The sequence below is a fragment of the Podarcis cretensis genome, assembly GCF_951804945.1.
Source record: "Podarcis cretensis genome assembly, chromosome: Z".
NCBI lineage: Eukaryota > Metazoa > Chordata > Lepidosauria > Squamata > Lacertidae > Podarcis > Podarcis cretensis.
In genome coordinates this window covers 44472765-44544853 of record NC_137184.1, presented here as the reverse complement: position 1 = coordinate 44544853, position 72089 = coordinate 44472765, and the positions used below count along the sequence as shown (strand labels likewise).

Genomic DNA, 72089 nt, shown 5'->3' with positions numbered 1-72089 from the left:
TCCAGTCGTGGCCGACTCTGGGGCTGCGGTGATCATCTCGCTTTATTGGCTGAGGGAGCCGGCGTACAGCTTCCGGGTTATGTGGCCAGCATGACTAAGCCTCTTCTGGCGAACCAGAGCACTGCACGGAAATGCCGTTTACCTTCCCGCCAGAGTGGTACCTATTTATCTACTTGCACTTTGAAGTGCTTTCGAGCTGCTAGGTTGGCAGGAACAGGGACTGAGCAACGGGAGCTCACCCCATCGCGGGGATTCAAACCGCTGACCTTCTGATCAGCAAGTCCTAGGCTCTGTGGTTTAACCCTCAGCACCACCCATTTGTTAGGGAGTCATTAAAGGGGGGCAGTCTGAAAAATCCCCATTGCAGATGCTCAGCAGGCACAGAACACTGACTTTTGGGGTGATCATGGAAATATATATGGAGGGGAATGGAATGGCGAATTCTGAAAAAGAGCATCGATGAGTTGCATCCTGAGCACGACCACTGCACATTGAAACGTGTTGTCACAGGTACCAAGGCTTTTGCAAAAAACAAACTTGTGGAAGGGCTGGAGCTCTGTTAGCAGAACATCTGGCTTGCACACAGAAGGTCAAGTTTCAGTCCCTGGCAGCATCTCCAGGTAGGGCTGGGCAACACTCCTTGCTTGAAACCCTGGAGAGCTGCTGCCGGTCAGTGTAAATGTTACTGAGCTAGGTGTACCAACGACCCAACTCGGTATAAGGCAGCTTCCTCTGTTCCTATGTAAACTAGATGAGCCTATTCACAGCTGCAGTGCAGAAAGCAGGTCACATATATTCTGGTAGGGATACTTGTGAATTTGTAAGCTGTTGTAACTCACACCAATAATTTCTACCCATTCCATTTTAGACTGCATTGAAAGTTCTCTATTTATTCAGTTAATCTACACTGTACAAGTTTGTCGTGCACTGGCTTCTGAAGCAAGATATGTTAGTAAGCTCACTGATGGCTGTTGCCTAATGATTTTTCATTACAAAATAATAACCACCTCACAAGTGATCTGCGCCGAGTAATATTCTTACTATTTGGGTCTGCAAGTCAGATCTGCAAGATGATGTCAGTCACACTCTGGAGACTTCCGTGCGGCTCCATCCCATTCCCCTTCCAGTTTTCATTCTCACCCACCATTCCATGTTCATAGACCATGCTCATTTCTCACTGGGCTGTTTTCCCACTATAGACTTTTTTTTTTTGCATCCCCCTTTTTTGCTAATTATTTGGAACCTTATTATTGTGGCAGTCTTTTATTTCATTCATTTTTAACTGCTGAGCCTGCCTCTTCTAGCAATTGTTCTATTATATTGGAAAGCTGTTTTGTACTGATTGAGAGAATGGATGGATGGATTAATTTTGACTTTCTCTGAGTCTGCTGGTGCCTCCCTCCACTGTCTGGACAGCACCATTTCAGCTATGTAAGTAACTGCAGTCAGACTTGCATGTTGGAAAGAGAAGGGAACTCATGAGGCAAGAGAGGGAGGATGTTAATGTATGTGCATGCAATAGAGGATGCATTCAGAACCTATTCAGAAAAATAAAAACATAATGTGAATCTTGCTATATCAGACCAAGTATCCATCCACTCCAGTATTCCCATATTGACCAAGAAGATGTTTTCAAGAAGCTCAAGAGCACTATGAATGCAGTAGTACCATCCTGTCTCTCTCCCACCTCCAAATAAAATAATTTTTAATGGATTTTGAATCTTAAAGTTCCATTAACTTACCATGGCAATAGCTGGAAATTGGGCTTCTTCTTCCCCAATGAATTTGTCTTATCTTCTTTAAAGCGCTCCAAACCATAGCTACCAGTACATCTTGTGAATAAGTCATTTATTTAGTTAGACCTAAATCTGCAGCTGATCAGTGTAAATCTTGGAGAAATCTGACTCAAAACAGATTTGGCTGAAATGCATTTGGAATTGCCCAAAGTTTGTTGGATAGAGTTGCTTGGAATTAGAAGTACAGAGGCTGCTGTTACACTCAGGACTTGTTTGCAGGCCTCATGCAGGTACACCACTGTCAGAACAGGATGTTGAACTAGAGTGAGCCTATGACTTGATCCAGCAAGTCTCTTCTTATGTTCTTGGCTCCTGGAGATGTATCTTTACCATACATTAGTTGGTGGGAATATTTACCCTCTTGTGGAAAAAAGTAACCTGTTGATTTCTCTGTACATCATATTGCTGCTAAAGGAAATGAAATTCCTTTTGTATCCCATTGACAATGCTGTCCAGTTGGCAGTATCAGTGCCTGTGGTCTGTTGGATCTCCTATAGTAAACTACCTTATAGAGAGTCATTGGACCCTTGGGCTCAGTATCGCCTATACTGATTGGCAGCAGCTTTCTGAGGTTTCAGACTGGAGTCTCTCCCAGCTCTACCTGGACGGATTGAACATGTGGGATAACCAACATGCTTAAGTCTAATTAATGCATGAAGTGGTTAAAACCATAGAGTAAGCTGACCTGCCAGGCTTAGTAACGTCCATTGCCCTTACCTTGGGAGGAAATAGGTAATCAGGCCTATTGTTATCCTTCAGTTTACCTGAGAAGCTCAGCGTGTGAAGAGGTTTGAGCTGGTTGGTGCAGCTCAGCTCTTATTGCTCCCACAAGCCACTCGAGCTCCAATACCAATAATATAGTAACTTTTGCCACTTTGGAATTAAGTTTTACTGTCTGTGCAGTTTTTCTGAATGCTGTATGGAAAAGCACATGAATCTGACCTTTCTAGAGATTGTAAGCAAACCATTTCTAACTTACCAAATGTATGGTCTTTTTCTATGCTAGGGGAAAATGGAAACTTTTGAAAGAACTTGAAAGGGCATATTATTCCCATGCTTTACTTTGCTGCATACTTTGTGATTTTAAATCTCTGCTGGGCTTCTCTCAGCAAAGAGTACTTGCCCCAACACTTGAATCTCAACATCCAGGAATTCTCCTTTTATACCTATATTTTCCTCACCATGAACAGAACCTGGGACCTTCTGCATGCAGGTGCTCTAACACGGAGTTACAGTCCTTCTGAATCTGGCTCAACTGAATTCTTCTCTCACTTGGTGATTATGCAAAAGTAAATGTTCATGGGAGAGCTCTTCCTTCTTTCCTTCCTGTGATAGCTGATTATCCAAAACCACCTTCACCCATAAACCTTCAGCAGCATGGCTGGAAGCCCCTGTCATCTAATCTGATGGAAGAGAAACTGATGTGATGTTGATATGCTGCCAGTGGGATAGTAGTGCCAATCAAATAGAACAGACTTCCAAATACATCAAATTCCATGCAAAGTGAAGACAATTATGTTCAAAGTGCCCTAATTGTTAAGGACAGATGCTTTGCCACCCAACAAAATATTGTTGTTGTGTGTTCTCCCTGGGGTGGTGGGGAAAAGTTACAGGATCAGAACAACCCAGTTTTGTTTTTCAATTGGTAAGCAAAGCACTGGAAACACAACATTTGTTTGCTTTATTTACAGCTACTGGCCAATCATGCATTTATTTATTTATTGATAGGTAGCTACTGGCTGCCGTTCAGCCACTGAAGTGACACCAACTGGCCATTGTTGGCTATTGGCCAACCCCCTTTTAAAGGAATAGTTGCCCAGCAACTCTAGGGCTACAAGCCTAACCTGACTTACCTGGGAGTACGCTCCATTCAGTTCAGTTGGACTTATTTCTGAGTAGACATGGTTTGGATTGCATTATTGCATGCTCTTCTTTACTCAGTTCAGGCTAGTTCAAGCATATACATTTCCCTCTTCCTGACAGGGAACATTGTCAGCTTTCATGGCTAAACCCCGAGAAGAAAAGAAAATGTGTATAGCAAGAATGGGCTGAGGACATCCATTCATCTCCTGTGCCTATTCTGTTTATGAACAAGCAAATGCTCTCACACAAGCCAGTGGTATCCCTATTGTGAAACTGACTGGGTGCCAATAATATTTATGATTTGCATAGAGCTTTCATCTCAAAAAGCATATTACAAATATAAATGAGGCCTCACAACACTCTCTTTCAAGCATTTGAGCATTATTATCCTTGTTTTTCAGATAGGAAAATCGATGTCGGATGTTTCTGCCGGCTTCCTCAAAGCTACAGAGAGAAAGAATATGTGTCAGAGACAGGATTAGAAGAGAGCAGAGATGGATATTCACAACAAAGTTTGCAGCTATTAAATTTAATGGATTTTGAAGGCAAAAAGAAAAAATCCATGCGCAAAGTCCTGTTTGATTTTCTGAGTCTTGAAGGTGAAGGTTGAATGAGGATTTCCCAAACACAAGGGCAGAAGAAGCTGCAAATTCTACAGGAATAGCCTTGAATGGTTGGAATGAAATCATCCACCATATGCTGAGTAATTAACACTATACATGTCAATCAACTCTCCATGTCAGTGACTTTCTTACAAAACAACCATTATTGGAAATACATCAATTTGTTTATTTTGCTTCCAACAAAGATATTTCAAAGTTTGGAGAATACAAGGAACATAGGAAGGTGCCCTATACTGAGTCAGACTATTGGACCTTCAATCTCAGGAGTGACTACATTTACTGGCAGCAGCTCTCCAGGGTTTCAGATTGGGGTCTCTTGCAGCTCTACTAGGAGGTGGCAAGGATAGAATGTGGGACATTCTGGCTGCAAATCAAATGTTTGCACTACTGAACTACAGCCCTTCCCTGAAGCTGAAAAAGAAAGGTTTGCTTGAAGGCTCAAAAAATATACACAGTGCTGACTACCGTTCAATGGGCAGTCTGGGTATGCTTAAGGACTTGATTATGTTTGGCAGGAGTTTTTAATCTAAGGAAAAGAAAAGCAGACCCAACCCAATATCCATGCCATCTCCTTTTAGTGCCTTTCTGTTGGGTGGGTGTGGGGTGTGGAGGTACTGAGAATGTTTTCACCCAAATATCTTCCTTGATAGAGATCACATGTATGATTCCTTGTGCCAGAGCTTTCCCAGTGGTGATGGGACATGGAATTTCATTTCATTTTATTTAGCAAAGAAGTGCATGGAGAAAGGCAAAATCTGAAGGGTAATTATGTTCCTAACCACACATTAATCTAGGAGGTACAGATCAGGTGAGTTCATATCAGAATTCATGAAGATCTAATTTCTCAAGTATTCCTAGGGATACTTCTTAAATTCTTATCTGAAATGCTCCCTGGATTTTGGAGCTCTGAATTATCCATTCTTGCTTTCAAAGCAGAGGACTCAAAATTCCTCTGTTGCATGATGATGATGATGATGATGATGATGATATAAGAACACAAGAAGAGCTTACTTGGTCAGGACAGTGACTCATCTAATTCAGCATCCTTTTCTCACCATGGCCAACCAGCTTTTTGTGAGAAACTTACAAGTAGGATTTAAACCCTCTCCCCTTCTGCTGAGCACCCTTGCAATTTCTAGCAACTGGCAGTTTCTGCAACCACACTACTGCAATTTCTAGCATTACTGCCTCCAGCCATCGAGGCAGAGCATGGTCACCATGTATTGGTCTAAAATTTTAAAGCTATACAAGGTACTGGCCATTACTATAGAATATGTGCTGTATGAAGAAGAGTTTAATGATGATTTCCCAGTGTTGTCCAGAGTGCCCTATGCACAATTCAGCTCAGGCTTCCGTTCCTTCAGTTCATTTCTGTCTTCATTTCCCCTCTACTTCAATGTACCCATTGGTATAAAGCACTGCAGAAAAGCAGTCTGGGGGCAGGGGGTACATAAAATTGCCACAATGGTATTTTGTTATGGTGCTTTAGTAACAAACATCTGCAAACATAAGCTGTTGCCGAAGGATCCTTCATTCTGCTGCTGCTGGTCCTATTGGGTTTGCCATTTGGCTGGAGCAGGGAGGGCTGCTGCTTGTGGGAAGAAGGTCCCCTGTTAAAACTGGAGAATTAGTCGTGCAATAATAGCAAACATTTATTCAAGCGTCTGGAGGACTAATGCCATTTTGTTTTATTGCTTACTTCAATTTATGGGCCACTTTTTAATTTTATTCTTCCTCAAATGGCTTATAATCAGTGTTAAAACATACTGTATTATGTTTTATGGCATCCTGATATCAGGCTGTAGGAAGGGAGATTTCTGTACAAACAGTGGGGTTCTATAGATATTATTTGGTCTTTGCTTGTGACCTAGCAAATCCTAAAAGTATTTTCCTTCCACCCAAAAATGTGCAATAGCCTAGTGTATGTTTTAGGTTTAAATATGGGGAAATACATTTGAACTCTGAGTTGTCTAAACATGTAGGCATATTCCCTTCCTTCCCTCTTTTTCACCCAATTATTATTGGGTAGAATCGACTTCAAAAAAACTAATCCCTTGAAACCTTGTGTTTGCTGTTCAATAACAAAGGGTATCATGCTATGATGGGCTTGCAGAATTCTTGCCGTTCTGCCAAGGAGCAGGGAGATAGGCTTCATGCAGGTTTTTTCCATTGAGTTATCTGCAAAATCTGTCAGGGAGCCCTATGTTTTGCTTATCTACACAGTAAGAAGTGTTTATACACCTGTGGTGCCTGCTCATACAGGTCTGAATGCGAAAGAGACTAGATAAGCAATGCCAAGTCAAGGGACATTAAAGACCTTTGCTGAGCCATATGCTGGTTCCCTCGTCTTGAATTCACAAGGCATAAAACCATTGCATCAAACAATAAATGAGAACACTTGGAATTCAGGCTGTCAAGTACTGAGTATTGCCTGGACTGAGCAGTGCAGCTATGTTTTATCTTCAACATAAGATTCTTAAATAAGCAAGAAATTTGAGATACTAAAATCTGTGAAGAAATTTGAATCAGAATATAAGCATAACAAAGAGGTCCTGGGACCCCGCTTCCCCAAGTCACTACTTCCACTGCTAGCGCCATCAATAGAAAGATTAGAGTAGGCATAGGCAATTCAGCCCTCCAGATGTTTTGGGACTACAACTCCCATCATCCCTAGCTAACAGGACCAGTGGTCAGGGATGATGGGAATTGTCTCAAAACATCTGGAGGGCCGAGTTTGCCTATGCCTGGACTAGGGTAACCAATTTGAGCTCCTGATAAACCTGGGAGAGATATTTGTTTGCTTTGCAAGCCTGCCTAATTTGCTCTGAAACAGCTGTCCTTTGAAATCAACATTTTTTCCGACCATAAATTTGTGCAGAAAGCCATATATTAGGAGAAAGTGTGCCTGGAAATGCAAGTACCAGGAAGAAGAATAAGCATACAAAATGCATTCCATTAGGGGAAACTGATCACAAAAAATTGGGGGGGGGGTTGCATTAAAAAAAAAAAACCCATACAGCTTTGCATGCAGATTTTGCAAGCTGATGTGGAGATTGGGTGAATTTAAGACTGGGAGAAAAAAGACACCAAGAGACACCAACACAAAGAGATTATTCCATCCCTTCTCCAAGAGCTGAACAGTAAGTACAGTAGAACAGCATATTGAATGCCCTACCTCAAATTATTTGGTCATTCATATTTATTGCTCTCTGCATGTAGGGCAATAAATATTAGAATATCTGCATTACATTCTTTTCTGGAATGATTTTGTTGTTGCTGCACAGATCAATATTTAACTGCTCAGCTTTATAAAAAAAAGAAAAGCAGCAGCAGCAGCTTGGCATTCAGACCATGTTCAATACATACCTCATTAAAACAAAAAGATAAAAACACTTTCCCCAGCTTTGGCAGAGCTGCAGTGGTATTTCCAGCTCATGATATTTTTTGCTACAGACAGTGATGCTAGTGTTAGATGTTCACTTAGGACTGCTAATGTTCCAGCTTAGGGTTGGGGAAATTTAAGGCCTGAAGCCAAATCTAGCCCTTCAAGCCTCTCTTGCTAGTCCTTAGGACTTTCCTCATGCCAAACCTCTCAAATTACCTTGCTTTGAACTCCCCTTGAGGGTTTTTTGCCTTTCTGGAATGTGTCCTCAAACTCTGATAACACCTTTTGCGTACCTGGTGGATTTGTGAAACATTTGTGTGTGATAGGTTCCAGTGGATTGAGTGGATGAGATTGACCCACCAATAGTGGGTCTAATGGTCAAGAAGGCAGATTTTGCATGTGCTGTAGAGGGAAGTCAGGAGCAGGTGGACCTTGTCAACCTAGGAAGATAGCCCATTTGGGAGAAAGAAAACTCTGATCCTAATCCTCTGCTGCCTTGTGGGATATCTTCAGGAGAAGAAAATGCTAAGGAGTAAACCCTACACAAATCCAGAGTAGAGTCCCTAAGACAGTTGGATGGCACACTGTATGCTTCCTTCTGGTACTCCCTGCCATCAAGCCAAGCTGGTGCCAGATGTATTGCTTTGCTTTCCTTTGGATCACCTCAGCGAGGTGGAGATGAGGGTCATGTCCATCTGGGCAGCTTTCAGTCTGATGAGGTCAATTTGGTGTTGGTAACACCGTAGTTTGACTTCCCCCCTGGAGATGCACTCCATTGTCTTTTGTGACCAACAGATGCCAACAAGAAGAGATGGGTGTGCGGGTAGGCGTAGAAAACTAGTCTACTGTACACAGGTAAAATATGCATTTGTTACTCTATCCACTCCTGCCTCTGGACCTACCCAGAACTGGAATGTACCCCCAAGAAGGTATCTCAGAAAGGATTGTGGCCCTTGGATTGAAAAAACATTCCCCAACCCTGTTCTCACTAGTGAATGTCAACAGTTAAAAAAGTAACCCAAGACTTCTTGGATTTTGAGAAAAATCCCATCACAGAGGATGTCCTAGCTGATCAGATTTATGTTTTTTTCCTATGTACACTCACCTGTCAGTATGCTGCCTTGAGCTCAATGGAGTTTATTTCTCAGTAGATATCTAGGATTGCCCTGTTGATGAAACTGAGGGCAAATGAAGGCACAATGAAGGCTAATGAGGCCAACGGCAGTAAAGGCAAAGAAGAAAAATGATGTCAGGAAGTAGCAGCAGTCAGGGAAACAGAAGGGTATCAAAACAACACAGAAACAACCAGAATGTTCAGAAATTTGTTTTGTCAGCAATTAATTCAGATGAATCAGATAACCTAATTGCAAAGAAGATGTTGAAATTAGCAATTATCCAGTGCCTACAATACAATGTTGAGCTCGTTTTGATTGTCATAGTCTCTCCAAAGGAATACTTTAGTGATGGGATCCTCAACCTTTTGGGGTCCAGGGGCTCAACTGGATATCTGAAAAAATATGTGGTTGGCACCAGCAAATACTCATTTCACAGAAGAGAAACAGTAAATGCTCATATCTCCCCCCACCCCCGCCAAAAAGCACCCAGGTAGAACACCTATACACACCCCGACACAAATAGATCATACACAAAATAAAAGCAGGCAACATCACTGAACCAAAAAAGAAAGAAAGAAAGAAAAGCCACAACCCACTAAGGGGCAGGGGGGCCTTCAGGAGAGGTCTACAACATCCACTGTATGCTGATATGCCCTCTCAGGGACCCACAGAGTTGCACCCTAAATCTGCCATTTTCTCCCACACTCCACTTTGAGACATTGACTCAATTCAGACTTTTTGGTTTGAGTTTCAAACCAGCATTCTTCCCCCATCTTATCCTTAACATTTGCTTAGCAGGAACATAGGCATCTCAGTGACTCAGATCACTGGTCCATCTAGGTCAGTATTGTCTACTCTGATGGGCTCACTGAGATTTCCTGCCCTACCTGGGCTTGAGTTTGGGACTCTCCGCATGCAAAGCAGGCCCTTTGCCACAGAGGTATGGTCCTTCAACCTATTCTCACTATTTTGCAATGTTTTGCTTGCTGTTTTGCAACATTTTGATTAGTTCTAATAAAGGCATTGCCTGACCATGGATTTTAAATGGAAGTATTTAACACAACACAACACTTATAGAATTCACTGCCCCATGATATAGTGGTTGCTACCAGGCTTTAACACTTGCTGCATACTAAATACCATGTTCCCCTTGCCCAATCTTTCCTAGAGCAGCTGTTGGTCATGCATTTTACTGTATCTGATCACAGCAAAGTTTGAACTGTATTCTAAGCTGATTTAATTTGCTGGCAGCCATTGCATGCCTTATATCCATTTGTACACCACTTAAAGATTTTTAGATGTCCAACGGCCTATGAATATAGTTAATAAAATAAACAGATGCTATCAACAGCAAAAGAAGGATGGGGAACTTGTGGCCCACCAGATGTGGAGGAGGAGAAGGAGGAAGAGGAGGAGGAAAAAAAGAGGATTGTATTTCTATTCTGCAAGCTCATATAAAATATATATTTATGCAACGTGCAAGATCTCAGCGAAAATGAAAAAGAACACAGCAAGCAACGTCACAGCAAAAATACACCAAAGAAACAGAAGTACTGAATGGTCATCTGCCAAGCAGATTATAAAAACAGTAAATCTGTTTTCATAAAAAGCCTTGCCAAAATAACCCAATCTCAACTTCATGTGTAAAACTCATTACCAACAGCCCCAGCTTGATTCCATCAGGTAAAGAGTTCCATAACACCAGTGTCACTGCACTAAGCAGACCATTTCTTCTTCAGGACAGCCAGAGGCTGCCGGGCATGATCAGACATGCCTCAGTGGCACTATGCAAAAGCTGTTCAGAATAAGGTGATCTTTAAAAAATATACTGATCCCAGGTTGTTTAGAGCTTGGTAGTGTGCTGGCAGCCAGAGCAGTCCCTCAACACAGGTGTTATATGTTGATGGCAGCCAGCACTTAAGAGGTTTTTCTGCATTATAGCACTCTGTCTTGAGATCGCCAGTGCATGAACCACTGGCAACAGTCACAGCTGGCTCACCAGCTGAAGGCAGTCCAAGCCACAAGGAGCAAAGTCAGATGCAGGAGTGGACACAGATTGCATACTTGCTCTTTCAATCAGAGTGCAACCCTGTCCAGAAAAGACAACTAACCTATCCCCCAACATGAGAACCACTCATTCCCAGTGTTTCCCTCTAGCCAAGCTATATAATTTTATTTGCTGGCCATCATCAAGCAGTCCTCTGCATCTAGGCACCAGCCCAGATGTTGCATGGGCTAATCTCACTCTGATGTAATGAAGAAATAAGAGCTCTGTGTAATCAGCATACTTGTTATACCTTGTCCCCAAACTCCTAATGTCCACTCCCAGTGGCTTCATATACCAGTAAATGTTACATCTCATCCTGTTATGCCCCATGACACAAATGCCATTGGGCCAAGAGGCACACACTCAATAATGCTGCTCTCTGGACCCAACCCCATAGGCAGGAATGGAGCTACTGCAAAGGAGTGCCTCCAAAATCCACCCAGAGAGGCTGTCTGGAGGTATATCATGACTGAGGGTATCAAAAGCCATTGTGAGGTTGAGAAAAAGTAACATGGTCACTCACCCCTGGTCTCTTCCCATACAAAGTTCATCTTTCAGGATGACCAAAGCTGATTTGCTTCTGAAACCAGAACCTAAACCAAAATGGTACTAAATCATGGTAGACTCCCATTATCTCTAACCGTTGGTCATGCTGTCTGCTTGGATTACTGGGAGTTTGAATCCAGAAACATCTGAAGGAGCACAGCAGGTTTCCCTTCTCTGTTTCAGAAGGTCTGGATGGATTCACAAGATAACAAGCCTATCAAAGGCTATTAGACATGACAGCTAAATTAAACCTCCCTCTTCAGACACAGCATATATCTTAAGTATCAAAAATTGGGGGCAGATAGCAAAAGGAGAGCTTCTGCCTTCAAGCCCACCTAGGATTTTCTAACTTGGCTACTTTGAGAAGCAGTATGCTGGACTAGCACAGACTTGCTGCTCTTCTGCAGCAAGACTCTTCTAAGTGCTGGCTTTCTGCCCAGGACCATCCCAGAAACATACCGTATATTTCCAGCAATATCTGAAAACTCGGAAATTAGCAGTTGATCATGGAGAAAAAGCTGACATAGCCACAACAAATTTCAGCCTTCACTGGCATATTTTCTGTTTGAAATTCATGAATTGGATTAAAGGTTTATTTTCTATTGCAACTCGATCTATCTAGCTATCTAGCTATCACTGTAATAAGGTCAACTAGGTCTCTAGTTGATTAACCACTACATAATAAAAACTAAAAGTAACATTAAAACAATACAAATAAACTCTTGAGGCAGAGATCTTCATCCCCCTCACTTCCTCCTCCAGGTGGAAAAATGTTGAAACAAAAATGTCTTCAATTGTTTCCAGAAACTTCAAATAGTCAAAGCCTGTCATATCTCAACAGGGATGCCGTTCCACAAAACAGAGGCAGCCACACTGAAAGTCTTTGCCTGAGTTGCTGCGGAGACAGCTTCTGATATTTTAGTGCCTTCAAGGAGAGTCTCCCTGGAAGAACACAGAGACCTTCTGAGCATATAAGGAGCAAGGTGGCCTCTCAGGTTACCTGGTCCCAAACTATATGGGGTGTTGTATGTTAGTATACTGACCCCATAGAAATGTCTACAAGACTCCCATGAAACATAAATACATTACACTAGAATACAAATTCCAGCCATTTCAGGCCCTGTACATTATATTTATTGTCCTAAGAACAATGAGAGGTCAGGAAAATATATTCAAAGTCTAAGCCTAAAAGTAGCAAAAGACCCTCAGCAGTTGCCTCAGTTCAGGCTTTAAAATCCCCACCAAGAAATATAAATGCTGTGTTGGGAATTTATGACTGATCTGCTGCAGTGGGGATGTTAAATTTGACCAAATCTTGGTGGCAGACTATTAGTAAAGGGAAGGTAGTTGTTTACATGGAAAATGAAGGTTCCTAATTTTCCAAACTTCCCCTGCCAAAGCAAGTGATATAAAGGAAGTCAAGCCCCCACTTTTTGGCCTCTTTTACATTTCTTAACAGCTGGCTAGCAAAAAGAGTTATAACCCTGTATGGGGCTGGAGGGTTAAGTTCATGAGACCAATGCAAACATATTATATCAAATGCCGTATCTCTGAATGCTGGGTATACACTGGTACCTCGGGTTAAGAACTTAATTCATTCTGGAGGTCCGTTCTTAACCTGAAACTGTTCTTAACCCGAGGTAGCACTTTAGCTAATGGGGCCTCCTGCTGCCGCCACCGCGCCACCACCACGCGATTTCTGTTCTCATCCTGAAGCAAAGTTCTTAAACTGAGGTACTATTTCTGGGTTAGTGGAGTCTGTAACCTGAAGCATCTGTAACCTGAAGCATCTGTAACCCGAGGTACCACTGTATTTAGTTTTCCCCTCCAAAAGTGCTGAGAGTGGGCACCTGTTTCACTTCTGTTTCAGTGTATCTGAAGAAGTGTGCATGCACATGAAAGCTCATACCAATAACAAACTTAGTTGGTCTCTAAGGTGCTACTGGAAGGAATTTTTAAAATTTTGTTTCTACTGTTGTATCTTGACAGCAATGTTGTTCCACAGAACAGGAGCAACCATACTGAAAGCCTTGTGGAAAGGGCTTCTGATATCTTTGGAACTTGCAGAAGTTCTTCTGCAGGCTGCAGTGACCCTACTAGGTACCTAAGGAATAAGGTGGTCTCTCACATAACATGTTAGTGCCAACATCTTGAACTAGGCCTAGGAGCAAACTGGCAGCAAATGCAAATCCCATAAGTAAGGTATATGCTGGCTGTAGGTTGACGCCACAAGCAGCCCAGCCACTGCATTCTGCACTACCTGAATATTCCATGAGTAACAGATACAACAAGACACTATGCTGGATGAACATCTACAAAGCCTGAGCTGAAATCCATTGAAATTCATTTAAACTGTTGGTGGCTATAGGTTTTTCTTCAACCTACAATGGATTTTCTGTTGGGATTGATTTACTTGTTTAGATCTATTCATTTGAGATATAATCTCTTTCATGCACATCAAAGGGGATCTATTCTTTTTCCATTTCTTATACAACATATATTTTTTCTAATATTTATATTTTGCTATGTACATGGCTGTGGTACATTTCAACATTAGACTTTAGAGCATATGACATGATTCAAAGTGTTGGTGCTGACCTTTAAAGCCCTAAACGGCCTCGGTCCAGTATATCTGAAGGAACATCTCCACCCCCATTGTTCTATCCAGACACTGAGGTCCAGCGCCGAGGGCCTTCTGGCAGTTCCCTCACTGCGAGAAGCCAAGTTACAGGAAACCAGGCAGAGGGCCTTCTCGGTAGTGGCACCCACCCTGTGGAACACCCTCCCACCAGATGTCAAAGGGAACAACAACTACCAGACTTTTAGAAGACATATGAAGGCAGCCCTGTTTAGGGAAGCTTTTAATGTTTGATGGATTACTGTATTTTAATATTTTGTTGGAAGCCGCCAAGAGTGGGCCAAGAAGCCCAGCTAGATGGGCAGGGTATGAATAATAAATTATCATCATCATCATCATCATCATCATCATCATCATCTCCCCTACTCATATGGATAAATCAAAATGAAGACAAAATATAAATTCTGTCTCAGAAACTAATCCGAAAAACTTTCATTTGTACCATCTATTGTTCAAAAAGTGTGCAGTGAAACTCATGCATTTATCAAGTGGGATTCAGTCCTGCTTTATATACACATGCCGATTTCTTGATGTCTGCAACATCAAGTGATGATTTTCATGAATGGGCCATCAGATCAGTCAGAATCTCAAAAGCTTCCTTATTCCAAATCAAACTAATTAGTCCACCTAGCTCAGTATTCTCAACACTGACTTGCAATGGTTCTCCAGGGTTTCATTCAGAAACCCTACCTGCAGATGTTGGGGAACTGAGCCTAAGATCCTTTGCATACAAAGCATGTATCAGATCAACTTGCACAAAATGTCCATACCCCTACAGTTGGAAAAACCACCAAGTAGCAAACAATAAAGTAACAGATAATGTTTACATGCATAAAGCAGACCATTGATAGTGGTTAGGATTATATACTCTAAAATTCTCCATGAAGAGAGGAACATTGCTTGCTCCAGGATTTGGAAACCTGTAACAATTGCCCTAGGGACGCAGGTGGCGCTGTGGGTTAAAGCCTCAGTGCCTAGGACTTGCCGATCGAAAGGTCGGCGGTTCGAATCCCTGCGGCGGGGTGCGCTCCCGCTGCTCGGTCCCAGCGCCTGCCAACCTAGCAGTTCGAAAGCACCTCCGGGTGCAAGTAGATAAATAGGGACCGCTTACCAGCGGGAAGGTAAACGGCGTTTCCGTGTGCGGCTCTGGCTCGCCAGATGCAGCTTTGTCACGCTGGCCACGTGACCCGGAAGTGTCTCCGGACAGCGCTGGCCCCTGGCCTCTTAAGTGAGATGGGCGCACAACCCCAGAGTCTGTCAAGACTGGCCCGTATGGGCAGGGGTACCTTTACCTTTACCTTTAACAATTGCCCTAATCTCCACTGCCCCAATGCCTTCACTCTCCATTTGCTTGCCCTCTCCCTCTAGGTCTCATCCGGGGGCGGGGGCAAGGTGTTCCTGCTCCATCTCTTCCTCGTTCTCACTGCATGCTCAGAGATGCAAATGGAAACCAAGGAGCAGAAACAGCATGAAAAAGAGGGGGTTTTTTGGGGGTCAGCAGAGGGCATCCTATAAGGGTGTGGGCCTTGACAAGTGCCTAGTGATGCCCAACCACTGGAGCCAACCCCTGATGCAGAACAGCCTGGTGGACTTTAGTCATATGGAGAAGCAATCTAGGAGCTCAGAGAAATGTGGACTGACCCCTGACATTTCTTTAGAGAAATGTATGCAAGTGAGAAAGATGGAAAATGCCTTTCAATGTGGGTGCACCAGCTCATCTGTTGCTTCCTCCATGGGCCCTCTGTGTGAAGGATCACAGAGAATATGAAGCCGTGCTATCTATGTACTGTTTCACGTTCACCTTTAATCATTTGATTCCTCTGGATCACTCAACTGTTGATGACTTTCCCATCTTTCCGCAACCTGGTGCCCTGTGGACATTTTGCAAATGCAACACTCACCAGTTCCATCCATCATGGCTAATGCTCAGGGGTGAAACAGTCTTAAAACATCTGGAGGGATCCAGGCTGTGGAGAGCTCTGCTAAAGCAAAAATCAAGGCCAGTTTCATTAAGATGTGGTGGTAGGGAGGTCCAGGAAACCCACAAACACATATTCAAGATACAGTTCATCTACTTTGTCTTCTCTTTTTCACATAATCACCAGAAAATAGCTCTGTATAGACCTAATCCCCACAAACAGCTGATGGAGTTTTAATGCTGTGTCTGGAGGGTACCACTTGTTTGATGGGATGCTCCTTCACAGACACAGACAAAATTGCTGCATATAGCTGATGAGATGCCAGGAGAAAAGGATCTAGCAAAGCCTTCATCCTGGAATTCTAAGGTTCTGTCTTTGTGGGCTGCCACCTGCATTTTGAAGGCATATAGGCCTGTCACAGGTTTATTGTCATTCCATCTACTGTTTGTGACAACCCGGTCATCAACGAGCCATCTGCTCAAAACTTCTCCAAAGATAGGACCTTCTTTGCATCAACATGCATCCTTCTAACCTGCACTCTCCACACCATAATATGACACCAGAAGAAATTCAAGCAATGCGTTAAAAAGATGGCATGTGCTACAATGCAAGACAGTCTCTCTTCTGTAGACACACCAATACCTGTTTACTGGCTATCAAAAACATCTTTTAACATTTCTACAGCTCTTTGCTCAGTCTGTTATGCTAATACAAATTAAGCACAGAGGAAAAATCAACAGAAAATTTGCATTATCTCCTCTGCCCCATCCGTCCAAAATATGATTCAAATTTGACTACCTCAACTAGGCCTGAGACATCACAGGGACTGAAAGCAGGTTCAGGAATAGATTGAGCTGAAACATATCTGACCAAAAGTGTGACACCACTTTAAACTTGTAGACTGTGGACTACAACTGTACACTGGTTGCACATTTTATGCCTGCTATGTGGCTTTAGGCATAGAATTAAAATGTCATTCATTCTTAAGGAACACAGCTGATGGGATGGAGCCCACGCCATGAGAAGCCTACTAAGGAACCTGAGTGAAGCTGACCAACTACATTAGGTTGCTCAATGCAAAGGCCCAGATAGCAACCCACTCCACATACAGAAGCTGAGCAGATGAGCAGTTAAATCAGGCTTCCTCAACCTCAGCCCTCCAGATGTTTTGAGACAGCAGTTCCCAGCATCCCTGACCACCAGTCCTGCTAGCTAGGGATCATGGGAGTTGTAGGCCAAAAACATCTGGAGGGCCAAGGTTGAGGAAGCCTGAGTTAAATGTTGACCAAAACAACATGAAAGCTAGCTTAACACTGTAGTCCAAACTGCCTGAAACATACACAGCTCTGTCCTCCAATACTTCACTGTCAGTTGTTCACTGCTCCACCTGGCACGTGCATGCTACACTATCCAACTAATTCTGCAAGCTGGTGGCAATAGCAGCATACATTGCATGAGCAGAGTAGTGCATGTACATGTACAATGTGTGATAGACTGCACGGCCTGGGCTGTCTGTCTTTCCTCTTGCTTGCTCCATTCAAGGGTCTGTCTCTCTGCTTAATGGTGGAGCAGGCCCTGTGTGTTACAAAATTATCATTGAAACCCACTGCATATCACCAACTCTGCTAAGTTAGTGATATCTCAAAACTCAGCCTGCACAAATGGTGGCCTACCAAGTGGAATGTGACCCACATGGGATGCACAGAAAACTGCATATCCTTCAACAATTCCATGGAGAAAAGATCAGTACCTAAGAACTGCCCCAACACAAACACAAAAACTGCACATTGGTCTTCACCAATTGCTTGACTTCGGGATTGAGCAAATTGTGTCTCAAAGGCTGATGTTGGACTTCATCTCCCATCAACTCTAGTCCAGGCAGCATGATCAGTTCTCAAGGGTGATAGGATTGGTAGTCCAGCAACATGTGGAGGGTAACAAGTTCCCAGTCCCTCAGCTAACCCGACTTTCTTTTTCATTTTGCAAACAGTGGCTAGCTAAATAATGGGCTCAGTGTGTCTCAGCAATCCTCCTAGACCATAGGTAGCCAGCATTGTGGTGCCTTTGGGATATTATTGGACAACAGCATGGCCAATGGCCAGAGATGATGGGAGATACAGTTGCTCCATCCCATCTCTGTCTGCTTATGCCCCACTGATTTGAAAGCCAATTGTCCTTTGCATTAAGTGCATGCTAAAAGGCTGTCCTAAACTAGGTTATCAACAGTTCAAAACATACCTTGGTAGCTGCATTGTGCAGTGGTTGATGATGCACACACACACATACATACATGAATGTGCACTAGAGGCAAAAAGTATCCCTCTTCCACTTACAGAACTTTACTTGTTAGAGACCAGGATAGGTTGCAGAACCCTGAACATATCTAGCAACTGACACTAACTAAAGGTTTAAGAAAGCACCACCAAACGACATAAAAATAGGAACACAGACATGCCAAGTGATTCTTGGGAACTGGAAAACAGAGTAGCACTGTCCCTGGGAAATTGCTGCGCACACCCACTGTACATTTAAAGCACGCCCACCCAGGAATCTTGGGGACTGTAGTTTACCCCTCACAGAATCCAGCACCATGAACAACTACAGTCAGTGGCGTAGCGTGGGTTATCAGCACCCGGGGCAAGGCAAGTAATTTGCACCCCCTAACCCATGGATTTGCGCCCCTTAACCCGTGGATTTGCGCCCCCTAACCCGTGGATTTCCCTAACCCCCAGATGTTGCGCCCGGTGCGGCCGGCCCCCCCCTGCACCCCCCACGCTACGCCACTGACTACAGTTCATAGGGTTATTTGACCTATGTGCACACGATTTACATGTATGGTTGTGCAACCCTCCAAGTAAAGTCTTGGAAAACCTCCTGTTGTTGGTTCCAGCCTGAAGCTGGAAAAAAACAACCAGTGATGGTTTACAGACATATGACAAACTACAATCAACATTACACACTTTACAATAGGGATGGGGAAGTCATGGCCCTCCTTTGTTTGATTCCAGATGTTTTCATCATCCTTGTCGGTTTGGTAAATGGTTAGGGATGATGAGAGTAAGTCCAACAACATCTGGAGGGCCACATCTTCCCCATCTGCCTGCAAATCTTCATACTGTATACATGGTCAATGGCCAGGGATGATGGGAGTCATAGTTCAGCAACATCTGCAGGGCTAAAGTTCCCCAACACCCAATCTGAGTAGACTTAAGAACAAAATGAAAATCTAATGGAGTCCGGGTGTTTCAAAACCACTAGCGGCAACCAGAAGCATATGATATATCAAAAGGTTTAGAGCAAATCTACCTAACTCTGTACAATTCTCTTGGAACAAATCTTAAGTAAGATCACCTGCTAATTTCACAAGCGTAGTACAGAACATAATTTTATTATCATTATTATTATTATTCGTCTTACACCTGATCACATTGACTTTCAAATAAATCTATACATTTCATCAACAGTTTCTGTTTGGTATATTGTTCTTTTTTAAATTATACTGAATGATTAATGCACCTTTGTGACCAGGAAAACAAATCAGGCATATTTAAATACATATTGAGGAGTACATAATTTTTTTCCTATTTAGTATACAAAGTATTTCATAAATATGAATTATATTACAAAAATAATTTCTGAAACGCTCACACAGCAAGCAATCTTTTTGAAAATTTTGGATAACCTCTAGGGGTTTGAAAGGAGTTTCACATCACTGAGAATGGGTTAACAGGGGTTGAGAAGCCACAGAGTAGTCCCACATCAAGTATTTTCTTCCAATTGTGTACACCACCATTTTTGTTTTGTTCATCAGCTTGGGTTGAGTTGGTTCCATCTTATGCCAATTTGTGGTATGCGTCAGATGGTCAAATTGATTTGTAGGGATGCAATGCATGGTATATTTTAAACAAAGATCTCTGCACAATTTAACATTATAAATCCAGCGGTTTCAAGATGCAGGCCATAAAGGTAACCAATTTTACACATACTATCGACTGTTCTTTCTTTTGCATGCTTTTTAAAAGTTTTTTGTTTTGTAAAAACTTTTTTTCAGGTATTCTCTAAAACAGTGCTGCTTACAACATCACACACCATAGGGAATGGTTATTTCCAGTTCCTCCACCAACTTTTTAATCCATGTGCAGATGGATGACTCAGCTGAGTACACTAACAGCGGTACCAGTTTTGTTCCTGTTCACTTTTGCATTTGCTTTAACAAATCACAAAGTGATGAAGAGTTTTGCAACTAGGGTACAAAACATATATGCCTCTTGAGGTTAAATTCAGTGTAATACGTGTATAAAGCAACACTTTGGCAATAGAGTTTTGCAGTAAACCCCTACAGGATTCCACAGCGCAAGAGTTTCATGAAATAATATCTGTTTGGAGCAAGTTTTATCACACACCCATAAGATCACCTGCCTCTATGCCTACTGGTTGAATATCTATATGGAAATTAAAAGTCAACAAAAGGCACTTGCATCATTAAATACAGGTCCTCTGCAGGATATAAGATTGCATGACCTACATTTTATTCAGTGCTGTTTGTTCTTCAAGGACTTGCAAGTAGTCTGGTGAGCTCTGAAGTTTCGCTTTCAGCTCAAAATATTCACTCTTTCTTTGCTCAACGACTATTTTGCTGTGATTACCCCCTATTAAAGATTTCTTGTTTTTTCTGTCTTGCTGTTTCTCTGGATACCGTATTTCAAAGCCACTGACCCCTATACTGTTGTATTCTTTTTTACTTTCAAGAAAATTTTGAATAAAGACATTGGAATCCCGTCCTGGGAATAACTCATCGAGTTCGTCAATTGTGCTAAGTCTTTTCCTGCTATCCATGTGCAATAAATCTTTATCCTTTTCACTGTTGTTTCGCAGAATGACCTTCTGCCCTGATGGCTCGGCAAACATGAAGCCTGTTTCTGTTTCCGTTAAGCCACAGGCATGGCTTTTGCTCATCTGCTCAATGGTTTGGGGGATGAAGGCCTCTGCCCCCAGAGTGTCCTTCTTGTTTGACATGTGATCATGCTTCCGAAGCTGAAGTTGCATGGAGCTGCATTCTGGATTCCCCAGACCTTCGTGCTTCACTGACGGTTTCTTGTTGCGACGGAGGACAAAGACGAGAAGACAGAAAGCTACAAAGACAGTCAAAATGAGCACTACCAATATGCTTAAGATGAGGATAGACAATGGAACAGGACCACCTGGAGGACTACGAATGGGGCCCAATGGTGTTGTAAATGTGACAGAGGGTGCAGGACTAGTGAAAACAGCAGACTTCAGAAGTTTGGGGCACAGGATCTCATTTTTTAGGGTCTTCAGCTCCATGTTAGCAAACTGCACGGGCGTCTCACATCTCAGTTCCTTCACCACGATGCCGTCATTGAGCTTCTCCAGCCACAGCTTCAAAGCAACCAAATCGCAAGTGCAGTCCCACGGATTCCCTTCCAGATCAATCTGTGTCAGGGATTTCAGATGATCGAGCACACCACTTACAGGCAGGTACATGAAATGGTTGTTTCTCAAGTTCAACCGAGCAAGGGGAGCCCCAGAAAAAATGTAGGCTGGCAGACTCCGTAGCAGGTTGTTGTTCAGGTAGAGAAGCTGCAAGTTTGGCATGAGGTCAAAAGTGCCTGCTAAAATTTCCTTGATGACATTGTATTCCAAATACAGGTACTGGAGATTGTGGAGGCCAGCAAACATTTCGGGACTCAGCCTCTCAATCTGATTGCCATTTAGATACAATCTCCGCAAGTTTGTAAGGTTGCGGAAAACCTCCCCTTTAATGGTCATGATCCTATTGCTGCCCAGGTGGAGTAAATCCAGCCCTTCAAACTCTGCAAAATCAGAAGTATCCACATCCTTAATATAATTGCCATTGACATGGAGTTTCTTAGCATTCAGCGGCTTGGGGGTAAGCTCAGCCAGTGACTGAATATTTCTTTCTTGACAGTTGACACTTAATCCCAAATCTGAAGGATGTGTTTTGCAAGTGCAGGGGTGTGGGCAAGGTGTCAGAGGTGGCACTCTGGTCTGAAAATTTACTATTTGACTGAGATTACGGTTGGAGAGTGATTTCCCAGCGACTATCCCTGAGATCTTGGAAGGGTTTGTCGTCTTGGGAGGCTTGGTTACCAATCTGTGCATGGATGTTTGTGTTGCATGGCCATTAGGTGTGCTGTAACCAGGTTCAAGCTGTGATGGAGGCAGGATGCGCACATCAAAATCACTCCCTGTTCCCATGGAGCACAGCTCTTGCTTGTTGGTTTCTTTCAAAAGCCTCCCATACAAATCGCTGGGAGTCTCGCAGATGGCTTCCCCGATGTAGATGTTATAGGGCATGTTCTCCAGCCATGCCTTCAAAGGCAACAGATCACAAGTACAATTCCATGGGTTGTCCTCCAGCTGCAGCTCGACGATGCGGCCAATGTGCTCCAGAACTCCAATGTACGGCAGCTTCTGTATTCTATTCCCACGTATATCTAGGTGGGTTAGAGAAGCAAAACGGAAAATATTATCAGGAAGGAAGGCAATCAGATTGTCATTAAGGATGAGGACTTTCAGCTTGTGAAGCTTATTGAAGGCTCCTCTTTCAATATATTTGATTAAATTGTAGTCAGCTTGGAGATACTCCAAGTTCTCGATGCCAAGGAAGGTGTCAGCTCGGAGGATCTTTAATTCGTTGTTGTTCAAGTGCAACTGCTTTAACGCACTGAGACCTAAGAAAGCTCCTCCCTCAATGTTCTGTAATTTATTGTTACCCAGCTGCAGGGACACAGCATGAGTAAAGTTAAGAAATGTATTTGGATACAGGAGGAGGAGGAGGTTGTTCTGAAAATTGAGGTGATAGAAATTAGACCAAGGTGGTTTCAGCTGGTTTGGTCTGTAGACTGCAACCTTTTCGCAGTTGACATAAAGTACATTCTCCACCGACACACAGGAGCAAACATTGCAAATTTCCACAGATGAGTCAGTCTCTGGATCCGTAGAAGAAGCTGGGCTGGACAACACCAGAAAGAACCACAGAAGCATCTTTTTTTGTTTTGTTTTAGGATCAGCAATCAAGCCTACTGCTCCTGAACAAAGACAGATAATCTACAAAAGAAGGAGGACAAAGATAGAATATGTTTCAGTAGTAATAATTCCAGGAATAAAAAATAAAAATAGTACTAATAGTAAATAGGTGAACAGCACACATTGAGCTACTGTTGCTGAACAAGAATAGGTACAGTACAAGGACAACATAAAATGTATTGCGGCAATTCAAAAAAGGGCACAGATGTACCTTGCATTTGAAATTATAACTCTGATCAGTGTCTATCCATCCATAGCTTCAGCTTCTCTTTTTCAAATACACACAATACATGGATACAGTGCATTACTCTGTCTTGTGTACGGCGTGAATACCAAAACAGAATGAGCCCCCGCTAAACTGCATTTCCATTGTAATGTATGCTTAGCATTCCAATGCCGGTCATTTTGCACATAGTGAGAAGGATTTGGATCACGTATTTGGAAGCAATGCATAATCCATTCCAAAGGCAGGAGAAAGAGAGGCAGTGTGTGGGGCGCGGGAGAGACAATCTAGCACAGAAAGGCAAAGATGCAAGCGGGAGTGAGCAAGGAATGAATCTAGGGAAGAGAAGATGGTCATCTGCTCTTACACAATGCTCATTGCAAATGCATGCTGTCCCCCTATTGATTCTGAGTTCTGTGCCAGCCATTGATATGTGCCTCCTGTTCTTTTTTTAGATTTATGCTAAAAAGCCCCCCCCCCCAAAAAAAAATGCAACCCAGGAACATTAACTACTCCCCCTCATAACCCAGAGGCTACAGCTCTCTACATTTACAAATTAACAGTGCTTATTATCGGTGTGTGTGTGTGTGTGTGTGTGTGTGCGCGCGAGCATCCACCATCCCAAAAGGGCATCTTAATCGGCAGAGCAAACCAAAGTCATAATTCACTAGGCTGAAATCCATCCAAACTGTCCAGCAACTTTTATCATGCAGAACCTTATATAATTTGCCCCAAACCTCTGCATTCTCACAGGAGGTGTATTCCATGAATCTTACACATACACAAACACACACATCTATGGCCTAATCTGGCAGCAGATGTGCATTCAAGTTTTATTTCAACACAGGACCCTGCCTGACCTCCTGGGGGAAGAAGTTGCTGAACCGCATTTGTGACATTTAAACATTTGGGTTGCCTTCTTTATGAAGGAGAGAGAGAGGGAGAGGGAGAGAAGAGAAGAAAAATGAGTTGCAATAAAATAAAATAAAATAAAATAAAATAAAATAAAATAAAATGGGTTGCTAAGGAAGTCCAGGAGTTGTCTTGGAAGATCACAGAATGGAACTTGGGGCTGGCGGTGTTAGAAAAAGAAGGAAGGAGAAGGAGAAGAAATGGGGGAGGAAGGGAAGGCCAAGGAGAATTTGAAGGATGAAAAGGATGCAGAAATCTGTGTCCAGTGGGGAAGAAAGGAAAGTATATGTGTGATTAGACCAGGACAGGAGTGTGTAAGGAAAGTGAGTAAGGAAAAACTGAGCCTGGAGAGAAGGTGGAGGTCATGGGAGACCAGAAGGGAAGAAAAATGGAGAGGAGGGTGGGAATCAGGGATGAATAGGGGTAGAGTGTGGCAGACGGAAGCGGGGGTATGAGAATCAGAAAGAAGAGTAGAAAAGGCAGGATGGAAGAGGGAGGAACATGCAGGCTCGGATCTTTTGGGGGCGACGGATACAGCGAGGACTGGGCAACGTGGGGGAGGTTGAGGGAGCGTTGGGATTCTTTGGAAGAGAAAGTGGTGGCGTGGGGAAGATGGATGATGGACGGAGGTCTGAAAAATTCGTAGAAGGACCCTTCCCATGGCACTGAAGGAGGCCTCTGGGGCACGATCGAGGAACGGAGAAGGTGACTGCTATGAGATGGAAGAGGGAGGCTATGACTTGAGGAGGAAGAACCCACAGCTGGGCTGCCTTCCGTCTCCCCCCCCCCCACCCGAAGCTGGCGGGCTCCCTGCCCGGTTTCTCCCTAGGGACGGTGGCAGCGGTGCGGTGCGGGGGGTGCTCCACCGCAATGCTTTGCCGCAGCCTTGCCGCTCCCGGATCGCCTGCCTCCGGCGTGCGGGCAGCTCCCTCGGGGCGCTCGGAAGAGGGTCTCTCTTTCCACCTCCTCCTCTCTTTCATACCCTCGCGGTCCGCCCGGGAGATAGATAGATAGATATATCGGAGCGGAGGGCCGGCGGGGAAACGGGTGGGTGGAAGACAGAGTCAAGCGCCCCCACCCCGTCGCTCCCAAAATCAGTTCTCTCTTTCTCACCAAACAAACCCCTTTCACGTGGATCTCCAGAGGAAATAGGGAGGGGGTGAGACAGAGAACTGCAAGCGACAGATCCATTTGCAAAGGAGAAACCGTCCCTCTGCACACACTCCCCCCATTGCTGAAATGCATGCAATCTCCATCCCCCGCGCGCTTTTCTTATCTTGGGCAAAAGCCTACCCCTTTTCTCTCAACCCCCCCCCCCCCATCCTTACCTTGCTTAGCCGCTTCAAGCTACCCAAACGCGGCTTCTGGTTCCTCTGTCTTTCTCTCCCTTTCTCTGCTATGCAGTTTCTGGGGTTGTCTCTCTACGTGATGGGGACTTCTGTGTGTGTGTGTGTGTGTGTGTGTGTGTGTGTGTGTGCTTTCTCTTCTCTTCTCTTCCCACCCCAAAACACACACACACACACACACACACGAGACCCAAGCAGGCTACGGAGCCCCGTACTCAGTGCCAGCTCTCCATGCGACACAACGCAGGGCACACAGAGAAAGAATCGCACGAGCGCGCACCCGCACCCGCACACGCGCGCACACACACACAAACACACGGATCAGGAAAGGAACCAGCTAAACACACACACACACACACCAGCAGGCAGGGAGAGCAGAAGGTGCGCAAAGGCGCGCGCGCGCGCGCACACACACACACACAAGCGCCCGGCGTCCAAAACGCACTTGAGAGACGCAGCCCAGAGATGCGCTTAAGATGCGCGCGAGCCACAAGATACAGCCCCAGTGCAAGAGAAGATACGCGTACGTACAGAAACAGGACCGACAGTCCTCCATGCAAAACTCTCACATATACGCCGAGCAGGGACACGAACCGTGGAGGGGAGGCGAGGAGACATTGGCGCACGCACGCGCACACATACCCCCCAAGGTTACACCGGCAAAAATATATATTCACACGTTGCACGGGAGGATCGCGCGTTCTCACGACCGCACGGCCTGGAGAGAAGGGCGCACGGCGAGCCACACGCCGCTGGAGGTCGTGCACACACGCTGCCACCCCCTGCACACTATCTCTCTCTCACACAAAAGCCACTTATCAGCAGGTCCACCTAGACGGCAGCCCGCGGCTCTAGGTCCCTCAGTCCAACCGCAGGAGAGTTTCACGCACTCTCCCTCTGCGCTTTGAGTAATCCTCTTTTGCATAAAGTCCAGAGAAACCTCAAGACTCAGAGACCTCGTCCACACAACCGAATATATACTTCTTATACTCATAATAATAATAATAATAATAATAACAACAACAACTCCACTCCCCCACACCAGACACCTCTCTCTATCCCTTAATACACGAAAAAAGACGAATACCTAGTTTGGCGGGGAGGGAGAAGCAAAAGAATCACAGGCACAGATCCACCCCTGTCCTCCACACCAGTAAGAAATACGCGCCGCTAAACCACCCCACCAACCGCGCAGTTCCTAGCTTGGGTGCTTTTTTGGCGGGGGAGGGAGGGAGGGAGAAGTGCCACCGTACCTTCGTCCAGTTTCCTACTCAGTCAGCTGGAGATGGTGGAAATAAAAATAAATAGGAAGAAGATATGGGTGCGGGAAAGCCCTTCCGGAGCCCACCGCTTGCCTCCTAAACGAAGCTGCCTTTAAGCGAGGAGTTGGGATCCCTGTCGCGTCATCCCGAGATGGATCACTCGAGGTTCTGATGGAGCTGGACCCCCCCCCCCCACGCACAGAGAGCGAGCGATGCTCAGCGTCCAGGTAATGCAGAGAAGAGTGGAAGGCAGGCGAGGCGGGGGGCGAACGAGGAGGAGGAGGAGGAGAACGAGGAGGAGAAGGAGAAAACGCTTCTAGCAGTCCTTCTGACCTAGGTGACTAGTCCGTCTTGTTCTCGGGGGACACGTTCTTGAGCTTTAAGGCTTAGTGTCTGCACCGCATCTCACTAGAAAACGAGGCGGGGTCAGTAGTGATACTGGGAGAGAGAGGAGGAAAGGAGAGCGTGAAGCCTCTGCTCCCATTCCCAATGCTCAAGAATTTAACACCCCTTCCAACAAGCTGAGAAGGGCGGAGCAATTCTGCAGACCTCGGTTCGCTGAGAATACCAGCCGCTTTCCTATTTCCCAGTAATAACTTTTTGAAAAATCTCTCTCTCTCCCTTTAAGAGAGAGGTTATCTGTGCAAGGAGGAATATATATACACACACAACACACACACATTCATATATATATGAATATATATATCCCACCTCTGCTCTGCTCTTTATGCCTAGGCAACAGCTGCAATATGATGGGGGTGGGGGGGAAACCAATTATATATTATTTTTAACACACATAAATATACAGCTTCTCACTCTCCCCCCTCCTTAGTATTCTTCTTCCCCTTGATGCAAAGTACAGTCAGCTCATTAAGAGACCACTGGCTTATTTTTATTTATTCTTCCCCTCCACCCCGCATATTTTTGCTTTGCACGCTGTAATATGATTTAAAGTGGCAATGAATATCTCCCGGAGCACCGGGACAGATTTTTCCCAAGGCAGGAGAAGAGGCAACTAGTCCAAGCAGAGAGTTTTTATTTAGAGATGTCAGATTGGAGAAGGGAGGGGAGGGAGGGGGGTTCTGAAGATGCAAATGTGCACTTAAGCCAGGCAAGGGGAAAATTGAGGGTTTTAAAGGAGCAGAGCAACCTTCCTTAACTATTTAGCCTTGCAATCAGCTCCACACTGACAAATGGGTTCATGTAACTGATATAATTTTGGGATGCTGGTTTGCATTAGGCAGGGTGGCCTGAGAAAACTACCACTGTTTGGCATAAATAATCTGCATAGTATTATAAATCCGCCAGTGTTTTCTTAGCACGTAAAAGCATAAGAATGCCATACCAGGCCAAACCAAAGGCCTATCCTTTTCTACGTGCTTCCAGAGTCTCTTACAAGGCAAGCTGTTTATTGGGCATTCATCCTGATTTCCTTGCACAAAAGCTCAAATGGGGTTAGGCTATGCCCATGCTTTACTGAGCATTTGCAGGAAGGTTATACAAATTGCTGGAAACCAGGAAGAGGGGAGTGCTCTTGTACTCAGGTTTCCCATGGGCATCTGGTTGGGATCTGTAAAGAAAGGAGGGTAGACTAGAAGTGCCATTAGGCTGATCCAGCCTGATCTTCTTATGTTCGGTATGACACTGAGCATGCATACTGATTTGCCTGTGTTGTGTCTATATATCTTCTAGTTCATCATACTTCCATTCCACATTTGCTCACTGCATTTCCCTGTTGCATTCCTAGCTACAAAAGGTGCATTGCTGTGGATTTGTTCTGAATGTGCAACAGATCACTTCAATCCACTTTAATTGTGCAAACCTAAATTTTCAGTATGTGCTCACATCACTTCCACAATATACTGACTTCAGGGAGGCCTACAAGCCTCACAGTATGAAACTAACCCACCTAGGCTAGTTGTCAGTTTCCAGCATCCAATACTCATAGATATACTGCTACTGATCATGTATCACTTTTGACAGCTGTTAATAAACTCTTCTTTTGAATTTCCAGGGGAGGAGCTGCATTAGTCCATTGTAGCAAAACAACAACAACAAAGCATCTCCGGGCACCCTAAAGGTTAGCAAACTTATGGTGGGTTATAGTTTTGTGGATTAGGGCTATGTATACTCATAGGGTTTGAAATACACAGGGTTGAGGTTTTTGACAGAACAGTTTTGTGCAGAGCCTTTGAAATTGAGCATACCTTCATGTAAGGAAGTTGCCTACAGTGCATTGTTCCAATACATGTACATGGGCATGTTTATGAAGTAGTGCATCAGCGTCACCTCCACACCCTGTAAACATTGGTAGAAATGATATAACACCTCACTGCACATGCACATATGTAGTTCCTTTCTTCCTTTCTTTTAAATGTGTGCCTTTGGATATTCTAAGTACTCAGGGTAGCATCAAGGCAGACTTGAGGCGAAGGTAGGCAGAGTTTCTGTGTTCTATAGAGATTCTCTCTGTGTGTCCAGTTTGGAATGGGATTTAGAGTGTGTGTACTTGGTACTAGGCAATTGGGGCAGATTAGGGATTCTGCTGGTTCACCACCCACCCCACTGCCCAGCAGTCTCCCTGACAGAGCTGTCAGAGCTGATCTTGGAAGCAGTGTTGAGGACTCCCAGACTGCTGGTGTTGGGGGACTTAGCATCCATGCTGAAGACCCAAAGTGGTTAGCTCTGGGGTGGTTCAGGACTTTATGGCTGCCATGATAACCATGGGGCTGACCCAACATCATCAGCCTAACGCATGTGACAGATTACACTCTGGATGTGCTTTCTCAGCTGGGCAGGCAGAAGGTGGGGGATATTGGCATCAGTCCCTTGTCATGGTCAGATCACTTCCTGCTGAGATCTAGCCTTTCAGCAACTTCCCCCCTATGTAGAGGCAGGATGACACACCCTCAAAGGCTGCCTCTACAGCAGCCTCTCAGCAAATTGGGGGTGCTGCTCTTCTCTTCCCACTCCATGGGAGGAAATAGTGGGCACTGCCCTATGGGGTCTCCTGGAGTCTACACCTGCCTGGCATGATTCAGAGTAGCTTCCCTCCCCCCCCCGCCCCGCTGCCATGGCCTTTGATTTCCAGTTCAACCATTAAACATGGTTGATTTGATTTCCCTCCCCCACTTCTTCCTGATGCAGTGGTGGGGCTACATTTTGGGAGCCCTGAAACTTGAATGGTTATGAGGGCCCCTTCACAACCAGCAACAAGATCTGGGCAAACACTTTTCTCTTGGTTGCCATCAATTTGGATTTTAATTAACTTTTATAATGTTTTTATAATGTTGCACTGTTTTGGTGTTGTTAGCCGCCCTGAGCCCGGCTTCGGCTGGGGAGGGCGGGATATAAATAAAATTTATTATTTTTATTATTATTATTATTATTATTATTATTATTATTATTATTCAGTGGGTTTTTTACAACAAGCTTTACAGCATCTGTGCTATTGACTCTCAGACTTTGGCACTGTTGAAATATATACAAAAAAATAAAAACAAAAACTGAGGTGTACAACTCAAATGGGGCCTCCTAGATGGCAAAATGTTAAGCAGTGTGGGCATGACTAAAATTGTTTCTGGAGCCCCTGAAGCTCAAGTTTTATTATTTCATAGTAGATCTGCCCTGTCCTGATGCAGAGCTTCACTCACCTCTTATTCCCTGGCAGGGAGGTGCCACTTTGTGATTTGCCTTAGGTGCTGAAATGTTTTCTGCCAGCCCTGCACCAGGCTCATGACCCTTACTTGCAGGTCACAAACAGGGCTTCTTAAGGATCAGACAGGCTTGTGTATGTTTGCTTCATATCTATGGTCAACCAATGGGTGCATTCAGACATATTGCATTAATTTTCCTATTATAATGCTAGCGCTTTTGTCCCATTTTCCAGTGTTCCTTGCACAGTGTGGTACCTGTTGTGTTACGGAACTGCGGCTTTTAAAGCCAATATACTGGTATGTTGTGCTAAATTTCATTCACATCAGTGGGTGTTGTGCAACACAACAAAGTCCTTTGGGCAATGTCACTATTCCCCCACCCATTCCATACATGTCTGCTTCTGTTCTCCCATGATTAAAACAAGAGGAAAGAACCATATGCTAATATACTGCCCCACATTTCATCACTTTACTCCTGTTATTTTCTGAGTAAAGAAGGCTGAAAATTATTATTTTTTTTTCTAGCATCAACAGTGAAATGAGCACTAAGCATGCATGATATTCCATTAGCTTTTTCAGAAGTGGCTTTTATGGAAACTCAAATAAAATGCAGGAAAAAAGAGGGAAATGGAATGTGAATGCAGCCAATGATTCATGGTAACCAATTTTTTGTATTATGGGACAGAGAGGATACCACAGAATCATAGAGTTTGAAGGGACCCTCAGGGTCATCTAGTCCAACCCTCTAGGATTCAGGAATCTCAACTAAAGCATCCACGACAGCTGGCTGTCCAACCTCTGCTTATAAACCTCCATTGAGAGAGAGACTGCCACCTTCCAAGGGAGATGGTTCCACGGTCAAACAGCTCTTACTGTCAGAAAGTTTTTCCTGATGTTTTGTCGGAATCTTCTTTCTTGTAATTTGAAACCATTAATTTGAGACCTACGCTCCAAAGCAGGAGAAAACAAACTTGTTCTGTCTTCAATGTGACAGCCCTTCATATATTTGAAGATGGCTATCATATCTCTTCTCAGTCTCCTATTTTCCAGGTTAAAAATAACCAGTTCCATCAGCCACTCCTCATCAGGCATAGTTTCCAGATCTTTGATTATCTTGGTTGCCCTCCTCTGCCCACATTCTAGCTTGTCAATGTCCTTCTTAAATTCTGGTGACCAGAACCGGAGACAGTGCTCCAGGTGTCGTCTGACCAAGGCAAAAAAGAGTGGTGCTATTACCACTGTAGCCCTCCTGTTGCTGGTGTGTGTGTGCATATCCTCAACCATCAGGTGGAGATGATGGGCTATGAAAGATTATACTATAGGAGCATCTCCAACTTCCTGAACTCTGGGCATTGTTGCTGAATCAAAATAGCTATGGAACTTGCAGTGATAGCCACCAACTTGAATGACTTAGAGGGTTGGGCAAATTCAAGCAGGACAAAGTGATCAACGGCTACTAGTTATGCTAACTATGCTCCAACTCAGAGGCATAAATGCTTCTGAATACCAGTTACTGGAAAGCACAGGAAGTGAGTGCTCTGCTTGAGGGTTTCCTACAAGAATCAAGGTGGCCACTGTGAGAACATAGGGCCATTGGCCTGATCCAGCAGGCTCTTCTTATGTTCTTATAGTCGGATTGGTCAATACATGAATTTAAGAAGAGCTCTGCATCTCATTCAGACTCCTGTTCTTACAGTGGCCAACCATATGCCTATGGGAAGCCCACAAGTGGAACCTGAATGAAACAGCACTCTCCTCACTTGTGATACCCGGGAAATGTTATGCTGGGGCATCGTGCTTCTTTCAGTGGAGACACGACATAGCTATCATGGCTGTTATCCCTTAACAACCTTTAACCTCCGTGCATTTCTGCAATGCTCTTTTAAAGCTGTCCATGTTGGTAGCCGTCACTACATCTGGTTTGTTGTGAAGCAAAGCATATATGCTGCCCTGAGCCTAGCTGAATCCTGGAACATCCATGACAAAATAATTTATAGTTAACAAGTCTGTAACATCTTCTTCCTGCCAGACGGAGCAGTAACAACTGCTCTCCTTCACAAGCAGCATCTGATATTACAAAACTCAAAATGCCTGTACAGAAAAGTCTTGTCATGATTCTTCAGATGACTGGGCATGTCCTTTCTTAAGGCAGCGAGGGAATGGTCGCCCCGCCTCCCAGCCCTTCGTTGGATATGTCAAGTCAACTGCCTGTCGGAGTTGTAGAATGAAGGAGGGAGGGAGAGAGAGAGAGAGAGAAAGCCAGCACAGAATCTGTCTTTGCACAGGCAACCGTTTTGAAGAACCGATGTGAGGGGAAGCAGCATGAAGCTGTAAATACACGGAAGGCAGAGCCGCTGCAACCGAGCACTGTGCCAAATAAAGCAGAAGAAATGCCGTCAAATCTGCGTCTCCGCATGGTTCCAGATTACTTCCAGCTAGCTTCCTCCAGTTTATCCAGGAGACCTCTCCAAGCTACTGCGAGTAACCTACCGCCTGCATCAGGGAGGCACGCGTCAGCCAAGAGCACATTTCTCACTGCAGTCTCCGAAGGCTGAGGCTGGTTCCTTGTATAGCATCCATTATTCACAACAAGTTGTTTCCTTTGAAGTCGGATACAATTTGACAAACAGAAACTGCCATTTATGGGCATTACCCGCTTCCTGTAAACATAACCTCAGGATTTCTTAGGCCTAGAAGGACTCAATCTACCCTACCTGGGTTGTTCCAGTATTGCATCAATTTCATTTTTCTTTTTTAAAAAGCTACACAGAATGTGCACAAGAGCCAATGTGGCTGCTTGAAACCAGACACTGCAAAACCAGCATTAGGTGCATAGCTGTCAAGTGACCCTTATTTGAAGGGACAGTCCCTTATTCCAGCACCATGTCCCACTGCTGTCCCTTATTGATGGATGTCCCTTAAATCATGTCCCTTAAATTTCAAAGGAAGCAGCTCCTCTCCCTCCCTACCTGCCGGCCAGGGAGAAGGGAGGCTCCAACTGTGTTGCTTGGCTGTGTTGCTCACCCAATAAGAAATCTAAGAACGACTGGGGAGTGGAGCTTGCATGCCTTGTGTGTGGCTAGTTAATGCAAGCTGAGGGGTTTTTTTGAATGCTGGATGCCATTTTCTTGCACATGCTGCTGCAAACTTTGCAGTGCAAAGCCAGGCTGGGGAGCCATCTTAAGTTGAGACTGCATAGGCCTTGTGGTGCATGTGATTCAGATTCTATTCAGTTGAACCTCTGGTTACAAAGTTGGTTGGACAATGTTCTCGAAGCTACCAGCATGAGTTTGACCAGACTGCAGGAGAACAGGAAGACTGGAGTGCCTGGAACAGGTGAGGCTGCAGGTCCCTTATTTTGGCTGCTGGTCCCTTATTTTCAAATAGTCCCTTATTTTCAAATCATTTATTTTCAAATGGTCCCTTATTTTCAAATCATAGTTGACAGCTATGATTAGGTTTTTGCACTATCATGTAGGGCCCTTGCTGTCAGTCTCCAAAGCCCCTTAATCCTGCTACTTCTCCTCCTCTCAGTTGCCTCCTCTTTGCACTCCTTCTTCATACAATTAAGGAAGGAGTGAGGACCAAAGTCCTGAACCTGACAAGCTGCATTCCCTTCTCTCCTTGTCTGGCTATGTAAGCTTCTTAACCGGAAACCTACAGGGCTCCCTGATTATTAACATCTACCCTGCTACCTCCACCTTCCTTCCTACCATCCCTTGCCCCCTGGGCTGATTGGAATGCTTATTTTTTTTACATCTGTAGTATCATTTCAAGAGATGATTAGCAAGTGTTAGTCATAACACCCTCTCCTGTGATTGGGCAGTGTTGCAAATAAGATTGGTTGGGCCTCAGATATCTGGCTGTAGCTCAGTGGAACAGCTCAGGGTTGTTGGTTTTTTGCATGCTGAAAGTCTCTGGATCTCCAGGCAGAGGTGGACAAAAAGGCTGACATCTGGAATCTGAAGGTCAGGTCAGTGGCATAGCGTGGGTTGTCAGCACCCGGGGCAAGGCAAGTAATTTGCGCCCCCTAACCCGTGGATTTTAGTAGGGGCAGAGACCTGCTAGTGCGAGCGTGCCCCCCACCCCAGGATGTTGCGCCCGGTGCGGCTGGCCCCCCTGCACCCCCACGCTATGCCACTGGGTCAGGTGCCAGTAGGGATGGGCAAATTAACAGAGGCTAGGTCTATTAATAGTTATTAGTTAAGTGGAGCTTCCCTATTCAGACCCAAGATACATCTGAGTCATGGGTTAGTCATTCTTGTCAAAGTTGTCTAAACTAGCCACTAGCGATGAGTGAAGCTGAAAATTTAAGTTTCTCTCAGTTTCTTATTTTTTCTAGTCATAGGTTTAGCTCAACACATTTCAACATCAGCTTGTGAATTAATTTTCTCATGAAAATTCACCACATTCTCTCATAATGTACACAAATGAGTATATTATTTCCCCTAATATAATGCATTTTTGTATGTTACCTTCACCATTAATTGCATTCATATGCACGCTTTACCCTAGCTTATGCATTTTTGTAATGCGTTGCTTGACTGGAAAACTGCATTGCAGAATTTGGAGAAGTGTGAATTTCAAGTGAGAATTTTGGTTCTCATATCATGTTGGATGATGTGAGATAGGTTCACTTTTAAATGTTAAATTATTTAAAGATGTATTTTAATTAATTGATGTCTGTTTTTATGTATATTGTGTTGTTTTTATGATGTTAGCCACTCTGAGCCAGGCCTCGGCTGGGGAGGGCGGGATACAAATAAAAAATAATTATTATATATTATTATTAAATGGATTGAATTTCTCCCCCATCTCAAGGCCAGTGGAAGGAGACACAACCTAGCAAGATAGACCGATTGTTGCAGAGTGCCCTAGTTCAGCCAGAACTCTGTACATGCCAAAGAACTGTGTGTGGTTTAGCTTTGCTTCGAGCAGCAAGAGTGGCATGGAGGTGGGAGAGAGAAAACCTCTGTGGTGGAATCCAGTGATGATTTCAGCATGTGCTAACAACCACGATCAGAAAGGTGCAACCCATACACCTGGGTAGAGAAATTTTGTTTTGTCCTCAGGGCCTGATTCCTTTCTGGTGTGGTGTGTGTGTCACATGCTAGTGGTGGGTGGGGCCATAGGCAAAGTGAATCATAGAACTGTAGAGTTGGAAGTGACCCAACCCCCTGCAAGGCAGGAATCTCAACTACCGTATTTTTCGCCCTATAGGACGCACTTTTCCCCCTCCAAAAATGAAGGGGAAATGTGTGTGTGTCCTATGGGGCGAATGCAGGCTTTCGCTGAAGCCTGGAGAGTGAGGGGGGTCGTTGTGCACCGACCCCTCTCGCTCTCCAGGCTTCAGAAAGCTATCCGCTAGCCTTGGGAGACCCAGCTCTCCCAGGGCTAGTGGAGAGCTTGTCTGCACCCAGAAGCTTGGGGCACGTTGAGCTCCGCACGCCCCAAGCTTCGGGATTAGCGCAGCGCTCCGCTAGCCTTGGGAGAGTCGCGCGAAGTTGCGCGGCTTTCCCAAGGCTAGCGGAGACCTTGTCAGCACCCAGAAGCTTGGGGCGCGCTGAACTCCGCACGCCCCAAGCTTCGGGATCAGCGCAGAGCACCTGGGGGGGGAATAATTCCCCCCCCTTTATTTCCCCCCCAAAAAACTAGGTGCGTCCTATGGGCCGGTGCGTCCTATGGGGCGAAAAATACGGTAAATCATTCATGACACCTTAGATATGTAATGAAGGTGCCAGGTGAGCCTGCTTGGGGAGAGCATTCCACAAAAAGGGAGCCACTGCAGAAAAGTCCTGTTCTCCTGATGCTGCTGCCCTTGGGACCGCTTGTGGAGGAGGCACATGAAGAAGGGCCTCAGATGCTGATCCCAGGGTCTGGGAATGAAATAAATAGAAATGAGATCATTTAACAGACCTTATCTGACAGCTTAAAACTGAACAAGATAGAGAACAATGCTTATAACAGAAGAAGAAAAAATAGTAGACAAAACACCCATACACTCCAAATCCATCTATTCTCAATAGTTTGGACCCCAAGATCAATTTTCAGACATTCAGGGCTCCCATTCCACCTCTGCAGACACTCCTACTCTGGCTCTCACCCAGACAGCAGCGTACATTCATTCTGGCTGAGGACTGCAAATAAACCTTCAGAGAGCAAGGGAGATGGCACTCTTGCCCTTGGGGCGACTTCTGAATTGGGGACCTTTATAGCCTTTTCTGCAAGCTAAAGATAAGGGGTATAGGGGAGAAACTTGCATTTCAAAGGGCATGTTTTAGAAAGAAAGAAACAGTTTTAGCATAGAACTGGTGCTGTGTTCTCCAAAACAACAACAACAAAACAAAAACTATAACAACCAGAGTGTAAGGACATATTCCAGGCAGGCAAAAGCATGCAAAGGGAGTGCAAAGCAAGAATAGTGAGGTGTAGGAGGGGGAAAAAGAGAGTGCTGAGGAGAGGGTGCAAACTGGAGGGTGGGACAGCGAGGCATTCAGGGCCACATTTGCCCATTGCACCTGAGGTTTCTGACCTCTGCACTAACAGATCTGGTAGCAGAAAAAAGGGGAAAGACTGTTGCTCAGTGCCAGACCATTTGCCTTGCATGCACAAGGTTCCAGGTTCAATTCCCAACATCTCCACGTAGGGCTGGGAGACCTTCCTGAAACCCTGGAGAACCATCACCAGCATTTTAGGAGCAGCAAAAATGATGTAGAATGGAGCACTAGAGGTGTCACCTCTCCCAAATATTAGCATCACACTGCTGAAATTTGAGAGCCCAAAGTCTGCCACTGCTGCCGGCCTGTGTAGACAATGGTGCGCTAGACAAACCAACAGGTATGTCTCAGTATAAGGCCTCTTCCTATGTTGCTAGTATGAGACACCTTCCAATGTGGTGTTCTAAACTAAAGCACTCTTAGTAACATAAGCCAGACTCATGTTCTTCATTAAACCTGCTGTTTTCAACCAGACTTGTCAACTGACATGTTTGCTATGATAATCTGCTTGGAAAATATACTGTGAGCCTGAGACTTGTTGCTTCCTTTAAGGGGAATTAATGTTGCAGGGATAATATTCACAGAAAAAAAGTAAGATTACTGCCAGGGCTGTTTGTACATTGCTCTGCTTTAATCTTTTCCTCTCTTGCTTCTGTGAGGTTTTTTTATTTTATTTTTTCAAGTTGCCCTAATTTTGTCAATTTTACATTCTCTATCAGTTACAGTTAGGTCCTCTAAAATCTCTTATATTTGGCAACATATTTTATACTCCTTTCTTTTTAAGTGCAGTTTTGCTCTCCGAGTGAATTTTGCTAATGCATCCTTAGGGGTGATATTTTTAAAATCTGTTTCCAGCAGACTGGAGAAACTCCTCTACCCCACCAATGACCTTTCCAAGAGGGGTCAAAAGAATCTCCCTAGTCAGGGATAATTGACTTAGCTTTGAATTTGCTTTGAATGCCCTCAGCAATATTCTCATGTTCCTAAATCTGACTGGCTGCATAGTGTGGTGGCATCATCCAGTCTGATTGTCTAGCCTATTAATCATGCCATTCTTGACTGGCTAGGTTTACCCATGCCTAGAAGTTTGTTTTATTTATTAAATGTCTGTATCACCTTTCTTCAAATGACCACAGGGCAGTTTACAACATAGAACACAAATGTCCACTACATATCATAATAACTATACAACATAAAGATCAAAACAATCATAATAAGGTGAAGTACATAATAATATGCAGATTCTCTAACAAGAGCAGAAAAAAATAAAGGGAGGGGGAAATCAGTCTCAGGGTGTTTTAGAATACAGAAAAACAGTGCAGAAATATAGAACCTTCTTTCTGTCCAAAGCCAGCTCTCAGTACCAGCCAATGACAGGCCCATCCAGTTCTCACCTGAGAGCTTTCTTTTCCCCACCTGGATCTTCACTTCTCTGCCTCTCACTTGGGTCCTTTCTCCATCTATCATGCACAAGAGTGCAGTCCCTGGCCCCCAATGGCTAGAAGGAACAAAGGACAATGTCCTTTGATGTCTCCCCCAAGAAGTGACTCCCATCACTGGGCCAAATAGCTTAGTCGGTGGCAGAGCATGAGACTCTTAACCTCTGGGTTGTGAGTTCGAGCCTCATGTTGGGCCAGAGATTCCTGTGTTGCAGGGGGATTGGACTAGAGGATGTTCATGGTCCCTTCCAACTCTACTATTCTGCGATTCTGTGATCCCGCTGCCTGCAGCAACGCCCAGCTTTTCTCTCCCCAACCTTCAATGCATCCTTAGTGCGAATCAAATCCAGTTTGCCTGTTTCTATGCAGCATCAGCCAATTAACACTGTTCTAAAATGAGGGTAATGATGGCAACTGAAAGAAGTGAAGAAACGGGGTTATTCACCCCCAGTGCTGAGAGACTGACTGCTGCTAACTCTCCCGTTCCATTAAAGCTGTGGAGCAGAGGGAGAGAAGTGAGGCAGGGCTGATTTCACCAGCTCTGCTGGGAGACCAGCTGTCTCTGGCCTTCCCTCAACTGTCACATAGTGGCAACCATTCCAGCAGGCTACTGGAAGCACTTCCATACAGAGCTCAGTTGGTAGAGCATGAGACTAGATGACCCTCGTGGACTAGATGGCCCTCATGGACTAGATGACCCTCGTGGTCCCTTACAACTCTATGATTCTATAATTCTAAATTTCATCATAAGTGTCATTATGAGAGTGGTGACTTTAAGAAGTGGTGCCAAAGCTTCCTCTTTTTCCTCCTTTCTACCAAACTTTTGTTCCTTGTGTGTTATGCCTGAGTGCAGGGACTGTCTTATTACTAATTTTGTTGATTTATAATGATGATGATGACACATTTATAAGGGGCAGATGGGGCTTGTCCACCTGGGAAGTTAGCCCATCTAGTTGAAGGAGAACTCTGATCCTGAATCTCCACTGTCATGTGGGATATCTTCTGGAGAATAAAAGTCTTAGAAGTAAACTTTACAGAAATCCAGGGTGCCTACCTAATGGCGCCTTGTTATGCCTCCTTCTGGCAACTCCTTCAGCCAATCTGGTGCCAGACATCTTGCTGTGCTTTCCTTTGGACCCCGTCAGCAAGGCCAAGAGGGCTGTCTTGTCATCCAAACAGCCCAGGACCTCCATAAAGACTGTCCAGGCTTGTGCCCCAAGCCTGCTTACACAGCAGTTTGGCTTCACCCTCAGAGGCATACTCCATTGTCTCTCTCGATGTTTGAAAACACGATTATAAAATACATAGTAATAAAAACAAGCATGTTAAAAGCAATTGTCAAAACACAGTAAAACACATTTAAACCAGTGTTAAGGAATAACAGCCTAGTGGTCAGCTTTGCAGCTTAGCTTTCAAAGCTGAATAATGTTCATAGTAGAACCAGTGATATTAATGGACCTGGCTATCAGGTCCTTTCATTTCAGTGGGTCTACTCAGTGTAAAACTCTTTTGGTTACAGCCATCTATATTCAAAGACCGTATACTTCTGAACACTGACCACTTGGCGAGAATGACAGAGAAGAGTTATTGTCTTCATGCTTTTTCAGTGGGCTTACTGGAAATATTTGGATGGTTTGAAGTAGAAATATGGGAGAAATCTGGTAAAATTTCACATTTAAAGCTAAACTTGCCACATCTGTAGCATTGTCTCCACTGACTGGCAGCAGAGGAGGAAAGCAGCAGAGAGGGAAAGCAATGGCAGGGAAAGTGACTGGTTAACTGTTTTCCTGCTCCTCATTTGTGGAATGCTCTCCCCAGGGAGGCTAGCCTGGCACCTTCACTACATATCGATCAAATAGCCACAGTTCCATCAACACAACAGGGGTTATAATTCAAGACAGAAGCACTGTCCCTGCATTCAGGAAAGCTAAGATGATAATCCTCATATCTGAATACACCTTTAGTGAGATTCATGTATGCAAACTGAGTGGGAATTTGAACCCTGATCTCCCATGTCCTCGTGGTCCAACACTTTAAACACTGGCTGCTGTGGCAGTGAACTTTGTGAATCAATTCTACATTGTTTGTATGTGTTGGGGAAATGCCTTTTTCTTCTCCACATCACCTTCATTGGCATCTGAAAAGGTTTATGCGCAGTAGTCCTGCAGTGACAGTATTTACTCCCAGTGTTCATATCAGAAAGGAGTTTTTCTTCATAAGAAAATGTAGAGAAGGAGGCCTCATATTTTTCAGAGAGAGATGGGGAAAATAGAGGATCTCTTTCTATCATTTCTGTTCTTCTTTAGTAGGTCAAAGCAGGCAGCCGATTACCTTCCAGTGCTGCCTTTGCCTTGGGAGTCTACTGAGGTCTGACAGTGATGTCTTCTAATTGTTGTTTATAGATGACACAAGACATCACACTCCTTTCCCCCTCCTCATCCTAGTTTTGTTCTGAAAACCTGCTCATTGTGCTTACTCCTCTCTTTCCTTATTTCATTCCCTGTAAAATGTCTTCCCACCAAAAGGAGGAAAGACAGAAAATCCTTTCATGTGGGTTTGAGGAAATGTCACTGTATTGACAATGCTCTATGATGCTTGTTTTTGTTTTTGTTTTAATAGGGCAGAACCCAACAACAGTTTCTTACACAAGACTGGTTGGCTCATGCAGTGGACACACAGGAGAATGGAAGGTACCTGAAGCAAAGAAAGAAAAAGGAAGAAAGAAAGAAAGAAAGAAAGAAAGAAAGGGAATTTCCCATTACTTTTTGGTCCCAATCTGGGAAGCCTGACTTGTGCACATGTAAGACCAGTTCTGTATTCCCCCACCTCTTTAAATAAAGAACTAGGTATAAGAGGCCACATCTGCACCATGGATTTAAAACACTGTGACACCACTTTGATTGCCATGGCTTCCCCTAAATAACTGTGGAAATTGTAGTTTGTAAGGGGTGCTGAGAGTTATTAGGAGACCAACATTCCCCTCACAGATCTTCAAATCTCAGAGTTCCCTGGGAAGAGGAACTGATTGTTAGTGCTTTGAAGGGAATAAGTGTACCCTAGCAACTCCCAGCAATCTTAACAAACTACAGTTCCCATAATTCTTTAGGAAAAGCCATGATTGTTAAAGTGGTATCATGGTGGTTTAAATGCATAGCGTGGATGTGGCCAGTTTAAACATCAGACTGCTTGCTGCTGTAAAGGGAATGAATTTTGATGTATTTATTCATACAGTATAAGCACACTTAAATATTTGATATTTAGATTTTAAAGATGATATGTATATATTTTTAAAAGAAAGACAGACTGATATTTAGCATGTTTTTTTCAAAAAAAGATAAGATGGAACAGAACATTAAAGTTTCATTTTAGAAACATTGAAAGGTTTATATGAAGTGATATGGTGCAATATATGATAGTCTTTCTAGAACTTAGAGTTTCTATGGCACATGTATGTGTACTGGCCCCAAATTTTGAAATTTGAACGCTTTCAGAATTCTGCAATGCAAACTGTTTTTGGTATTTTAAAAAGGAATAAATGTTGCTCTTGAACAGGGATGGGGGACTTTTAAGAGCAGCGCTTAAGACTTGGTGAATTCTAAGCCAGTAATATCAAGCATCATTTTGCTAAATTACAGAGCAATCCAAAAAGCGACGGGAAAGGGTGGATGGAAGCTACAGGAACTGCCAAAAATCCTAAGCTCTACCGGGCTCATGCTGGCACAGAAGAAGGGAAGGAAGGATGCAATTTCTTTATTCTCTCCTTCCCTGCTTTGCTCCTCCCATTCTTCTTTAAGTTTTCCTTTCCATAGGTCTGTTTGCCAGCCCCAGGCCTGGCATATACCCTCCTTTTGCCTATTATGGGAGCTAGTTGAGGGAATGGTTGTTGGCAGTTACTAACAAGGATGACTAGATTCTCGATTCACTGGTAGTTTGCCTCTGAGTACTAACTGTTGGGAATCACTAGCGTGAACCATGCTGTGGACGCAGGTTCTTAACTTCCTGTTAATAACATAAGAACATCCTGCTAGATCAAGCCATTGGCCCATCTATGTCAGCATCTTGTTTTCACAGAGGCTGACCAGATGTCTTTGGTATACTGGTAAGCATGATCCAAGCAGCTGGACATCTGGTTGATCACTGTGAGAAAAGGATTTAGGACAGACATCTCATTGGCCTGATCCAGTCCATTCATTGATGTTCTTATAAACAGGAGGACTCAAAACTTCTTCCAGTATTCCCATGGAACCTCTCCTTTCTGTTTTCTCAGTTGACAACAAGGACGTCTCTGTTGGCAAACCTCCTTCACCTTCTGTGGAGATGAAGATGCATAGAATCCACAGGAGCCAACTCCTAGCAGCAGAGGAGTCTTTGGGGGCCCCAACAAAATATTTCAGCCCCCCTGCAGTTGATTGGCATTGCCATTCAAATGGTGTACATGCACTTCATCATGTGATCAATTATATGGAGTGGAACGTACCACCGCTCCGCCCCCCCATAGTTTATTCAAGTTGGCACCCCTGTCAGAATCCTATGATCCCATGAAGTCAGGGAGAAGCAAAATATTAAACAGCTCATATGCCCATGTGTACAGACAAAGGGGGGGGGGGACACCCCAATGGGTTTTAAGATTCCTTCTTCCTGTGCATGGAACGGTGTCCGTGTGGGGTAGATCACCCCATTATGGTTTTCTAAGGCATTGTTTAAAATTTAATGATTCCAGCTCTTGAATTCAGACAACGCAGTAATAGTTTATTAATGCTTGGGCCATGGGCCATTCACATGTCAGATAAATAGATGCAATACAGGAACCGACAGTATAAAATACTGTATAAGATCACATTGCTACCTAGAATCATATATAAAACCTACATCTTAAAAATACTACATAAATCACATGTAACTTGTATTATTAAAAGGGTGAAATTGAATACAGATAAGAAACATTAGTTATTAAAAGATATAATGGTTAAATAAGAGCATCCATCCCCAAAGCAGTTGACTGCAATCTCATTAATAACTCTTGCCTGGATTTTCTTTGCTGCTAGGGCAAAGTGAGAGACCTTGTGGGTTGCCCTACAACTGGTGTTCGACAGAAGGTAGAAAGCCGTTTCTGGAATGGTATTGGAATGAGGCAGAATAGATCCCAGAAATTTAGTTCTTGGTTCAGAGTAAAGTGAACAAAAGAACAAATAGTGAGGCAGATCCTCGGTTTCTGGGCCCCTGGAAATACAAAAGTGGAACACCAAGGGAGTATGAGAGTATCTGCTGTCAATCATAGCTGTAGGCATCATTTGGAAGTGAAGGGCTGTAAATACTGAATTCTAACAATAAGGAGGTTTTTGCCAAAATCTAGCTCTAAGGGATGTGTATTATGGCTTAATATATAGGTTTATCATTGCCCCTACTAAATCACCCACACCAAAGCTACCTAGCAAATCACGTTCTCCCATCCAGTGGGAAATAGATATAATTCTGAACTTAGCTAAACATTCGGACCAGTGGCACTGTTGGAGAAAGACAAAACAGAAACACATTTGTGCTTGCTCTCACAGGGTATACTTAATTGAAAAAAAACATTATTTTTAAGAAATAATTTCTCGTCTCTTGCTTAATTTGCAAGCATGGCTGATTCAGAAGTGTTCATGGGTATTCCTGAGGCAGGAGCCAAGAGAAGCAAATGAACCAAAAAATAAATTACACTTTGAGAAATCTCTGCGCTTAGAACATCAACCTTAGGGATAGGGTTTTTGGAGGCATGCAAATGATAGTTCTGCATAAACATATGCACAGCACAGAATACCTGGTATATTTTTTTTAAGTAGCTACCTGACTGATGGTGGTTCAGAACTCTTATATCTGCAGGTTGGAAAGAACCCCCCCCCCCGCTCTTTTTCTTTTATGCATCTCTCTCATGCATATTCAGTTTAAATTAGAGTTAAGGTTGAGCTGAATTTTCCTTCTAAACTTTTTAAAAAGTTTTTAAACTCTCAAGAAACATTCTTCCCCACATAAAATAAAGCCTGAATCTGAAAATAAACATCACTTCTCTGGGCATGATCTCTCTCTCTCTCCCTCTCTCTTAAAAAAGAGAGCTAAGGTTGCCTTATTTCCCCATCAGCTTGTTAGTTGTTGTTTTTTTTTTAAAAAAAAAGTCCTCACAGAAAATTGTCAGTGTTTTAATGTGCATTTCTCCTAATGCACAATTTACCAGTATTGTATGCAGTTCTTTCTAACACTTTCTTTGCAAGCAATTTGCCCTAACATTATAAACTTTTGTATGTTATGTTCACTAACATATATATTTTAAAGCACACTCTCCCCTACTGTATGCTTTGTAAAACAATTTATAATGATTTTAAGAATGAGATAATATTTTTTGTAGAACAACTGCAATCAGATTTTTATCAAACTTTTATTTAAAAGAACAACAACAACAACAACCACAACAACAAAAATCCCACACCCCAATCCCTATATAATTCCAAATCTGTAGACCTGATACAATATAAGATCATTATGTACAATGAAAAATGCATTTTTGCAGTTGATTGTATTGGATTGTATGACAATCAGCAGGTATAATCGTGAGAAAAATATCAAAAGTATTAAAATCATTGAAATATTATTTAAAATACCAAATTGTGAACTTCTAGAAAGGCAATTTAAGTATAATGCAATACAAACCATCATTTAATTGTAAAAACAATTTAAGTATTCTAAATTGCTATATATTGGGGTGGGAACCTATTTCATTATTCCTGTCCTGTAGATATGCTATGAAATTTAACCAAACCCATATGAATTTATCAGGGTTTTTTTGTATAATTCTAGGTTTGTGCAATATCCCCCTCCCATAACAGCTATATACCAAGATTTTTGATGCCAATGTTTTAAGGTTGCTCCTTGTAAGTTATTCCAAGTGATATGTAAAACCATTAAGAGATGTCCTCTTAAGTTCATTTCATTGAGTAGGATATCTGCATTTTGATTAAGGTTTAACAAAAGGAAGTGTGGGGAGCTGTCCACTGGTGGCTTTACAGTTTTCTGTATTTCATTTTTTTAAAAACCAAGGTTCCAAAATTTACACACATGTGCGCAGGTCCACCACCTATGATAGGATATGTCAGGTAGGGCCAGCCCACCCATGAGACAAGGCGAGGTGACCTCGGGTGGTAGGATCCACAGGGGCAGCAGATCCAGCCTCCAGTGAATGTGTGACCCACTGCTGCTGCCCCATAGGAGCAACAGCTGCAACACATTCCTTGGGGGCTGTATATGCCACCTCCATGGCAACTCCCTCCCCCAATACCCTCTAAAGTGGCCTATTGACAAATAGGAAGCACAGTGGGTCTCCTCCCACCCCAGGGAGGAAATGGGCAGGAGATGTCCTCTGGGGTCTCCTGGGTTCTGCACTTGGCCAGTGTGATTCAGAACAGGTCTTGATTTCCCTTCCACTGTTGGGTAAGGTTGATTTGATTCTCTCCCTTGTTTCCAAAGTAGATCTTTATTCCTCCATGGAAGGAGGTGGGGAGACATCATTCTGTGGTTCGCCTCAGGTGCCAAAATGTTTTGGGACCGCCCTGGTGGCAGGATCTGTACAGCCACTTGAGCATCTTGGATATAATTCAGCATTCATTCCAGACAATTGATCTGGAATTATGTAGCACCGATGGGCAAGTTTTAACTTAGACTCTTTAATCTGCTTAGAATCCCTACTAATTATCAGTCTATTCCAATGTATTTTCCCTTCTGTTGCCTCGTCTAGATCTCCCTCCTACATTGTTTTCAATCCCATCAGATTCCCCCTATTTACTGCAATTAAAGCAGGATATGGCTTTGATGCGACCCGACCCCAGTCCATCCTAGAAAAAAATGATTCAGAGGCGGAAGGAACTTTTAACACCTATTCTTTAATACTGAGTCATGAAGGGAAAGCACACTATTGTCTCAGAGGAAGAGTGGGTGTAGTCTAGAATGCATTTTTGTGCATATATTTTAATTGGAGATCTGTGTAATGAATTTTTGAGTGCAAATTTCCAGGAATGCCATGCACTGTTGAGGAAGGAAGGGTGAATCAGGTAGCTTTGCAACAAGATGTGAACCAAACCAGTTTCTCCCCCTTCCCTGCTTAGGTTGCTTATTGATGGAGGTGATAGGGGACCACATGACCCATCATTAACCATACTAGCTAAAGGGCCTGGCTTGTTTCCCAATGATGGAGGTCTTCCGGGGCAGAAATAAGTTTTAATAATAATAATAATAATAATAATAATAATAATAATATTTTATTTATTCTTAATAAATGATAAAAATGGAAATAAAAAAACCTAACATATACTGATACAAAAAGAAAAAATACATATATCTCCCATACTACAAACACAAACCCTACATACCCCCGTGACTTCATTCCACCAAGTGGCTTCCCTCCAGCACTACTCAACTTCCTTTGGTTCAAATTTGAATATTGTCATTGCATTATTTGGATAATGCATCTCTTATAACCCTTTCTAATTATTGTTCTCATCTATACTTTACATATCAACATATTCTTTTTGGAGCAGTGTTTTTCCATATAGTCCTCGAAACATTGTCATTCTAATCTTAATTTTTTATTTGTCTGAAGTCTTATGGCTGCTGTTAAACTTCCTAATTCTATAAATTTGCTTAATTTACATATCCAATCATCTTTTGTGGGAATCATCTCCCCTTTCCATTTACTAGCAAGGGCTATTCTGGCAGCTGCCATGGCGTATAGAAAAATTGTTTTCTTTTCCTGTGGGAAACCTAATTAATGCGCCTCTCCTTTCTTTTCTATGGGGATTTTAAGCATCTTTTTCAACTCTTCATGTATGATACCCCCCAATTTTAAAAATCTTTTCGCAGCTCCACCAAACATCAATCATTGTACCTTCTGCTTTAGCACATTTCTAACACAGATTGGACTTTAATTTATAGATCTTTGCAAGTTTTGATGGTGTCGGATACCACATGAAGAACATTTTCATAAAGTTCTCTTTAATGGTATAAGGGTAAAGGGACCCCTGACCATTAGGTCCAGTCGTGGCCGACTCTGGGGTTGCTTTATTGGCCGAGGGTCATGTGGCCAGCATGACTAAGCCACTTCTGGCGAACCAGAGCAGCGTACGGAAACGCCGTTTACCTTCCCGCTGGAACGATCCCTATTTATCTACTTGCACTTTCACGTGCTTTCGAACAGTTAGGTTGGCAGGAGCAGGGACCAAGCAACGGGGGCTCACCCCTTCACGGGGTTTCGAACAGCCGACCTTCTGATCAGCAAGTCCTAGGCTCCGTGGATTAACCCACAGCGCCACCTGCTTCCCCCTTTAATGGTACAGCAGGCGGTAAATCTGATATCCACTCGCCAGAGCCTCTCCCACTGTTCTAGGTAAATCGTATGGCCAATGTCCTGTGCCTATTTGACCATTACCTCCTTTACTACTTCATCTTTCAAGTCCCACTCTAGAAGTAATTCATAAATTTTAGATAACAATTTATTATCATTTTTAAGCAACACAGTATGTAATTGTTAAGCTGATGATATTGAAGCCAATCAGATACATATTGTCTTATTTCCTCAAACAGTTTCAACCTCAATTGGCCTTGATCTTCCCACAATATCTGTCTGTAAGTTGCCCAATTACTTTCCATATTTATTTTTTTAACAGCATTGGCTTCTAATGGGGACAACCACCATGGGATCTGTGGTGCTGGTAGTGGTTGATATTTAATCCAGACTTTATATAGAGCTTTTCTAAGGATATAGTTAGGGAATCCTCTATGGACTTTTGCCTTGTTATATCCGAGATAGGCGTGCTACCCATATCTATTATTATAACTCTCAAGGTCCAAAATGTCTGTTCTTTCTAATGTAATCCAGTCTTTAAACCAAATTAAACACTCCGCCTCAAAATATAATTTTAAATTTTGATTCTCTGATTCTTTTTTGTATTATGTTTTGTTGGATATAGAAGCCTTGAATAAATGCCTTGCTGGCATCCCAAATTGTTCTAATATCCTTATCATGAGACATATTGATTTCAAAAAACTCTTTTAGTGATTCTTGGGATTTTAAAAATATTTTTTCATCATTCAATATTCTTTCACTCATTCCCCAGCTTTTATTTTTCTTCTTGTTGTAGGGGCAGAACTAAGTTTAATTCCCACTCTAATGGTGAGTCGGGGGGTGGCACTGGTGTTACAGTATGCACTCCCTCCTGAATCTGCATTGGCTTTCAAAGATACAGCTGCCCTTGGGAGCTCCACCTGAGTTTCCTGTTGCTCGTGTTGTTTTAATGGAATTATTTAATTGCATATTTTAATTGTGGATATTCTCTTATATTGATGGTTTCATGAGATTGTTCTATTGCATATTTTAATTACAGCTGATTATATTTTAATGCTTGTGCCATTGGTTTTTATACCTGCAAACTGCTTAAAAGCCTAATTTGGCATTAAATGCTAAACAACGATGATGCCTAGGCCCCTTCTCTCTTGCAGCAGACACCACCCTCTTCTCGGTGACATCTCTTTCCTACCTCCACTTTTTCAGTCACCTGTGGCTCAGTGTTCAGGAACATGAAGCAGGTGCCAGCAGCCACGTGTTGTAGCAAAGTGTTGAGAGATACACAGAAGAAAAGGGACTGTCATATGCTTGTCTCAGAGATATGTGCCTTTCCATGCCTGATCCTCACACTGCAATTCAGAAGCAGTCACTGTAAGAATAAGCATGCATATGAATAGCAAACAGTGTAGAACTCTCAAAATACATTATCCCCCAGTCCCGCACAGTGTTCACAGATGGTGCTTGCAACAGACAGTGCACTTGTGATGTTCAAAGGAGCTTTGACTATTTCTCCCATGCAGATGTAAAAGGACAGCTACACATTCAAACAGCCAACGGCACTTAAGTTAGTTTGAAGAATAGGATCCAGCCCTTGCTAATTTGTTTGTTTGTTTAGTACATCTGTTAGCCACTAGGTGGCAGTATCTTTGCCATTTATGGACAAAACAGACATGGTATTGTGTAGCATAATGCATTTTATTTTATTTTTAAAATGGCAAGGAAGCTATGCCAATGCTACTGAGTGGGGAAGAAAAGCAACAGCACTCAGGATGGGAAGAAATGCTTTAGATGTGTGTACCTAAGTGTTTCAAAAGTAGGGCTTCCATAGTACTCCTGGCTTTTCTGCTGCATTTTTTTTTTTAATCTATTTGCATTCATTCACTGCTGGTGAAATTTAGGCATGGCTTGGAGTTACTAAGGATGGGAGGAATCTAACATGGGAAACAAGAAAAGAGATCCATGTTAGATTCTCCCCTGGTAACTCCAAGCCATGTCTCACCTCCAGATGTTGTTAGATTACAATTTCCATCCTTCCTGGCCACTGGCCATGCCAGCTGGGGCTAATGGGAAGTGATTATTTTGCTGTTAGGCTGTCTGTCAGTGTGCTTTTTACTATGTTTTTATTATTTTCATAATTGATGTCTTGTAATGTGTTTCTGATGCTGCACACCACCCTAAGATCTTTTGATGAATGGTGGTACAGTGGTACCTCGGGTTAATAACTTAATTCGTTCTGGAGGTCTGTTCTTAAACTCAAACTGTTCTTAACCTGAAGCACCACTTTAGCTAATGGGGCCTCCTGCTGCTGCCATGCTGCCAGAGCACGATTTCTGTTCTTATCCTGAAGCAAAGTTCTTAACCTGAGGTACTATTTGTGGGTTAGCGGAGTATGTAACCTGAAGCGTATGTAACCTGAAGTGTATGTAACCTGAGGTACCACTGTATAAAAATTGAATAAACAGGAACACCTAGAAGTGTTAGGTATCTCTACTTTAAAGCATGGGAATCTGCCCAGCTCTGTTTTGGGTGAGAAAGACCCCATCACCCGCTGGTGCTCTTTGCTGGAGAAGATTCAAGTGAATGGAACTATAAATAATAGAATCACAGAACTGCAGAGTTGGAAGGTACCCCAAGGATCATCTAGTCCACTCCCCTGCAATGCAGGAATCTCAGCTAAAGCATCCATGACAGATAGCCATCCAACTTCTGTTAAAAACTTCCAGTGAAGGAGAGTCCACAACCTCCTGTGTGAGACCCGTTCCACTGTCGAACAGCTCTTACTGTGAGAAGGATTTCGTGATGTTTAGTCAGAAACTCATTTCTTGTAACTTAAAGCCACTTATTTGAGCTCTACCCTCCAGAGCAGGAGAAAACAAGCTCGCTCCATCTTCCATGGGACAGTGCTTGAGATATTTGAAGATGGCTATCCTATCGCCTTTCAGTCTCCTCTTTTCCAGACTAAACATACCCAGCTCCTTTAAGCGCTCCTCAAAAGGCTTAGTTTCCAGACTCTTAATCATCCTGGTTGCTCTCATCTGCACATGCTCCTGCTTGTCAACATCCTTCTTAAATGTCCATGTTTACCTTTGTATGGTAGGGTATTTTTTAGACACCACTCTGTATTGTTCATCCAGGCAAGCAAGAGGCATTATCAAGTGTTCAAGGACACATGCCAGCCAGGCAAAAAAATGGCCAAGGAGAATGAAAAACTGTGTGCGTATGTGTTTTGCGTATTGTGTGGCCTTCAAAGAGTTCCAAGGGACAGATAAAGAGGCCTGGAGGGCTATGTTTACCCCTGGGCTGGAGGCTTCTCACTGCACTATAGACCAGTGTTTCCCAACCTTGTGCCTCCAGCTGTTTTTGAACTACAACTCCCATCATCCCTGACTAGCAAGACCAGTGGCAAGGGATGATGGGAATTGTAGTCCAAAAACAGCTGGAGGCACAAGGTTGGGAAACACTGCTATAGACACTGATGGATCACTCTGTTGCCAACAATCCATATAACTTTTTCACATTTTCTTCCAAAAGTCTGTTTCCACACCAATCTACATGTATGTGTGTGTGTGTGTGTGTGCGCGCGCGTGCGTGCGTGTATGATTAAAGGTATATTCATGCACACACACAATACAACCTCACTGCACACATTCTGAATGCATTTCATTCCAAAATGCACATTTCAGAGTGCATTTAGATCCTGTTTTAGGTTCTTTTTTGTCTCTTTTTTGAGTTAAGAATGGTATTGCAAAATTCAGAGAAATTCTGAAAGCACAGTGGATTCTGAGTAGGTGGGCCAAGCCAGGCTCAGGAACAATGACTGAGTTAACCCACCATCCCCCACATGCCAAAGTGGTCCATGAGGATGAAAGTGATCAGGATTGAGCACACCAGTCACATCCTGTTCCCCAACCCCTGGCTATAGGAAGCACATCATTGTTGGTTGAGTTGGGTTTAATTGCATCTCATATATTTTGCATGCATCTTTCCATTGGCCCACTGGTCTGTGATACATTGTGGCTCCATTTTATCATTTTTATGTAAGGCCATTTGCACTGACTTCATTTCATTTCCAAACTGGTCTTAGTTAATGTGCCCAGCCTTGAAACTTCTGAACTTTTCATTAAGGGAGCAAAGCACCATTATTCCAACTGCAGCCTGTGAAGCTCACTCACCTAATTTGTGGATTAGAGGATAAATGAAAAGGCTGCATTATGCTAATCATGCCAAAATGAATCTGACATTTACCAAACTGCCGACAGATCAAAATTCAAAAAAGGCAGAAGTCAACTTTTTCCAGTTTAGATATTATTATTTTACAATTCGGATTAGACAACATTTCTTTGTCACCACAAAGTAAAACAGCACTAACTAGTCTGTTTATGTTTGCTTGGTTTTTGTTTTGTTTTTTATTTAAAGATAATTAAGAAGAAGAGTGGGAAGGCTTTTTCAGCCTGAAGCCCAAATCTTCACCACCATCACTGATTTATTAATTGCCTTCTGAATTGCCGTATCAAGGTGATTTACACACAAGATAATTAAAAACAGTTAAAAACACAAAAACAGCCAATATATTTAAAACAAGACTAAAAGCCTAACAAGTGGCCACTCATGTTAACGACCCTTTATGCAGCTGAGAAAACCTGTCTGAACAAAAATGTCTTCATTTTTTCTCCTGGAAAAGGCAGATAGAAGACATTGTATCTTGACAGAAATGCTTTTCCATAGAACAGGAGCAGCCATGCTAACAGCCCTGCTCTAAGTTACTGCAGAGCAGGCTCCTGAGATCTTCAGAACTTGCAGGAGAACATCTCTTTCAGAACTCAGCAACCTTTAGGGTTTATAAGGGGTGAGGCGGTCTTTTGATCTACTTGGTTCTGAGCTACTGCACAGGGACTTATGTTAGGGACTTACATGTTAGTACCAACACTTTGAGATTGGAAAACTAGCAGAGTGGCAGCCAATGCAAACAGGTAATCAAATTGCCTCTGGGGACCACATGCCAGTAGAGGGCATAACTAGAGGCAAAAGTGGGTAGACACCTCCAATTTCACATTCCTGGTGGCGGTGGCTCTGGCTCTCCTCATTGGCACCCTTTCTTCCACAAGGGGTATCTGAATGAGGGTAGCAGGCTTTGTTTAACCGCAGATTGGTATTTTGACCACATTCATAACACACATTTAAAGCACAATGATACTACTTTAAACATCCTGGCTTCCACCCAAAGAATCATGGGAGCTGTAGTTTGTTAAGGGGCCTGAGCCTCTGTGTCCTTTCACAGAGTTACAGTTCCCAGGGTGCTTTAGCGATCCATTCCTTGTCACAGGGATTCTGGAGATTATAGCTCTGCAAGGGGAAAAGAGGTCACCCCAAAAATTCTCAGGCAGTTTCTTGTGTAGGGTGACCAGCCTCATATAACCTGTATGCTTGAAGCTAATTAATGCATGTATGGGTTAATGCCATAGAATAGGCTGTCATTTCCCCTCATTTTGGGAGGAAATCGACAACCATGGAAAAGGCTGGCCTTTGGAGTGTTTGTAAGTACACAGTTTTTATAGCTTACCAAACACATTGTCTATATGCGTGCTAGGGGAAATGGAAACTTTGGAAGGGGATTTTAAAGTGGGAAACTTTGGAACTCACTGGAAATGGCACATTTCACAGCCTATATATCTAAGCTTTTCTCTGCTGCATATTTTGTCATGTTAAATCTCTGCTGAGGTTGTCTCACCAAAGCATACTTGCCCCAAACTTGGATCTTGGCTTCCAGGAATATTTCCAACATCCTGCTATTAATATATTTAAACAACTTCTTCTAGTTGGTCTTAATTTTTTAAGCAAAGTGTTCCTCGATTTCTTTTTTAAAAAACATCCCTTATGGTCTGCATGCACTTCTGTTTTTGGCCAAACTTTGTGTTCCTTTTCATTCCCCTTATCTAGAAAAGGCTTTAGTTTTTTTGAAGGAAGACTCTATGTCTCTAATACAGTTGTACCTCTGGTTACGTACTTAATTCGTTCCAGAGGTCCGTTCTTAACCTGAAAATGTTCTTAACCTGAAGCACCACTTTAGCAAATGGGGCCTTCCGCTGCTGCAGCCACCGGGAGATTTTTGTTTTCATCCTGAAGCAAAGTTCTTAACCCGAGGTACTATTTCTGGGTTAGCGGAGTCTGTAACCTGAAGCGTATGTAACCTGAAGCGTATTTAACCCGAGGTACCACTGTACCTTCTTTGACTCTGCTCATTAACCATTATCTCATGACCCTGAGATTAAGAGTCTCATGCTCTACCAACACATTTTTGAGTGATTTTACTGGAACCCTCTGGATGCAAAGCAGGTGCCCTAGACACTGACCTGCAGCCTTCCCAACAGTATGTCAGCTTAGTGCTGAGAGAGAGATTTATTTCTTTAAACCATTTGCAGGTGTGGGGGAGCCCCCTGAGTTTGAAATTGTTCCAACCCCCCCCCTCTCTTTGCTATGTAATAAAAGACCAAATTATTGCCCAGTTTCCTGCATTTGAATGCAAGCGACTTCCTAGTGCATAGGAAGTGAATGAAAAGAAAAGAAAAGAGGGGTGGTGAGGATAATAAACTGAAATTGAGCTGGGGAAAGTACAGGCTAATGCAGCTATGGAAATCAATAACCCCACTGAGAGGTACTCAAGCAGAAGGATGAATCCAGAGTGGGGTGTGTGTGACAAATGAACAAGTGGCCGTACATGGGGTGGGGGTGAGAAAGGAATAACTCTATTTACCCTAAAACCCACAAGCAACAAAAGTAGTTTTGTCAGTGTGGTGTAGTGGTTAAGAGCGGTAGTCTTGTAATCTGGGGAACCGGGTTCGAGTCTCTGCTCCTCCACATGCAGCTGCTGGGTGACCTTGGGCCAGTCACACTTCTTTGAAGTCTCTCAGCCCCACTTACCTCACAGAGTGTTTGTTGTGGGGGAGGAAGGGAAAGGAGATTGTTAGCCGCTTTGAGACTCCTGAAGGGGAGTGAAAGGCGGGATATCAAATCCAAACTCTTCTTCTTCTTCTTCTAGTTTCTGGCCTGTTGTGTTCTGTGCTTTAAGGTTGCAAACCTATTCACCACACCAAGAGGCTGAATACAGTTCTCCAGGCCTCAGTACTGGGCCATTGGTATTCTCCCTAAACTACACCCAATTCCAGGCCATCTCATTCTTTCTCTTCACCCTCCTTGAGTTCCTTTGCCTGGCTGGAATGTGTCATTGAACTGTGATATTGCCTCTTGTCTGGATTGGGGTCTCTCTCTCTCTCTCTCTCTCTCTCTCTCTCTCTCTTTCTCTCTCACTCTCTCTCTCACACAGAGCACATGCTTGTTTGTAGAAGCCTCTGGTTTTTGTGTGACTGGAATGTAGCCTACTGTGCAGAGGTAACAGTCACTTGTATTTTTCCACTCCCTCTTGCATCCATCCCTTCACACACACTGCCCCTAACAACACCTGCCACTGAAGGTTGTGGCATCATCAAGGTTTCCCATGAGGGAAAGAGGTCCTTGAGCTGAAAACCTTTCCATGCTATGCACTCTTTGCTAGGAGTAAATCCCTATCAGCACTATATATTTAATGCAGTCCCATAGCCCTTAAAACTGTCATGGCTTTCCACAATGAATCCTGGGAAGTATAGTTTGTTGAGGGTGATGTAAGTGTTTAGGGGACCCCTATTCCCTTTGCACAGCTAGAGTTCCTATTTCCCTGTGGAGATGGATAGTTTAACATCTCTGGGAATTGCTGCTCTGTGAGGGGAATAGGGGTGTCTGGACCAGGGCCAGCTCAATACATTTTGCTGCCTGAGGCAAAGGACAAGTTGGCACCCTCCCCCAAGGCACATAAAGAAGCTGATTGGACTGGTAGTTCAATCTTAATCCAACCCAAGAATGTTTTCTTCCACTGCACTTGAGGGCAGAGGCAAGCATAGGGGGTACAAGGCAGGCAAGATGGCACTCACAGCTCTGGCTATTCTTTTCCCCTCAGCATCTGCCTCCTCAGGCAGCTGCCCCACTTTAGCCCTGGGACTCTAAACAACTCTCGGCACCTTTAACATACTACAATTCAATTTGCATTTAAAATGGAACCTAGCCAATTTGCACTTTCTGAAACAATGAAACACATCCTTTGAAATTTGCACTTCTCTGAATTTTGCACTGCAGTTCTGTAGCCATGTTATGTGTACAAAAGTGGACAAAAGTATGTATAGAAAAGACTGAAATCACTGTACAAAAATGCATTATATAGTGCAAAATTGCTTTGCAAAACTGTGTATATTAGGCCAAATTGTAAATGTATGTGTTAGGAGAAATTCACATTAAAATGCTGGCGGATTTTCACTTTCAAACCAATGTGGGAATGCAAAGAACTTAAGACTGGCAAAAACAGAAACTGCAGGAAGCCAAAGTGGGTTCTTTCCCCTGCCCCATAAATTGGGTGCTTCCTATTCGTGTGTCTTGCCAAAATGACACTGTCCACACAGGTACTAGCCAAGCCAAAATAAGTCTTATTGTACTAGTCAATGGCCATAATGAACATATCTATATAACTATATAACTGTATATAAAAACAGAGCCACTGCCTGAACCATCAAGATCATAAAATCAATATGCTTGTGTAGACTGGGGACTCCACACAGCATACAATATTAGCAGTATTAGCAGAAAATTATAGGCAGCTTGGGAAACTGCAATCTCCAAATGAGTGCATTTTTTAAAAGAAGTACACACATGCGTGTGTGTGTGTGCGCGTGTGTGTTTTAAATTGAACATATTTATTAGCATCTTTCTGGGGACGTATGGACAGATTAAATTAGACATATCTAGTTTCTGAGCCACCCACTTCATATGATTCCAAGCCAGTTGCTCTACAGTATTTGAGAATTTGTAGGCTGGCGCTCTCTCTCTCTCTCTCTCTCTCTCTCTCTCTCTGTTATTAATGTGCTCCATCCCGAAACATAATACAACATTGCAAGTCGAGCATCTTCATTGTGAAGGCTCCTCTTACTCCTGTGAATGCACACCTTGAAATTTTGCCAGAAAGGGAAGAGCAGAAGTTCCAAGATGATTGGTGATTACAGGGGCTGTTGAATCCAGGAAGAAAGTGTCCTTGAATCATGACACAAGCATGCCAATAGAAAGCACACAGAGCACAAGATGCAAACCTGTTTTCTAAAGTAAGAAAAACGGTTGTTAGTGATGCAAAGAAAGGATGATAATTGTGTAGAATCCCAATTATACTCTTCTTCTGTAATAGGTATAGCATATACCATAATTTTGCAAGCAAATTAAAATGTGTATTGTTTGCAAACTTCTGCACAAAATGGTTTTAGACTTAATTTAAAGCTCCCTGTTGCCTTTATGTCAGTGGGGAAATTCATTTTCTTGTAAAAGGGGGCAAGGGCCCAGACTTGGCTTACATTTTCCTCACACAGCAGCTGTACTGATTTTTAAGATTTTGGGGTTGACTCTTACATTAGCACTTAGAATGTTTGTGCACATTCTGTGACATTACAACAGCTTAGCCAATGGCTAAACCCATGCAGGGATGATTTTGTAGAGAAAGTGCTATATAATAATAATAATAATAATAATAATAATAATGATAATAATTTTTTATTTATACCCCGCCCTCCCCATAGGTTATCCTTTGCCTCAGTTAGCAGATTTCTTGCAGACTTTCCCTTTCCTACCACATTAAGATGAAATGTTATTGTTGTTTAGTCGTTTAGTCAAGTCCGACTCTTCGTGACCCCTGTGATCTGTGATCTGTGAAAACAAGATGCTGGCATAGATGGGCCATTGGCTTGATCTAGCAGAATGTTCTTATGTTATTAACAGGAAGTTAAGAACCTGCGTCCACAGCATGGTTCACACTAGTGATTCCCAACAGTTAGTTGTTGTTGTTTAGTTGTGTCTGACTCTTCGTGATGCCATGGACCAGAGCACGCCAGGCACTCCTGTCTTCCACTGCCTCCCGCAGTTTAGTCAAACTCATGCTGGTAGCTTCGAGAACACTATCCAACCATCTCGTCCTCATAGAATCATAGAATCATAGAGTTGGAAGAGACCACAAGGGCCATCGAGTCCAACCCCCTGCCAAGCAGGAAACACAATCAGAGCACTCCTGACATATGGTTGTCAAGCCTCTGTTTAAAGACCTCCAAAGAAGGAGATTCCACCACACTCCTTGGCAGCAAATTCCTCTGTCGTCCCCTTCTCCTTGTGCCCTCTATCTTTCCCAACATCAGGGTCTTTTCCAGGGAGTCTTCTCTTGTCATGAGGTGGCCAAAGTATTGGAGCCTCAGCTACAGGATCTGTCCTTCCAGTGAGCACTCAGGGCTGATTTCCTTCAGAATGGAGAGGTTTGATCTTCTTGCAGTCCATGGGACTCTCAAGAGTCTCCTCCAGCACCATAATTCAAAATCATCCATTCTTCGGCGATCAGCCTTCTTTATGGTCCAGCTCTCACTTCCATACATCACTACTGGGAAAATCATAGCTTTAACTATACGGATGGAATCTACACACCTATTTTAAAAAACACTGTGAAAATACTTTTTTTAGGAAAGTTTTGAAAAATATATTGAATTTGCCATAGCTCACTGTCACCATCTAGTGTCACATTTGTATATTGCACTTTACAACACACTTAAAATGTTTTATTTGCAGCTGTATAGTTGCGTTATCAGTGCCAAATGGTTCATTTAGTTTTTAGACAATAGGAGGATAAGAAGTTTAGTATGCACACGCAAAACCCCTGCCCTTGGAGAGACAGCTAAATGGTACTTTTGGAGTTTTGGAGTGATAGCTCAGCATGTGCATTCAACATAGCTACAGCAATATATTCCCTTCATTTTCCTCATTTTCATTTTCTGCTGATACTAGCACACTAAATTCTAGACCAAGCAGTAGCAACCATCCAGAGGTTTCTGCCTGGACATGGTGAATCAGAGGAGTGGGTCATTAATAACCCCAGCACTTAAAGGAGGGAAGGGATTGAAATATGACCCTCTGGAATTCTCTGTCTTGCCTCTGGAACTTCTTCCATGTCCTAATCCCTTCCAAGCTACACTATTCAGCAGAGGAAGGAGTGGGGGGGGGGGATTCAGGCTGCCCCGGGTGTCATCACTGGGTTTGTGTGTGTGTGTGACAAAATGACAATAAGGTGAGTTTTTAATAATAATAATAACAATAATAACAATAATAACAATAATAATAATAGGGTTCACGGAACCTTTTAGTTCAGTCAACGTAAAGAAACGTGGCTGGCACTGGGTGCCATACTTTGGGGCCCGACACTTACCACAAGGCCTGCAACGTGCCTGAGCCTGGGAGTGACATGGTGGCTTTGGTGCCTGCAAGCTCCATGCTGCCTGAAACGGCAGCATGGGGCTTGCGTCTGCCCACCGCCTCTCCCTCAGATGCCCTACAGCTGAGGGGGAGGCGGCAGAGAGGCTCCACATGGCACACCCCACCCCCATGGGCGGCTCACCCCGGCTGCAGGACGTGCACGCTGCACTAGGCACCCAATCGGCTAGCTATGCTGCTGCCTGCTTTGCATGGTGTGTTGGGATGATGACTTTGCTGTAACACTTTTATCACCTGTCCAAGATCCTGGAGACCCACTGCTGGTCAATGTATATCAGGAGTGGGATACCTGTGGGCATCCCCTCATCCTATTAGATTACATCTCCTGTTACAATTAGGCATCTGATTTGAGCCTAGCTGCAAAAGGTACTAAAAAGACCAATGTACCCCTTTATCCGTCTGCTTCTAGTTCCTGAAACTGGGCCTCAGGCAATATGGTTTAAAGAAGTGACAACCAATATGAGGCCTTCCATATGTTGCTGGCTTACAACCCCCATCTTCCCTTTCCAGTGCCCATGCTGAGTAAGGCTTATGGGAGCTGAAGTTGGGCAACATCTGGAGAACATCTGGAGGGCCTATCCCTGCTACAAAGCACCATGCCTATTGATGATGGCACTATACTTAATTAAGAAGTAAGTACAGAAGCAAATGGTTTCACTTGCTCCATCAAATCATGACACAGTACTCATACTCTCCTATTTGTATGGGGATGGGTGTGCAATAATTGTTTTTTAATTTATTTAGAGGTATAACAGAGTTAGGGGACGCAGGTGGCGCTGTGGGTTAAAGCCTCAGCGCCTAGGGCTTGCCGATTGAAAGGTCGGCGGTTCGAATCCCTGCGGCGGGGTGCGCTCCCGCTGCTCGGTCCCAGCGCCTGCCAACCTAGCAGTTCGAAAGCACCTCCGGGTGCAAGTAGATAAATAGGGACCGCTTACCAGCGGGAAGGTAAACGGCGTTTCCGTGTGCGGCTCTGGCTCACCAGAGCAGCGATGTCACGCTGGCCACGTGACCCGGAAGTGTCTCCGGACAGCGCTGGCCCCTGGCCTCTTGAATGAGATGGGCGCACAACCCCAGAGTCTGTCAAGACTGGCCCGTATGGGCAGGGGTACCTTTACCTTTACCTTTATAACAGAGTTTGCTCAGATCATCTTCTACTTTCTGCACTGCCATGGATTTATGCCTTTGTTTGTTCCATTCCCCTTGCTAAGCAAAATTATAGCAATTCGGAGCAAAGGTCTCTTCAAATCCATTATCTCAGAAGCCTAAGGAGGGGTGGGAATAAGGGGCACACATTTACTGAAGTGCAATCAGAAATTCTAGTGCATAATCTCTTCGGTAGCTCAGCTACTGTCATCTCCCCACCATTTCCCATGATTTTCTCTTGGCTTCTGATTGCCTCTCAAGTAAGCTCTCCACCATGCTGGAATTCCTTATGCACCATCACTCAGTGTTGCTCCAGCACTATTTGGTCTGCAGCTTTCTGCAGAATGCAGACAGGAATCTGTTCTGATTTTTATCATGGTTATTAGAAGAAAGGTGACATGATGGGGATGACACTTCTTTTCATGAACTCAGGGCCCATCCAGTGAAACTGAACATTAGACGATTCAGGACAGATAGATGAAAGTACTAATTCACACAATGCTTAGTTAACTTGTGGAATTTTAATCCCACGAGATAGATTGATGGCCACCCACTTGAATAGTTTTAAAGAGAGTTTAGGCAAATTCATGGAATATAAGGCTTGTGGTTATGCCATGATGGCTATCCACAATCTTCAGTAACCATCTAAATACGAGTTGATGGGAATCACAGGTGGGGAGAGCGCTACTTTACTCAGCTTCTGCTTGCAGGCTTCCCATGGGCATCTGAGAAGAACAAGATCTCAGACTAGATGGGCCTTTCACCTGACCCAGCAGGAAACGTATTGTGTACTTATCATAGAAACATAGGAAACATCCTTATACTTGTTGAACGACTGTTTCAACTAGGCCAATATTGTCTATAAAGAAATGCATTAACTCTCCAGGATTTCAAGCAGCCATTTCTCAGTGCTACATAGAGATATTGGGGATTAAAGCCAGAACTATTAGCATGCAAAGTAACTATGACCCTTCTCTTAATTTTCAGAGATTTTCAGAGTATCTATCCCATGCAACAGTTCATAGATAATTCTGTGAAGGTCTTCTTCTTCTTCTTCTTCTTCTTCTTCTTCTTCTTCTTCTTCTTCTTCTTCCTCCTCCTCCTCCTCCTCCTCCTCCTCCTCCTCCCCCCCCTTCTTCTTCTTTTAATTTTGCATAGTTAGCATTGCTTCCTCATATCAAGGGTAGAAAAAGAAGCATTTAATTCTACCATATCTATTTGCCCAATCATATAGTTTCCCAACAATTTGTATATCACATAAACACCATTCTCTGTAAACAGTGTACAAAGGACCCAACAGAGTGAGCCTAAAAATGACTTACAACAATAGAATCAGACTTCAGATGAAAAGCTTGCTGTAATCATCATCATCATCAAGCACCAGAGGTTCAGCAAGGAGGGAGCCTGTCTGAATGCAACTGGAATGGAGTTCCAAAAAATTGTGTCCAGAATATTGAACACATAGCTCCTTCTGAATCTGAGCCATGCATCTGAAATATGGGGGTTTACTAACAGTGACTACATCAGTGATCATTTGGAATATAAGGGATCTTGTGGTCCCTGAGGTATCCTGAACCCAAATTGTGAAGGGCCTTGTGGAATTAATGCAAAAGAGATAAACAACTACCTGATATTTAGAAGACATCTGAAGGCAGCCCTGTTTAGGGAAGTTTTTAATGTGTGACATTTTAATGTATTTTTAATCTTTGTTAGAAGCCACCCAGAGTGGCTGGGGAGACCCAACCAGATGGGTGGGGTACAAATAATAAATTATTATTATTATTATTATTATTATTATTATTATTATTATTACTACAAGAGCCTTGAACCTGGCCCAGTTCAAGTATAATGTGCATCCAGTGCAAGCTCTTGAGCACTGGAATTCCATCAACTGCTTAGCTCCAGCATGTTGCACCAGCTGGAGCTTCTAGGTGAGACCCAAGGTTAGCCCTGCAGAGACCATATTGCAATAATTGAGTCTTGAGGTTACCAGTGCATGAATCTTCATAGCCAGACTTTACCTGTCCAAGAACAGCCATCGTTGGTGTACCAGACATAGCTGAACCTCCAGCAACAAGGTTGAAACCTGCTATTTCAGAGAGTGTGCAACCTAATCCAGAACAGACAACTTGCCATGTTCTAGTGCTAATGCTACCTCATGTGAAGGCCTTGTAATGGTGTCCAGATTTTAGAGTCCACCACACGTGTGTAGCCATTACTCATTCTAGGAGAGATATTGACTTCAGCAGCTATTTCCATGAATAATATTTGAAGAAGTATGCCCTTCAAGAATTGATGGCCATCAGTTTTTAAGCATTCATCTGGTTGTGTTGTGCTGCCTGGTTATTTATTTTGATAAGAGAGCTGTTTTGCCACCATTAGTTATAGGAAGTGTCTCTGCATGACCAGGTGAAAATCAATGCTTCCTCTGATTGGAAATGGGATAGCAGAAGAGGTGGGAAGAATGTGACGGAGGTTTAAATACAAATGAAAACTTTCACACGTTTTTCCAGGATGCATTTGAATCTTTCTCACTTGTGTGTCTTCCCCTCCACACCTGAGCCTAATTCAAAGAGAGAAGAGGCAAAGGAAACATTCAATGGATTTCTATTTTCCTGTTTAAGTGTGCACAAAAAAACACATATTCGTATTGACATGAAAGCCACATATCCATGTTAACAATGGGAAATTTATTAGAAAGTGGTGGGGGACCCACACTAAGGTGCAGCTTTGTTCAGGTGATCACAACTAAAGGAAGAACTTTAAAAGGTCTAGAATGGCTCAGTGCATCAACAGGAAGCTAAAGAACAGTGGACATGTTTTTCACAGTAAAGAATGGAGAAGGTATCAGAGTCTAGGTGCCAAATTATCCTTCAGGTGATGGAGTAAAACCTGAAGGGGGAAGGGCATGCACCGCCAGCCCCAGAGATGCTACTAGCTGGCGTGTCAGTGGGGCAGTGTCCCTCTGGCCAGAGTATGTAGCACTGCAAAGGCAGTTCTAGGGGAGTGGGAGTGGTGTGGTTGTACTGGGAGTGGAGGTTCTGGGGTGCTGCAGCCGGCACCACAACTATTACATCCAATGGAAGGTGAGAGGTGGGGGAGAGGATGGCACCGGATTTTAATGTCACCACAGAGCACCATTGAAATTCGAGGTGCCAAGGTCTGCCAGCTGAGCACTATACTCAAACTCTGAGGCCTCTGTTGAAAGCACAGGGAGACCAAAGGCACTCTAGCTCTGTCACAGTAGGAGACTTTCATTTTCTCACATGAATACAATATTATTGTGAGCTTTGGCAGGGTAGGCTGCATGCCTGAGTCCCTTCATATTCCTGGTTCCAACAGAGACCCAGCTGCTTGAATAGCCAGGCAAGTTTCTTGGTAATGACCCCAAAGCATGGGTCATAAAGGTAACAATGGAAGTGGCTCTGCCAGAGAGTGAATGGATAAGCCCCCCCTCCCTTAAGTGGCTGGGACAAAAGCCAGAGTTGAGAGGTATGAACTAGAAGCCAGAAGCATACTGGGCAGTGGAGAGACAAAGCCATACCTGATTTCTGCTGGGATCCAAGGCTGTGGCTGTGAGAGAAACAATGCCCTCTTGGTGCTGTGCATCCCTCCGTCATAGGCTCAGGTTGTATATATGTGTAAATAAACCATATATCACAAAGTCTCTGCTGTCCCTCATTCTGAGGAAACCAAACTCTGGCTAAGTGCCTGGAACCCCTGGAATCTTGCACAGCTCAGAGATTGGAGTGGCACACAACAGTATATTTTGAAATGATACAATGGATAAATGCTGAAATGAATTATAAATTATATTTTATTACACACACACACACAAGAGAGAGGTGGGGAGGGAGAGAGTGTCTTCATGAGTACAGTTTGAGAGGGTATGATATCTATTTAACACATGGCTTTGGCAAACAGACTTGTGTTCCAAATATGTTTATCACCCCACTTCAGACCTGAGCACAATGCATTTGTTCCAAAACCTAGTCAACTTAACTTTGGAATATTTATTTATTTTTTCTGCTTTGCAAGGTCTCATCCCTAGTCATGTTTCCTTGTGGGCATGAGATTTTGTTAGCTGCAATTGAAATGAAATTTTCCAGGCTACAGGAACATTGAACTGTCTCATGCAATAACTGTTTCTAGTTTATTCTTGGAGAATAAAATTGTCTTTGGAGATTCATTACAACTTCGCTCTCCTCTGTCTACGAATTCAAAACATTAGATGGAAATTATACCCAGCTATGGCATGTTACTGTTTGGCTTCAAGGGCTGGGGAGAATTGAAAAAAGGCATCAGAACCTGCTGAAGAGTCCTTAGTAATGCCTAAGGGGCATAACATTTTAATAGAATGTGATGCCTGCAGATGAAAGATGCAATAAACACCAATTGTTATTGCTTCTCCTTTGCCTTAGAAGTAGGCTTAGGAGTGCAAACAAGCAGAATCAGAGGCAATATTTCTATTTTTAAAAAATATCTCTATTTTTAACAGCTTCTCCTTTTGAGAGCAAGTTAATCATGATACATTTGTGGGCTGGTCTCATGTCCTTCCTAAAATGAAGATACACAACATCACAGTCAACATCACAGCCTTATTTTCATAGACTATGTAAAGAAATGTGCATACATCTGAACCCAACTTGTGGGTGTGTTTCTCACATTCATTCTTAGATCCCTTCACATTCTACAGATAAAAACAGATAAGCTTTGCCTAATTACACATTGTTGAAAGCTCTAGTTCACTGGCTGTAGACTGACCAGATCTGAACCACCAGAAGAAAGGTGCAGATTGGAACCAAAGTTATCCATTGGGTTTCATATTTCCCAAATGCTCTGACACAGTTCTTGACTCAAGGAATCTACTGGGAGAGAAAAAAATGTTTAGAAAAGTTGTAGAAATATGTTTTGGAAAGGAGAGAACATTTTAAAAATACATATTGAAATGAAAAATTGCATACACACAAACACACTCTCTCTCTACTAACACCCCCCTTTTCATTTTTCCCAACCCTATTTTTAAAACAATTTATTTCTTCTATTCTGAAGTCCTACTTTGCAGACACACACAGTGATGATATATGTTACTGGATATTTAATAAAAATAAAATCTTAAAAGAAAGTCTGTCATGTAGATTGCTCAGTTAGAGAAGGTGAAGTTCAGCTAGTGGGTGTTGTATATATACAGTTGTCTGCTTGTAAATGAAATATCTGTTCTAAATTATGGATTTAAATCTGGAACTTCATGTTGAAGAAAACACAAGGCACCAGGAGTGAAATACATGATCGTGGGAAAGTGCTATGGAATATTTGAGGGCTCCTCAACCCTTTTCTCATAGATATAAGGCAGCTGAGGAATGAAAGATGGAGAAGTTTGAGTACACTGAGAAAAGGAGGACACTGAAACATTCCCCGTAGCACCACTTGCACCACCACAGCAGCACAAATTACCCCTTTAACTTCATTCACTTCCATCTGCCCCTCCCCAATCATTTTCCTCTCCAACTTTCTTCCCCCATCACAGAGCCTCAAAATTGTCCTTCTTCCCTCTCTCCCATATTTCACTCATTCCTCTAAATGCCTCATTTTCCTCTACTCAGTTCAACTCCACTCACAGAAAATTTTTTCTCCCTGCCCCCCAAAGCCTTCCATTAAGACCCTCCCCTTATCATTTACTACAAACATGAGTACCCTCCTTTTTCTTCCTGCCCTCTCCTCCTTTCCCCACCTTTAGAACCTTCAGAAACAGACAATGAAAACAGTTTGATGATAGCATACTCTTCAACATAGGGATGGAAATAGGGATGTCTTATTCAACAACAACAACAACATTTATACCCCACACATCTGACTGGGTTGCCCTAGCCGCTCTAGGCAGATTTCAACAAATATAAAAACATAACACATTCCCTATACAGGGCTGCCTTTAGAGGTCTTCTAAAGGTTGTATGATTACATAAATCCATACCCTGCAACATTTCTTCATTGAAAATTGGGTTGTCCTAAGGAAAAGTGGGACATTTCAGGATCAAATCAGAAACCAGGACGGCTTCTCTAAATCAGGGATGTCCCTGGAAAATAGGGACACTTGGAGGGTCTTTGATGGCCTAGGGAAAATACTAAATATATATAGTTAGAATTGGTCGCACCCACTTTTTCCACACCCACATTGACATTTCACCTTTTTTTTGGGGGGGGGGTATCCAAACCTCCCTGAATCAAAGCTGCCCTTGCCCCCACCCAAGGTGAGGCAAACTTGAGTTACACCAATCTCCATTCTCAACCTGCATAACTTGGACAAAGAGAAGGGGCAAATATTGCCAAGAATGAACAATGGTACTGAGGTGGCAAAAGAACACATCCATATCTGTTCCAGGCATTAGGGAGACATTTTGCTGGAATAATATTTATTTGATTCCCCCTCACCCTTTATTAGTGTATCAACCATACATTGCTATACAGTACATTCTTGGGAAGGGGGGGGGGTAGAAATGCATTAAATTTTGGATGCTTCGGTACATTCCAGCGCATTCTTTCTAACCATTTGCTATGATATTTCTCATTCATATTTCTCCCCCAAACTTCCACTGATCTTCATGGCAATTTCCGCTGACAGGTGTGTGCAAGGAATAGAGGACAGAAGAGTCAAACAATGTTATCACGGATCCCCTCTGTTACACCTCACAAGAATCCACCTCAGGCATTTGCTGGATGTCAGAAAGAAACATTACATGCTGAAACTTAATCTTCTTAGAGTCAATCCACCATCCTGAGTCCTATCTTGAAGACTGGAGCTATTTCAGAAATGAATAAGCTCCCCCTTCTGTGTGCTAAGCAAAATAAAATAAAATAAAATGTAAAAGCACAATGCCATCAAATCCAAGAGAGAGAGATGTGTTTACACACATACGGAATTCCAGGAAGTTTAATCCACATCCACTTGCTGAATCTCTCTTGGGTTATCCACAGGTCACTGTATTTCTCGGTGGAATTGTGAACTCTTATCCATTATCCAAAAGACCCTGATGTTGGGAAAGATGGAGGGCACAAGAAGAAGGGGACGACAGAGGACGAGATGGTTGGACAGTGTTCTCGAAGCTACAAACATGAGTCTGACCAAACTGCAGGAGACAGTGGAAGACAGGAGTGCCTGGCATGCTCTGGTCCATGGGGTCATGAAGAGTCGGACACGACTAAACAACAACAATCCATTAGTGGCTTGTGGTTACTAGTCATTTATCCCAGGATAAAAGAGAAGCAAAGTGAGAGGCCTTCATCTTTCCAGGGGTCACTGCCTCTCTTTCAAGTTCTGGTTCACCCATGAACAAAATGGCAGCTAAAATGAGTGTGGGGATCATTATCCTAAGATATGGATATGTTAACAGAGCCAAATAAGATAGTTATCTCCCTTGATTACTCCCTCTTATCTTCAACAACAACACCAAAATCTCTATTTCACCTTTAGGGGTGGGGGATAAATTCACTTCATATTTAATGGTGAATTTACTTAATTCCCATGTTTTGAAACATAATGTGAACCGAAACAGCCATTTTAAAAAATGTCACACTTGGACAAAATGCTGTGCTTTGGTTCACATACTGTTTCAAAATTTTGCAGTACACTTCTCCAGTGCACTAATGTGTACAAAAATGTATATAATACAACAAGCATATAAATGCATATATTTGTGAAATTTCTGTACAAAAATGCATTACACTGAGAAAATTATCCAGCAAAAAGTGCATATTGGGGGAACTTGCATACAAAAATGTGAATACTGGGAGAAATCCACCCGAAAATTGTGCAGAATTTTCATGACTTTTTTTTTTAAAGAAGATGCAAAGTGATGTGGAAATGTGGAAAATGACTGGGGGGAAAGAGGAAAAACTAAAACCGAATATTCATCCCGCCTTAATCACTTTAGAAGACTAACAAATTTAGGACAGTATTAGGTTTTCTTCAGCTAAAAGCTACTTCATTGAATTTGTGTGCACATTAATGACTTAAAAGAAGTACTTTATTCCATTAGATATAGAATCTACATTTACAATTGAAATAATATTCATAGAGATTGATCCTGTGCAACTTTACTTAGAAACTTCTGCTACTTAATTCAATGGGGCTTATTTCTCAATAAGTGCACAAAGGGTAATAGTAGAGCAGAACATTCCTATAAGACAGGGGAGAGACATGTAGTGACTCTCTCATGAGGACTGTTGATTGTGTAATATTGGAAATATGTCTATCCAGCATTCATTTCTTAATACCAACACAATTTACCTTCACCCCACAAGCTCTGCCGACCCTACTTGCTTGGTGAGCAGATTTCTGTTAAATGCTAGCATGTAAATGATGTCGGAAAATAATACATTTGACACTGGAAGTGCCGCTCACCATTTTGCACAAGGATGCTGAGTTAAAGCATAATCTCTGGGAATTTCCATGATGTTAATTAGAATGGCACAGCTTCTGAATGAGTGTGTGTGTGTGTGTGTGTGTGTGTGTGTGTGCCTCTGTGTCTCTGTGTGTCAGTGCATGCACACACATTTGTGAATGAAGTATATGATAATTGCTGCTAGGGATGGGAATGAGCAGAATCGATTTGACATAACCCCATGTGACGGATGTACCAAAACATTAAGCAAGTTATGTAAATGTCAGGCTAGGAAAGATTAAAATGTCTCTTAAAAGTTGAGCTCCTTTTAATTAGGATCCTCACTCGTCTACTGGACCATGTAGTTAATAAAACTTCCTCCTTCCCCACAGCCATTTTCAAAGAATGAGAAGGAGAAAGGAAAACCATTTGTGAGGCAATGATGGGAGGCTTTGGGTGTCCACCTCCTAGTCTACTCCCAAAAGACAGGCCCTCAAAGCTGGATAACCTCAGAGATGTACCAGAGTAAAACGTACATAAAAGTATGTACGGGGCATCAATGGGGGATCAGAAAGAGCCTGCACCTCAGCTTTATTTCTTCCCTTAATTTTACTTCTTTAGTGTGCCCCAGTTCTTCTAGCTCATTTTTGTTTGTTTGGAACTTTTTCTGCCTTCTCTTCTAGGGATGTTCCTCCTTCAGCTTTTGGAGCTACTACAGGCCAGCTCCAGGCTGCTACTGAGCTGCCTTTGGGAGCCTAGATACTTGCCTCATGAACAGATCCAAGTAATTTCAGTTGTTTTTTATAGGACCTCCCCCCCCCCCCCAAAAAAAAAAAATATTTTGGCTTTTATTTTATTTTCGGTTCAATCCCTTATGAGGGCTCAGGCTATACTGTTTCAATTTCCCCTCTGTTTTCTACAGAAATGATTTCCCATTTGGACTATCCTGTATTCTATGCACTGGAATTATTTTTCTCACCCCCATCCTCAAGACGACAGGAACCAGTTCCTTCGAACCATGCTTCTCCTTAATATTTAGGATAAACTGCTCTTTAGCTGGAACTTTAACTAGTTTAAGCTTTTGACTAGTTTGGACTGGTGGACATTTTAGGAGAATTCAAGTTAAGTCAATGTCAAGTTATAGGAAGCTTTTACTTGAAAATCCCTTATTTTACATTTTTACATTTTTGTTTTCATTTAGGCATTCTTTTTGTGCTTAAATGTCAGATATTGCTACATCTCTATATATTTTCATAATGCCTCTGCTTTGATTTATATAAATACTTTCCACTTTGATCTACTATAGATCTGATGCACGTACAACTAGATAGTTTATGCTTTTGACTAGTTTGAACTGGTGGAATCTATTTCCACCTCCCAAGTCTGTGACTCTTTGCGACTATAGTCTTGTTCACACAGGTGAAACAAGAGCAACCTGTCTCTATATACACCATACACAGGTGCAAACTGTCTTTACACACAAGGAAGCGTTTGTATGAAAGAGAGCATGCTTATAGATTTGTACAGCTCAAGTACATTATGCACAGATATGCAAATAGCACACGTTGAAACTTACCTGTGAATAACTAGATGTACAGCTCAACTATTTGCTGTTCTTTGGGAGGGAAGGAGGGAGGGAAGGAGGGAGGGAGGGATATAAATTCAATAAATAAACAATAGTAAATGGGTGTACTTGCAAAAGATTAGCTTTTCTACTTAACAACAGTGTAAAGGCAAATGGTTTAAAAAGAAAACCATTACAGATGATGGCAGAGTAGAGATGTGAAACCATCCAGACCTAACTATCTGGCCCTATCTCCATTGGATTGTACATTGAAATTGAAAATAACTTTGTATGTATGTGTATTGCTAGAGGGAACATAGAAAATTCCATTGAAGCTAAGCGAGGCTCTCTGAGTGCCTAACAGGTTGATAATTAACTGAGAATGTATCTCTGCTGCTCTCTCACATGGTGTTTAACTTAGATCACATGGGAGGCGTATTCAGTTGCAAACTCCGTTTTGTGTGCGCTAGTCTTTGTTCTCGAGCTACTGAAGACAAAGGGTATGCTAATGATGTCTCTCCTGCCTCTTGGGCTGTAATAGAGATTGTGGAGAGAAAGGTTTTTTATTTCAGTTCTATTGAAGTAATTTCATATTTTTGAGATGCTGAACTTGTGCACATGATTTTATGCAACCATTTGTATGTATCATTGCTGTAAGTCTGTTTTGGAACAAGTTCTGTTAGTAAAGCTTTGAAACCATATTTTTGGTCTGCACAATTTTTAGTCCAAGAGTAGTCAGATTTTATTCATCCTATTGCTTCCATATGACTAGCAGACCTTTATCTGCTTCAGCCTTCAGCCGCCTTCACAGCCATTGTAACATACCATTTGTTATCTTCCGCCTGTTCTGCCATTGAGGACTTCTTGGATCATTCTCTGGCTAGCTCCTCCCCCTTGACCTTACCACCTTTGGTGACCCTACTGGGAGTCCAAAACTTCCGATGGATCATAGAAATTTGCAAGCCCACTTACCATGACAAGATGATGATCCAGCGAGTGAGATAACCACAATAATCTCATCAGGCCATGCTCCTTTCCCATGTCACACTCCTCACTGACCCTGCCATACACTCTCATTGAGAGTGTATTTGCCTGGATGAAATATGTCCTTCAACTCTGAAAATGCCCTTTGCTTGCCTAGGTGGAGGACAGAGAGGGGTGTGTGAGCTTGTGTAGAAACTAGCTCACTGTGGAAAGGTAAAATTCGCATCTACTGCTCCACCTACTGCACCTACTGTCTAGCGCTGCCTATTTGGCCCCTGTAAAGTTGCCCAGAAGCAAGTGTGACCCTTGAGTTGAAAAGGTTCCCTATGCCTTCTGGAAGAGGAATTCCTCTCTGCCTCTCTTGTGTCTATGATTCTGGATCACTGCCAGTGGCCTTGATTCACCTCTTGCCGGTCGCAGCACTAGTCAGTGTGTTTGCATTAAAACGTGCTTCCTTCTGTAACAAAAGTTTGGTAAGTATTGATCTCCTGGAATATGCAATGCACGTCTTTGAGAATAAAGGGAAGTGACATTTGGAATTGCCAGGGCTGCTGCTTGTATAAGTATAGGAGATTCTAAGCTGGATGCTGTAAAATAAAGCAAATTGATTTTTTCAAAAAACAGTAATACATCAGGTTTCTCACTGAAATTGTAGAAATGTGCACATTCCAACCAGTTTATGAGCTACTTTGTGAGTATCAGAACTTCTGTAGATTCTTTTTTCTCTTCCAGGCTAGCTGAGTTTGGGAATGGGCCATAGCTCAGTAATAGACCATCTACTCTGCATGCAGAAGGCCCCAAGTTCAAATCCCAGGATCTCCAGGGAGGGCAGGGAAAAATTCTAGGCAGCAGTTTTCATTCAGTGTAGACAGCTAGATGGATCAATGGTCTGATTTGGTATAAGGCAATTTCCAATGTACCTAAGAGCTGGGCTACCGATTTGCT

General features: G+C 43.1%; 1 protein-coding gene and 1 long non-coding RNA gene across 4 annotated transcripts; both read right to left on the bottom strand.

Moving 5' to 3' along the window:
• Positions 1-5343: 5343 nt before the first annotated feature.
• LOC307208317 lies at positions 5344-9641 on the bottom strand. Its single transcript, XR_013835082.1, has 2 exons — positions 8773-9641; positions 5344-5892 (listed from the first exon to the last, which is right to left on the bottom strand). It is a non-coding gene; the product is annotated as an uncharacterized lncRNA (long non-coding RNA).
• Positions 9642-18724: 9083 nt separating this feature from the next.
• On the bottom strand, positions 18725-27031 carry SLITRK4 (SLIT and NTRK like family member 4). 3 transcript variants are annotated; one of them, XM_079962732.1, is made up of 2 exons: positions 26738-27031; positions 18725-23024 (listed from the first exon to the last, which is right to left on the bottom strand). In XM_079962732.1, exon 2 carries the CDS (start codon positions 22959-22961, stop codon positions 20454-20456), a length of 2508 nt encoding a protein of 835 aa, XP_079818858.1. In that variant the 5' UTR covers positions 22962-23024; positions 26738-27031; the 3' UTR covers positions 18725-20453. The 3 variants fall into 3 exon arrangements, with proteins under 3 accessions (XP_079818858.1, XP_079818859.1, XP_079818857.1); XM_079962733.1 differs by lacking the exon at positions 26738-27031 and adding an exon at positions 26572-26689; XM_079962731.1 differs by lacking the exon at positions 26738-27031 and adding an exon at positions 25467-26463.
• Positions 27032-72089: the final 45058 nt, after the last annotated feature.

Bases quoted from the DNA above. Each gene is read 5' to 3' on its own strand.
- SLITRK4 (XM_079962732.1), bottom strand. From the start codon at position 22,961: ATGCTTCTGTGGTTCTTTCTGGTGTTGTCCAGCCCAGCTTCTTCTACG.